The sequence below is a fragment of the Limanda limanda genome, chromosome 16, assembly GCF_963576545.1.
Source record: "Limanda limanda chromosome 16, fLimLim1.1, whole genome shotgun sequence".
Taxonomy (NCBI): Eukaryota; Metazoa; Chordata; class Actinopteri; order Pleuronectiformes; family Pleuronectidae; genus Limanda; species Limanda limanda.
The window spans coordinates 6,519,238-6,581,215 of NC_083651.1; the positions used below are offsets into that span (position 1 = coordinate 6,519,238).

At 40.4% G+C, this 61,978-nt stretch overlaps 1 protein-coding gene across 1 annotated transcript; it reads left to right on the forward strand.

Moving 5' to 3' along the window:
- The first annotated feature begins 7,362 nt into the window (after window positions 1-7,362).
- Window positions 7,363-50,977, forward strand: LOC133021707 (aryl hydrocarbon receptor-like). The gene is made up of 11 exons (XM_061088669.1): window positions 7,363-7,918; window positions 12,206-12,393; window positions 32,690-32,799; window positions 36,614-36,703; window positions 37,470-37,602; window positions 38,930-39,063; window positions 39,510-39,712; window positions 39,901-40,010; window positions 42,620-42,761; window positions 43,221-44,826; window positions 47,497-50,977. Exons 1-11 carry the CDS (start codon window positions 7,878-7,880, stop codon window positions 47,644-47,646), a joined length of 2,907 nt encoding a protein of 968 aa, XP_060944652.1. The 5' UTR covers window positions 7,363-7,877; the 3' UTR covers window positions 47,647-50,977.
- Window positions 50,978-61,978: the final 11,001 nt, after the last annotated feature.

The following is a 61,978-nucleotide window of genomic DNA, read 5'->3' on the forward strand; positions in this document are numbered from 1 at the left end:
CTGTAAGTTTATTAATCAATGAAGAAAAAAAATTTGACTAAGGGCAGTGCTGAATGATCAGTCAAACAGTGTGGTTGCCTGCGTGTGTGCTTGCTGGGTGATGAAGAGAAGAGATGAAGTTGCCTGGCTTAGTGAAAGTGTAATTGTGTCCACCAGAGGGGGCACTCTCCCTGTCCTCACCTACCAGCAGTAAAAAATTGCTCCTTTTGTTCAAGGCAGTTTTTTACCATTTCACACATCATCACAGTTCATCAGTGAAAAGTAAACAAATAAGATTTATAAAAAATGTAATGCAAAACTTACTACTGGATAAGTTAATTGTCAGTTTTTTTTCCTTTTTCAACTGACAACAGATACACAAATCTGACTTTTAGCTGCATTAACAAACAAATACTCATTTTAAAAGGGATTTTATCCATTTTGGATTTGGATGTAGGTCTAGATCCAATAGGGTGAGAGGCGGCGTTGACCCTGAACAGTCACCATCACATTGCAGGACCGACATATAGAGTTAAATAACCATTCAAAAACACATTTCTAAGAGTAATTAAGAGTCTCCAATTAACCAAGGCGACAATGCCGTCCTAATTCATTTAATGGCATTTGAAAACGTTATCAACTCGGTGCCTGTATGACCGTTTCTACCAATGTTTGATCAATTTGCAAGTTGTATGTATCTGTGTAAGTACGGATTTGGGCCACTGTAGGCAATGATGCAACTCTTCTGGCCTATGAGGTCCTGTGCTCTGGGCAAGGTGTAATCTGGATGTGAACCTGAAGTGGCCCATGCTGAATAGTGAATAGGGATCTAATGACATGTGGTTTTACTCTGGCTGACTTGTTGCCAACATCTGGCAAACAGGAGCCAACTGCTATCATTCCACGCTGCATGTGGGCCAGATCTGTCATATGTGGGTCAAATATGGGCCATAACAAAGATTGCTAATGTGTTAGTGCATATACTTAAGGTTTTAATTATAGGAATGGGATTTATTCAAGTAACTGAATTTTATAAGATTTATACGTTTAATGGTAGAGAAATTGTTTATAAAACTAAACACTGCACAGAGTAAAAGGCAAAATCTTTTCGTTTGATTTAAGGGCAACAGAACAACTTCATCTGGTCTTTATTTAAATGGCGTATTGTTATTAGTAACCAGTGAACAGCATCATTCAATTGAAAAAACGCTTTTCTTGTACTTTCTAAAGTGAGATTATCAAACAATTACTATTCTTACTTTCAAATGTATTATACTATAATGGTGTTTTTTTTTAGTCCTACATAAGTTTTGGACACAATTTAAATGATCATTTACAGAACAACAACTTACATAAATATTTCAGCAGTTTTTGACTGGATGTGTGTAGATCTGGCTGTATGATTGGATTCAACAGGTTTCTCTTTTCCTGTCATTTCAGATGTCCGATTACTTTATGCAGAAGAGGAAATACAGTTTATTAAATGAAGAACAGACGTAAAAAGGTCTGCTGTTGGGAAGCTTGGAATGTTTCTAGTTTATGAAGAAAAAACCAAGCTGCAACTGTTCCATGTCTTTACAGTAAAGCTTGTCTCTATCTGAGCCTGTGCTGTGCAGTTTATTTAACATGCAGCCCTTCTTCATCCACACATTCCTGGTGTGTTGTCCTCAGCTGCCTGCACACTCCCCTGCAGGCAGACAGGACGACCTTGACCAGAAGACAGACCCTACCCGACCACAGCTCTCTGTTCTCCGACGCTGCCGGGCTCGGAGCATGAAAATCACATTTACAGTTGCGGTGGCGTCCGTCCCTCGGGACAGAAGAGTGTCCCAACAAACACAAACCCTTCCTTGTTCCCAGCCCTCCGCTCCTGGAGGATCGCAAAAGACAAATACATGAGCTCAAAGTGGTCGACGCTGGAGACAATTCAGAGCATAAAGGAAACTGAAGCAGGACGAAGAATGTCCTTTATACAAAATGTCAACTTTGCACTTAATACATGTTAAAGCTAACAGGTGGACGTGAAACATTTTCTGAGGAAATTCATGTTCCCCAGAGGATAGGTCATTTCACCCTCACCACTAGTAAGGCTGTAGATGTATACTTGCTTTAGGAGCATGTTATGGACATATTCTCTGTATTTTTATTCAGTTTCATTCTTACTTTATTGAATAAATTGTTTTATTTTATTGCCTATTTTGTTCTACTTTTTACTTTCATGTGTTATGACAAGGGTCTATCCTTTGGGGAACAGGAAAGTACCCACTAAATGTGATGGTTTGCTGGATTGTATATATGTTTTGCAAAAAGGGAACAAAGGCCATGGACGGTTCATCCTCGGGGAACCTTGAATGTCTCTTATTGTCGACCTGGCATCAGCATCATTGGACCCAGAACTATTGGGTCAGAAACTGGTGGTTAAATCTAGAGTTAAACATCTTCAACCTCTTCCTGAAAAGGAGGAAGACGTAACTTTTCAAATAAAACAGTAAAAACACAGTCGACGCAGCTCTTCAGCTCGTTGGCCTAGATTTCTTCCTACATGAGTTGTGGGGGGTCTTCAGCAGCCTCAGGGGTCTGACCTGATCACATGACACAATGTATGCATTTCCATAGCTGCACATTAAGAGTAACGTCTGTGTCAACCTTCAAAACACAATCATGTTTCATACCATCTGTCCACATCCTGCCCGTTCTCATGGTTTTAACCTGTGTTTAGTTGAAAGTCAAAATTCTATGTATATGTTAAAACAGTTAAATGATGAAAATCTGAGCTGAGAGAAAATGTTGATTCATTCGTCTGAGTCATTGTCAGTGAGCAGCAGCCGACCCTGGACTTTTTTGCCCTGGCTCTCGTCTCTTATAGGCTACATGCACGGTGCCTTGCTGATTGGTAAAAATAGTGAAAGCTCTATGAAACCTGAGAGGAAAAACAACAAAACGGCAAAACTCAGGGCTGAAATATTCACTGTCCTGCACCAGCACAAATCCTAAGGTTCACTTATTAGTTTCCTGTGGCATAAATACGACTATATTCATTCATCTACACTAAATAATTGACTAAATTAGGGTTGAAATGGACATCACCATCAGTCAGAGGCCAAACCTCTGAGCTGCAGAAGTTAACATGCAGATACAGCATCTATGATAAAATATAGAAATTAAACTATCTATCTATCTATACTATTTGTTAGCTTTAGAAACTGATATATACAACCTATCATTTTTTATGTTATTATTATTATGCAAAACAAATATTTGAACTGATAAATATAATACAAAAATATTTTCATCATTTCCTTTCCCAAGTTATTTTACAGCTTTTTACATGTTTTTTCCCCCACTTTTGTTGGATTTTGGACAATTAAAAGAGAGAAAAAAAGAATTCTGGGGAAAACGTCAGAAATGCTCCTTTCTTTCGGGGACATGTCTGTGTTTGATTGACAGCAGTTGAGTCCAGGAGGTATCAGATGTTGTGTTGATCGTGAAATGAAACAGTTTTAATGTTGGAGCCAACTGACTTTAAAACACAGAATGATCCGACAGAAGCTGAAGCGACGTTTGCAGGTGAGTTTAATGATGATTCTGCAGCTCAGCGGGAGAACTACAGTGTGTTGTTCTGAGTTGGTGTGTGTGTGTGTGTGTGTGTGTGTGTGTGTGTGTGTGTGTGTGTGTGTGTGTGTGTGTGTGTGTGTGTGTGTGTGTGTGTGCGTGTGTGTGTGTGTGTCTGTCTGTTCTGTCTATGATGCTTCATGTTTGATTGTCTGCAATCAGACAAATTCTTAAAGTCTGTCCGAGATTCCTTCCCAGCTGAGGAATTAATGCAAATATTTGATGAAACCTTTTTCGTGATTTACTGATCAGATATTTGTTTTGTCTTAGGTTTATTACATCTCATATTCACATATTCACATATTCACTATCTATCTATCTATCTATCTATCTATCTATCTATCTATCTATCTATCTATCTATCTATCTATCTATCTATCTATCTATCTATCTATCTATCTATCTATCTATCTATCTATCTATCTATCTATCTATCTATCTATCTATCTATCTATCTATCTATCTATCTATCTATCTATCTATCTATCTATCTATCTATCTATCTATCTATCTGTCTATCGGTCTATCTATCTATCTATTTATCTATCTATCTATCTATCTATCTATCTATCTGTCTGTCTTTCTATCTATCTATCTATCTATCTATCTATCTATCTATCTATCTATCTATCTATCTATCTATCTATCTATCTATCTATCTATCTATCTATCTATCTATCTATCTATCTATCTATCTATCTATCTATCTATCTATCTATCTATCTATCTATCTATCTATCTATCTATCTACCTACCTACCTACCTACCTACCTACCTACCTACCTACCTATCCATCCATCCACCCACCCACCCTTCTATCTATCTATCTATCTATCTATCTATCTATCTATCTATCTATCTATCTATCTATCTATCTATCTATCTATCTATCTATCTATCTATCTATCTATCTATCTATCTATCTATCTATCTATCTATCTATCTATCTATCTATCTATCTATCTATCTATCTATCTATCTATCTATCTATCTATCTATCTACCCACCCACCCACCCATCCATCCATCCACCCTTCGATCTATCTATCTATCTATCTATCTATCTATCTATCTATCTATCTATCTATCTATCTATCTATCTATCTATCTATCTATCTATCTATCTATCTATCTATCTATCTATCTATCTATCTATCTATCTATCTATCTATCTATCTATCTATCTATCTATCTATCTATCTATCTATCTATCTATCTATCCATCCATCCATCCATCCATCTATCTATCTATCTATCTATCTATCTATCTATCTATCTATCTATCTATCTATCTATCTATCTATCTATCTATCTATCTATCTATCTATCTATCTATCTATCTATCTATCTATCTATCTATCTATCTAAAGCACAGGTGAAATTAAGAAATCTTATATCTTAAAAGTGGCTCATAAATAAACACAAGTCAGAATATATAAACATGACATAAACGCAGATGAATTCTTGAAGTTAGCAAGACCACCTATTGTAATAAATCAGTATTTGTCTCACTGCTCTTATTCTAAATCATCGTTCAGCCTCCATCCTTCTTTTCCCCTGAAGATAAAATGAACTATATGTCTGTTTTCATGTTTTTGTGGAGCTTCAATAAACAAATCTGACAAATACTTATTCTTCAGGATCATGAAAGCAAACTGAACAAAAAAGTATCATCAATCAGATGTTTGTCCAATAACGGTTGAAGATCAGTTTCCTCCCTGATTTGTTTCCCTCTGTTCCTCCTCTGTCCTCCCCTCTGCAGGTGCTCTCCTTCCTTCCTCATCCCTCTCTCTGTCCTCACTCTGTCCCTATACTCCCTCCTCACCAATGCAGGTGCTCTCCTTCCTCTGTCCTCCCTCTCTCTCTGTCCTCACTCTGTCCTCACTGCCTCCTAACCACTGCAGGTGCTCTCCTCCCTATGTCCTCCCTCTCCCTCTGTTCCTCCTCTGTCCTCCCCTCTGCAGGTGCTCTCCTCCCTCTCTCTCTGTCCTCACGCTGTCCCTATACTCCCTCCTCCCCTCTGCAGGTGCTCTCCTCCCTCTCTCTCTGTCCTCACGCTGTCCCTATACTCCCTCCTCCCCTCTGCAGGTGCTCTCCTCCCTCTCTCTCTGTCCTCACTCTGTCCTCACTGCCTCCTCACCAATGCAGGTGCTCTCCTCCCTCTGTCCTCCCTCTCTCTGTCCTCACTCCCTCCTAACCACTGCAGGTGCTCTCCTTCCTCACTCTGTCCTCTCCTCCCTCTCTCCTCCCTCTCTCCTCACCTCAGCGGATGCTCTCCTCCCACTGTCCTCACCTTCCTCACCTCCTCCTCTCTCTGTCCTCACTCTGTCCCTATACTCCCTCCTAACCACTGCAGGTGCTCTCATCCCTCTGTCCTCCCTCTCTCTGTCCTCACTCCCTCCTAACCACTGCAGGTTCTGTCCTCCCTTTGTCCACTCTCTCTGTCCTCACTCTGTCCTTATACTCCGTCCTAACCACTGCAGGTGCTCTCCTCCCTCTGTCCTCCCTCTGTCCTCCCTCTCTCTCTGTCCTCACTCTGTCCTCACTCCCTCCTAACCACTGCGGATGCTCTCCTCCCACTGTCCTCACCTTCCTCACCTCCTCCTCTCTCTGTCCTCACTCTGTCCCTATACTCCCTCCTAACCACTGCAGGTGCTCTCATCCCTCTGTCCTCCCTCTCTCTGTCCTCACTCCCTCCTAACCACTGCAGGTTCTGTCCTCCCTTTGTCCACTCTCTCTGTCCTCACTCTGTCCTTATACTCCGTCCTAACCACTGCAGGTGCTCTCCTCCCTCTGTCCTCCCTCTGTCCTCCCTCTCTCTCTGTCCTCACTCTGTCCTCACTCCCTCCTAACCACTGCGGGTGCTCTCCTCCCTCTGTCCTCCCTCTGTCCTTCCTCTGTCCTCCCTCTGTCCTCCCTCTGTCCTCCCTCTGTCCTCCCTCTGTCCTCCCTCTCTCTCTGTCCTCACTCTGTCCTCACCACTGCAGGTGCTCTCCTCCCTCTGTCCTCTCTCTGTCCTCACTCCCTCCTCCCCTCTGCAGGTGCTCTCCTCCCTCTGTCCTCCCTCTCTCTCTGTCCTCACTCTGTCCTCACTCCCTCCTAACCACTGCAGGTGCTCTCCTTCCTCATTGTCCTCTCCTCCCTCTCTCCTCCCTCTCTCCTCACCTTTGCGGGTGCTCTCCTCCCTCTGTCCTCCCTCTCCCTCTGTTCCTCCTCTGTCCTCCCCTCTGCAGGTGCTCTCCTTCCTCACTCTGTCCTCTCCTCTCTCTCTCCTCCCTCCTCCTCACCACTGCAGGTTCTGTCCTCCCTCTGTCCTCCCTCTCTCTCTGTCCTCACTCCCTCCTCACCACTGCAGGTGCTCTCCTTCCTCACTCTGTCCTCTCCTCCCTCTCTCCTCCCTCTCTCCTCACCTCTGCCGGTGCTCTCCTCCCACTGTCCTCACCTTCCTCACCTCCTCCTCTCTCTGTCCTCACCTACATTATTTAACACTCTCACCTCTGACCCACATTCAGCTGCGGCTCAACATAAACCTCCTTCTCTCCGCTGCGCGCTGATTGGACGATAGGCCCGGCTCGGGAGGGCGCACGCGTGAACCCGCCCGGCCTGTGTTTCTAGGAGACTCTCCAACGTGCCCGCGCACCCTACTCGTGCCCGCTCTACCCTGAACCTACATAAGACGATTCCGGGGCGCGCGCCCCGCTAGAAATCTGTGTCGGGCGTGCCCGCCAGTGGAATGCGCGCCCCCGCTCTCCCACCCTCCTCCTCTCGGGCTCGTGTGTTTGCGCTAATTGCGGAGCTCCGCTATAACAGAAGATAAAATGTAGAATCTGATGAACGTTTCTCTGACAGATTTCCCACTTGTTTCGTTGCGTTAAAACAGCGCAGGGAGGATGAGGAGCATTTACGCGCAGATTCCGCATCTTCTTCTCTCTTGTTTCTCCTCAGGATGAAAACACAACATCTCTGGACTTGGAGCGAGTTGATGTTGGAGCTGATGGAAACACACGAGTCTGTTTCTCTCCATCGTTTCTGTTTCCAGTGGATTTAATCCTGATACGACACTTGTTCCAGATTTTGATTTAATTCCGAAGTGAATTGACGCGTAAAAACCAGGCCGAGCAGAAGAAGACCTGCTCCTCCTGCGCTGCCTTTATTTTTATTTTATTTGACTCTACTGAACAATGTGTTTCCAGTGTTGATCTGAAGGATTACAGCTGATTTTTTACATGTAGACGAGGCTCAGTGTGTTTGAGGAGATTCGTCAGAGGCTTATATAAGAGCAGCGTCATGTATGCAGGACGCAAGAGGAGAAAACCGGTCCAGAGAGCGTAAGTCCTATTTAATTCTAATATAATTATTATGAATAGAACTGAGCATTAACATAAACTGTCATTTAACCACCAGTTAAAATAATAATCGTTAAAAAAAAGTCTAAAAAGTTCCAGGAAAGACAAAACGGCTTCTTATGAGAATTAAAAATCTGATTTAAATTCGAATGGTTTTGTTTTCAAGTTGGATTTAAAATGTTAAATTGTGTATTCATTCCTCGTATGTTTCCTGTTTGTGTGTGTGTGTGTGTGTGTGTGTGTGTGTGTGTGTGTGTGTGTGTGTGTGTGCGTGTGTGTGTGTGTGTGTGTGAGTGTGTGTGTGTGTGTGTGCGTGTGTGTGCGTGTGTGTGCGTGTGTGTGTGTGTGTGTGTGTGTGTGTGTGTGTGTGTGTGTGTGTGTGTGTGTGTGTGTGTGTGTGTGTGTGTGTGTGTGTGTATGTTGGTGGTTTAAAGCCTGAGGATTATTGTAGGCCTGCAGCAGCAGAATGATTTTAACCTCCAACACTTCTCCCTCTGATTTTCTTTATGTTACAGTTTCTGACGAATGAACAAAGGGAAAATAACTCAGAATCACATCTCATCGTTATTATTTATATTCTATTTAATTTCAATGACACGGACTCACTGGCTCATGCTCCGTGTTGCGCCATTTTCTGTCAAAACGCCCTTCAGAGGATCAGACCGAAGTTTTCTGTTTTTCTCGTCAGGCGGTTTAAACGGTTTGGGATCATTAATGTTTATTTGTTGTGTTTGTACATTTTATTATTCGTTATTGACCAAAAACCCGGTAAATGCTAAATATCATAAAAACAGGCCCTTGCTCAACCATAACAATAATCGCCTTTTCCCCCTTAGAATAAACATTTATATTAAATCCTCCGCTGTGATGGTGAATATATGCAAAGTAAAGACACAGCATTTAATCTTTTTCTCATTTGCAGCCGTTTTGGTGCAACATCTTAGTCGATGACCTAATTTCTCTGCCAATATTTCAGAAATACGAGAAGTATAATGCAAATAGACGATGAATTCAAAGCTTCGTATTTTTGGCAAAAATCTTCAAACTGAATCAGACTTTGTTTATGATCCAAGACCTGCTGCATCGATATAAATACAGTTGCTCTGTCCGTTTTGAGAAATGAAACTACTGCAGATTTATGCTTCACTCATTAAATAATCATAAATGTTTCCACACAACTGATGTGATGGAGGAAATTTGAGCTTGACAGACAGATAGGAAGATGAATATATAGATATTTAAATAGACAGATGGATAGATTGATCGATTTTATAGATATTAAACTGGGAAATTCCTGTGTTACAGCAGCAAGGCATCACACTATAAAAGATTTGAAAGGACAAAAGTATACAAAATATAGATTATAGTTTTTTTATATATATAAACTATGTATATTTAGAGTACAATGTACATAATAACAGGAGGTTTAGGTTGAGGCCTCTGCTGCAGATGGTGCTGAGACTCAAGACTATGACGCTAAGATGAAGAAAATGTGACACACACACACACACACACACACACAAACACACACACATTTGATTTATTTAATAATGTTTTAATTTTATTAATCTTTGAAGAACTAAATGAAAATTACATTAAAGCTAACTCAAGCTCATTCCCATTATACTTTCTTTTGATCAATAAGCACAGACCCTATCAAATCAAATATTAATACATAAACACTTATAAATATATGGATTAATTATTTGAATAATCTGGTTATGACTGGTTCCAATTTTCTCCTTTATGAAGATTTAATATGTTTTATTTAATGTAAACATGTAAATTATAAAATTATGACAAATTATCATCAGGATGAAAGGAATCACGTCCAACTGGTCCGAGATGTTGTATTTTTAGATTATTGATTAAAAATTGATCAAGCAGCTCTGAATGTATAGAAATTATTTCATGTGATTGTGTGAAAATTATAAATCCAAAAAGAAAAATGGTTATAATTGATGATGACAAATATATTTATTGTGTCAGTCAACAGTCCAGAAAGAGCAGCATGAGTTCAGGTGCAGTCAGAGCTGACGTGTAAACATCCCTCCATCCGTCCAGAGTCGTGCACAGTGATGATATGTGACAGTGTCAGTGTGTGTGAGTGAGGAACAGTCATGGCAGCCGCACTGTAAACTGTCAACTCGCATCGCTTCTCTATTTGAGTAGAAATATTTGTAAAATTCGGTGAACCCATCATGAAGCACTGACACAAAAAATTGATGGGCCGCACACAATAACAAAACAGGAATGACTCTTAGTTGAGGGCCGAAACCATCCTATCGTTCTATGAGTAGAAATATAAAACACAAAATATGTCCTCTGTGTTTCTTTACACGTCTAAAACAGTCAAAGTTGAAGTTTTCTTAATTCAAGTTCTATATTTGGCCTTATATGTGTTTTATTTTTATTTATACATATTTATAATAAACTGGTTAAACTGTTAAATATCAGGCCTCAGTAACATTAATTTATAATTTTAGAACATATAGGAAAAGGGAGAATATCCTTTTTTTGTTCTACTGCACTAATTAATGGCTACCACAAGTTGATGTTTTGTTGACATGGTCTTCTGCAAAAATTAAGTTACCAACTACCAGTAGATATTAGCAGGTACTCCTGGGGTGTTTCAGGTGTTTCATCTCAGGGCCCAGTCTTGGTCTTTCCTCCTGATCCAGGATCATCAGCTGCGGCGTTCTGCATTGTGTGATGCTTCTTTTATGGTCTGGCGCAAAAACTGTGAATCCCCAGATGGCAAGGCCATGTCTGAATACCCCTCGCAGACAAATGTGGTTCTATGAACAGCGTTCAATGTTTTGGATGGTGAGGCATGGGCAGCATTTCTCTTTGTCTCAATTGTTGCTGTAAGACATTAGAGTACCTGGTTGTGTCTCCACGTTCATGTATACCTGCCTGAGACTCATTTTACAACCAGTGAGGATGAGGGTAGCTGGAGTTGAGCACAGTGGGCAGGATGATCTTCCCTCAGCCATTGCTGCAGATTTTCGGGTGAGGGATGGAAGTCATCGGAGTTTCATACAGACATCTAAGGAATCATTGCCATATTTAATAAATATGTAAATGTATCGGCAAATGTATTGGTTTGAAAAGATTGTACTCTCTAATATTGATATCGGCCGCAAAACATCCAAATCAGTGGGACTCTGGTTTCTATTTCTAACTCACAGAGGCTGAGATAAGATGCCCCCTTAAAAATATTAAAATCTATTAGATTCAGGTTTTTATTTGAATCCACATCAAATTGCAGAAATTCATCAATATATCAGCCCAGTATACTTGCTGAAACTTAAAAAAAATTGGGATCTGTGCATTATTTCCTTAAAAAGATAAGAAAGGTTTAATAATTGAAGAAGAAATCCAGGATCCGTCTGTTAATCTGGATCCGCACCAAAATGTAGTTCCTCTCAGACCCATGCCCATCCATCCGCCAGGTTTGGATGAAATTGGTTTTGTATGGAAATAATTTTGTATATTCAATATTTCTAAAGTCTGACTCTAACACTAAGAAAACTTATTGTAGTAAAATGTATCATTATTATTGTTGGTCCTGCTTTTTAATCTGCTATAAATATGATCATTTTTATTGTGGGAAAAATGTTTAAATTAAATTGTTTTGCATCACTTTCACACATTTTTCACAAATTTCATTTTGACACATTTGCTGTTTTTTGGAAAAACTGTTGAAAGGGTATATAACGTGTATAATATATTTGTTGTGTGTGATAATTTCACACCATCAAAAAAGCAAACACAGCAAAAACAAATACTAGATTTATAAATAATAATTTTTTAATTAGCAGTAGTTTTGTATCATTCTTAAAGTGCAAAAAACTAAAAGGTTATTATGACCTTAAAAATATGCCTTTTGTAAAGTTTTATGTTCAAGTTCCAGAACCTCTGGGATAATTCGGTAAAATGTGTTTTTTTAATCCCAATATTTAGGATACTGGTCTCAAAATATATTCTCTATAATCCTGGGATTTATTGTTCCAATCCCAAATTAATATTGTACCACCAAATTGTTATAATCTCTAACTTTGTTATGCTTCTCCAAATAACTGTCCAGAAGTCTCTCTCTCTCTCTCTCTCTCTCTCTCTCTCTCTCTCTCTCTCTCTCTCTCTCTCTCTCTCTCTCTCTCTCTCTCTCTCTCTCTCTCTCTCTCTCTCTCTCTCTCTCTCTCTCTCTGTCGTTGTTTGGGGCCTTTGAATGACCACTAACGTTCTTTCTTTGACGTCATCCCTCAGGGTGAAGCAGCCGCCGACCGAAGGGGCCAAATCCAACCCGTCCAAACGGCACAGAGACCGGCTGAATGGCGAGCTGGAGCGGCTGGCCAGCCTGCTGCCTTTCCCTGAAGAGGTCACCGCCAGTCTGGACAAGCTCTCCATCCTCCGCCTCAGTGTCAGCTACCTTCGCGCCAAGAACTTCTTCACTGGTAACTCTTCAGCACTAGTAACTGATTTGAACTCGCAGCTCGGCACTGTCATGAACTTGACTGTGACATCAGCCAGTAAAAACATCTCTGTCTGGCTCTGGTCGACTGTTTTACATAACAACTCTGACATGGAGAGCAATTATCTCATCTGTCACATAAACATGTTTCCAATTGGTGGCACAGTTTTTGGAAATCGTGTCGTCTGCTGAGAAACTCAGAGGATCAATATCAAATTAATGAGTTTTATGGCCGGCGCTCAGATGGAGGGGGAAACTGTCGCCATGGCAACGTGATGCTTGAGCAACGTTTTTTACATTTTTCTTTTAGAAAAGCAGCAAAAAAGAGATTCGAGATCAACGGTTTCTTGACCAACAGCAATGACTTTATTGAACAGTGTAAGTCAAACTATATCAAATACAAACTGAGACACAGTCTCAGCAGTTCTCATCTGCTCCGTAAATAAAAAAGACCTTATTCGAAATATTGCTGTGATAATGCGATGCCTGAAAATCCAGCTTCATAACAGCAGCAGCAGCAGGTTCATGTCATGTGGTTCATTTCATTTGTCTAGACAAGCTGCTGCTGTTATTAGAGTCGGACCAGTCAAGTGTTTTTAAGAATATATATCTGGAGTTATGATGTTAAATTAGTCTTTGTGGACTGAAGATGATACACACTGGAGAAACATAATGGCAGCTTTAGGTCTTTTCAATTGCTTGATAGATAGAAAATCTGCAGTTGACTTTTATTTATGTGAGAATATGAAAATTAAAGGACCAGAATAATAGTCATGGGAAAGCAAGTAATCCGGAGGTGAATTTCGACACATCTGCTCCCCTTAATGAAGGTGTAGCTCCTCCCTCATGTCAGTAGGAAAAACTTCGTATTGGTTCTAACTTTGTAAACATGGCCGAGGTTATCCAAGTTAGTTAGATGGTGATCTGGCCGGGTCAAACAACAAACTTATAGCCTGTTTAAACCGTTGGAAATAAAGATGGACGACACCATGGCCTCACGAAGGTGAAGCCAAAGTGTCTCAATTGCCCCCTGTTGGCAGGCTGCAGTATAGGATATTTTGACTCCTGGATCTTTATTAACAGTCAAACTAAAATATTGACAAAAGATTTAATCCCCTCATCTTCTCAGGCGGAACAGTCTCTGATCTGATAGGCCTTCATGGTGCAATTGATTTTCACTTGATGAAGATCAGCTAAAAGTATCTCTCCTCCAGCTCATTCTCATTGAATGAAATGAAGTAATTCACCGCCACTCTATTAAACAAATTCAAAGCCCAACATCTCATTAGCACCTTTCGGCAGATCTGCACGTTCATAATATGAAGAGAAGGAGGAACAGGAAGTAGCAGTTTAACGCAGCATCTGTTTCTATAAACGTTCTGGTCCCTGCAGCCATTACAAGAACGCCACCACGAGTCACGTCGCTCGCTTGCTCTTGTATTTCTGCCGGATGTGTTGGCCAACATCTCACGGTTCATCTCATCACTCACCGCTGTGGAGACCACCGCAGAGAGAGAGAGAAAAAAACAGCCACCGCCTCATCCAGATGATTTCATAGCACGGAGAAACCCTCAATATTTCATCGTGACCCGCGTCTGTGACGAAAATGAGGATGTGGCGCTCTCCTCGGCGTCCATTAAAAGCGTACGCCGAAGCATCGGGAGGAGTTGCATGCCAGCGGATGAATGTGTACAGTTTTCTCTACTATGCGGAGCGGAGGCATTGTTATTTTAGGCGATGATCTTTCAGAGAGAATGCTGCAATGCGGCCGTCAGATGCTCTTGATGCATGAATTATTCAGAGAAACCCTCGAGTTTAAAGAATTTATGAAATGGAGGCAGAACAATGTTTGTTTAAGGCAGCGACTTTTGGAAATGGCTGTTTGGGGTAAAAGGACTGGACACAGAGCCAGTGAGCCGAGTGTTTTCCTTGGATTTACCAAATGCTTTGCATATTTCGGTATTGCCCGTGTGTTTGTGTGCATGTTGCCTTGTTGTGTACACCTGGAGGCTCCTGAAGAAACGCAACGTTCATCAGATTCATTTCTCCATACGTTTCAGAGCCACAACTAGATTTGCATTTATTTTTCCCCCTCTGTAATGTATGGAATTATTCAACCTGTCAGAGTGAATTATTGATAGTGGATGTCAGTTGCCATAGGTCAAAGTGTAGCCTATAGACAAACCCTCTTGTCTAATGGCATTAGCCTACTTCCTGGACGCACTCTCTAAGTAATTAACGAGCTCAGGGCTCTTACATTAGGGGGCAGCTCCTCGGAGAGAAAGCTCCGTGGACCCCGAGGGCCCGACCCTTGCGTCCGCCTCTGTGGTTCGCCATAATTTGTTGTATGTAAACATCGCGAATCCTGCATGTCAGAGGCATCTGAAAGTGAGCGATGACTTAGCTCCAGCTCACTCTGGGAACGTTCCCACTGCTTCAACACTCCGCTGCGGCTGCTGTGTTTGCATGTTTAGAAGAACTTTTAAACGCTCACACAGGCCCGACTTCATTAAGTATTAAAATGCATTAGATTTGCCTTGCATTGAGCTTTTTCTTCCTGAATATGTCATTACAGTAACGGTTCATACTCAAGGTTTGTTGCACCCAGGGACTCCACCACTGTAGCCGTGAGTGCAACTGAATATAATGCGGGAGTTGAACACAGACCCTAAGAGAATCCGGTTAATCTAGCTGCCAGTATTATCCAGCTGCCATCTTTGTTATTGTCTGGAGCCACAGTGGGCTCGTCCCTCTCAGCCAGTCTGAAGAGAGGGGCGTCACCGCGCTAAAACCAAACGCCCAATCTTCACTGGGTGTGAAGCACCACTCGGTCGTATTCTGCTCTCACTCATGAGTGAAATATGTTCAATAGAGAGTGGATCCGCCCGAGCCCATCTGGGCCATGGGGAGAACTCAGACCAGGTTCAGGTGGGGTATGAAATTCAAGTTCAGGTCCGGTTGCCTGGTTGAGTTTATGTGTCTGTAATTGGGGAAAACATCAGGCTCAGGTCGGACTCGGACAGAAAATTGCGGCAGGAGCTTCACTCAATCAATGAATCAATCAATCTAACTTTATACAGCACCTTTCAATCAAATCAGTTGCAGTTCAAAGTGCTTTACAAGCGATTGACAGAATGTTAAGAAAGAATTAATTAATTTAGAAAACAATGCACTCATACATTTTAAATAATATAAACATAATAATACTATACCATTTTAATAAAACAAGACAGAATAATTAATAAAAAGAAAGATATAAGAAAATACAGTTTTAGAAAAATATATTTAACCAGTGTAAATAATAAAAAGCCATACAAATTACAAAAAACTATAAAAGTCGAAATAAAGAGACAGGTTTTATATCTTTCAAAATTGTTTACATTTTCAGCTCCTCTCAGATCCTCTGGAAGTTTGTTCACAGCCTCACCAGATGTTTTTGTTCTGCTTCGGGTAAAATGCTAACAGAGAAGAACCAGAGGTTAAACCAATAGCACCCCTGACAGGTGGTGCAAGGCCATGTGCTTTATAAACTACTAAAGGATCAAACCACTGTGTGATGAGGATGAGCTTCTGCAGGAGTTTGACTTTGGTCTCAGCCGCGTTACTGGTGGTTTCCAGCAGTGTCAGTTTGGTCACAGATAATCAGCCGTGGAGAATCAATGATACGCTCACTGGAATTAGTCTGCTCGCTCCTCTTTATCCATGTGTGGCGTGAGTTTTACAAGTCTGACATGACAAACACTTCTCCTGATGGACGCATCTGTAAAACTGTGGTTAGAATTTTGCAGAAATTTAGTTTGAAATATAACGCAGATTGATTAAATTGTCACATTTAGGGTTACATTTTCCCTCTGAGCAGCACTTTGTTTTATGGAACTATCATGAAAACTCAAACAATGTAAGTCGTCCAGTGCCACCAATTACATTTTCATGATTTTTTTACCTCAAGTGGCCACTATGGAGCCTTTATAAGGTTTCGCACTATTACTCTGATACACAACAACAGAGAAACAGTGAATGTAACATAACTGGGACAGCTGTGACAACGTTTCTTGTCATAGCTTTCTGTCGCTATTTTCGTCATATTTTGCATCTGCTGCTTTTCTTTATTTCATATATTCTGATATTCAGCTCCAACATTATCTGGACTCATTTGCACAACCAGGATGTAGAATATGTTCACTCAACACCATGAATGGTGACAGAATCTAATTATTTGTCCATTTACTCCAACACATACTTTGTTATCATCATTACAACTTCTCAATGCCTTCAGGCTGTTAGTTTTACTTATTATTCTGAAAGACTGAACCAATTACCTTGTGCAGGAAACAGCTGTGGTCAGGTTCAGTCCACATGATTACACAAAAATGACATCACTGATTTTCTTGAAACTTGGGGGAAGGACGTGGGCCAAAGAAGAACTCGTTATCTTTTGGAGCAGATTCAATTCAGGGCGCAGATTTATTCTTTCACTCTCTTTAACAATGTGTCATTGACATTTTTGTGAATCGCTCAGAGAAATTTGATGCAGATTTGTATAACGATCCAGATTTTGAGTATTTTTTTAAGATAGGTTGTTTTTATTCAGTTGGTAACATACAGTAAATACTCTCACCTTAAATCACAGAATGTATATTTTGCCTGAGCAGTTACAGAACATTTCTATCTGTGTTTCTGATCTCAATATATGTTGATGCATTATATTAATAAAGTGGCTGATCAGCCTTGGCAGAGGCTCTTCAGTTTTAATTTTAATTCTTCCCCTCAGTTACATTTCCTGCTTTAACATGACACAGGTTTGGTTCATCATGTTTTTTCTTGAACGTGTATTTCCCTATTTCCTCTAAAACCTTTCTTCAAGCTCATTTTCAAAGTGTTGTTCATTTTCTTCAGCCTTGTCGATTTTCATTTGAGCAGCGATTATTCGAGATGGATCACAGTGAGGGTTGGTCCTGTGGGGAAGTTGTTATGCTGTTTATAGTGGAAGGAAACTCTGACAAGATCCTGGATGACACAACTAAGCCAATAAGAGCTCTCCTGGGTTTCTTGGAAGAGTCGTCGCCTGCAGCCGTATGGCTCGATAGCCATTTTTTCATTTTCCTGCGCCCCCTAATTCACCCCAGATCCCTTCTTCTTCTTCCTCTCTCTCTTTTCTGGAAAGGGTCTGTGAGTTTTAGGCGCAGGCAGCAAGAATCAAACCTGCGCGTCACGTGGCGGACGTTACATAACCGCCACTCTCTCAGACGCACGTCAGATGGTCGCTTCTGTGCTCGGAGCCTCAGCGAGCACTGTACTTTCATAGTTCATAGAGTTTAAACCTGCGGTGGACAGGAGATGAAATTATGATTAATCCTGTGATTTTCATCATAGCAGCAGGACTGTTGTTAAAGTGTACTGCAGCTCTTTGAGTTTCGCTTCATTGTAAATATAGATGGAGATTAGGAGAAATAATCCCTGTGGACGGCAGAGGATTCACTCTGCTGTGGTTTGGTGTCGGCTGTTTGTGCCGACAGACGGACGCATATTGTTCCAGGCTTTACCAGAAACTGAAATGGATCTAATGAGTTTGATGCTCACGTTGTATCAGGATCAGATGTAGAAATATTGTCAAGTAGGTTTTCACATTCAAACCATTTACTGCTTTAGAGGGTGAGAGGAAAGATACAGCAAAAAGACAGGAATCATAACTGTAAGCTATAAAATACAAATGAAGGATTCAAATATGTGTCTGTTTGAATGTTGACTTATGTTCCTGTACAACTCTACAACTGGTGAAAAAACAAACACTTATTGATGGTTTAAATAAAAGTTTATTTAATGATACATTGTTAAAACATATGTTAGGCTTAAGTTTTTTGGTTTGAACTAAATTAATTGCACTTAATCCAAATTTTATAGTCAACAGTACAATGAAAAGTGAAAAGCCACATTTTTCCCTCTGAAGTAGGTGGCGACCTAAACAGAGCCAGTAAGAGAAGGGAAATCAGGTTAAAATGAATCAAGTATCACTAAATGTTGTGTAAATGGACGTTTATGCTGCTGTAAAAAATGTTTGACATAATAACATGTCCACGTTAATACCTGGTTGTGCTGCCCCCAACAGGCCATACAAGTTATCGTAAGTTTTAGTCTGAGCGCATGTTGAATATTAGTAGTAGTAATAGTTTTTTTCTAAATTACCTACATTAATGCACATTCTTTCAGTCAGTAATCACACTGCATATCCTTACTGGGTTGTTGTGTCGATGGAACCAATCCCAGCTGCCAACAGCGAAACTGTGTACTGTCGGACAAAGGACAGTTTCCATGAAGTTCGGCCCTTTTGTGGCAATTTTTGCTTAAACATTTGCATTTTTTCTATCGAGATTTAAATTTCAACATTTCCTCTTGAATAATGGTATAAAAACCATCGATCGACCTGATCGACAGTGAAGCACAGTGAGGAGAAATTCATCTTTCTTCTCTTTTTTTTTAGTTTCCAGGTTCAAGGTGGACCTTTTCTTTTTATTATAAAAGCATCAGCATGAGACGCCTTCCATTAATAGAGACATGGCAAACATGGACCTGCGCAGCTCACGCATTATGCAACTCCCGCTGGATCAGGCCGCAGATATGGAAAATGAATTATGAAAAACCCTTCACTGCTCCTAATAGAATGCACAGCAGCTTTGTTCACTCCTGAACCCGGTATGTACAGTGACTGTGGACTAATGTGATGGGAATTAAACTGGAGATTGTTAAGGCGTGTTGGTTTATCCTATAATATGAGAGAAGCCGATCCAAGATTTTGGTTCAATCAAATGTTTTGTTTAAAGATACAATGAAGAGTTATTCATAGCTATGGACAATTATCACAGCCTATGCTAATTAAGTTAGCAGTAGGAAGATAATAATGGCCCCGAACAGCAGGGGTCGTGTATAGTTATAACAGTAGATTTGATGTGATTGGTTATGAATATTTGGAGGGGAGTCACCGCAAATCACTTTGGATCTCCCTTATTGGTCCAGCCGCAGTCCCACGCCTCTTGTCACCGAATCCAGGAAGTGACATAGCAGCAGCTCTCCGTCATGCTCCTACGCTACTCTGCCCGTTGCTAGGGCAACTCTATCTACCCTGACAGTCTGATGTTGTCTCGTAATTTAGCCTTGAGTAGAAAATGTCTTGCTCCAGCCATCTCGGCTGCTGCATATGAGCCATAACAAACTCTCTTGGACTCTCCTATCAGGACAGCTGTGAGACTGACCATCGTTGTGACTCCAACCTCGAGACTTATCAGACAGCTCTTGGAACTCTATGTGAGTTTAATGAATCTGAGGGAATAACGCTTTAATAGAAATGAGAACTAGTGAAACATTAATTCTTAATTTGTAGATTAAACCCTAGGAAGGAAAGGTTATTATTAAAATCATTTGTATGAATGCCTAATATATAGCTAAAACTACTTCTATCTTTATTGTTAAGAGTTCTTTCAGACACAACCTATGGTTAAAAGTTTGAAATTCCTAACAAGATGCATCTTGTGTCGCTTGTTTCCCTTCAAATCGTCTCACTCGACTGGTGTTGTATCGAGTCCGTAATAACAGAGAATGAACTGTATTCATGTCAATCCATTCAATTGAATTCAGTGGGGGGGGGAACGGCTGCGCAAACAAGGCCGAGCAACTCAATTTAATGTAATTAATGTCCATACACCGCTGGCATGACATGGCACGCATGGAATTGGCTCACAGCTGGAAACAGTCTGTAGGAGCTGCCGTGTTCCTATAGGCCGTCGTGGTCACTGCCGCTCTAGGATTGGTTACGTAAGCGAGTGGCTGCTGTGAAAGTCTTGTGACAGGACATGATACCCATCTCTCCGCCCGGCTCCGGAGGAGGAGGAGGAGGCCGAGGATTCTGTCATTTGAAGTTCCGGCGTCCCCCCTCCCCCAGCTTCCTGTAGGTCGGCCATCCGGACACAATTGAAAGGCAGGGCTTTGCAGGGTCCTACACGATCAGCAGTGGGTCATCCCTTCATGACGACCCCCCCCCTCCCTCCCTCCATCTCTCGATCTGTCCGTCCCCTTCCTCCCTCCCTCTCTACCCGTCCTTCCCCTCCCTCCCTCCCTCCCCTACAGGGCTTAACCCCCATCCCCCAGCCCCACTGATCACGATACGGCTCTGAGAGGAATGCAGGCCATCGAAGGGAAAACCTGGTAATCAGGAGTGACCCCTCCCCACCTTACTCCGCCCAAACCCCATCACTCCTCACCACCTCCTCCTCCTCCCATCTCTCTGGATCCCCCCCCTCATAAGCACATATGCAGCCATGTGATAGAGGAAAAAAAACTCAGGAGAAACGAAAGTAGCGGCGGGTGCGTGCACTCCCCCCTGCATTAGTGACCGCGTGTTCATGTTCTATATGTGAGCCTGTGTGTGTGTGTTGCGTGCATCCATGTGTATGTTGGGGGTGGTTTGTGTGCATCGCGTGTTCATTTACTGCAGCGTTCACAGGGTGGGGGGGAGCTGAAGGAGTTTCTATATTTACTCGCTGCCATTCACACTCTGCTGGCATAATTAACACACAAACACACTCACACACACATGCTGTATGCGTGCACAGGGCTGTGTGTGGCTCCGTGTGCGTGAAGTGAAGTGCAAACGGCAACTCTGAGCATCGTTTCAGACAACTTGTTCAAGTCATGCTGCGCTGTGATTGGCTGCTAGTGCTGCCGCGAGGCAAATGAACGGGATGCAGTCTGTTTTTGTTGATTCTTACAACTCAAAACTGTAAACAAAAACACGCACACACACACACACACATAGTGGATGTCATTTACCACTACTGATGCATCCAGCTATTCCAGATTAGCGATCCATGTTCCCGTAAAGATTAACACCTGAGCCAAGACGACAGGTTTAAAACAAAGTGATTCAGTTTCCCTGGCAACAGTGTGATGGGAAAACGTATTCATAGAAACAAACAGATTCCTTTTTTATCCTCATTCAAAAATAATATACATGTATGCATGATTATGATAATTATATATTGGCAAGTTTTCTAGTTTCTAGTAGCCTAATTATTTATTACTTTTCTATTGATGTTTCTATTTTAACTTTCCTGTTGTGGGACAAAAAAATCGGATCCGGATCAGAGGGAGGAATCTTTTATTTCTACATCGTTGGATTTTGACTTTTTTACCATTTTCAAGAGCTGCTGTAAATTCAACTATATCTTTAATGCAGGTGTACATTTAAGTAATATGAGTATGTTTTGTTCCTTTGATGCATCCTTTGTACTCTGTAACAGAACAGAGTGACAGAGCATTAGTTTGGAAGTAGTTTGAAAGACCTGAAGAAGTCCATCCATTATTTGTTAGGTTTTCATTGCTGGTTTTCTGGACACTTTACCTACAACGAATGAAACACAGTTGATCCTGTTGTCTCTGTCATAAAGTTTATTTGTACAGTACAGTTCCAACATTCATTTGTAATAAGACTGGCCTGTGGTTGGAGCCAATTCCAGTTTATCTGGTGAGGCCATCATAAACTGAGACACATGCAGGGACCTGTACTGCAGAAAACAAAGTGTCATTCTACGCCTGCATGACATTTTTCCTTATTTCAAACGGACTCAGAAAGTTTACAGAGATTAGTTGTGTGCTCTTCCAGTCAAATGCAGGGAGCGTCAATCATATTTCAGTGAAAAAGAAAAACTGGTTGATCATCTTTTGTGCATCCTCGTAGTTTTGCCTGTACACTGTAAGATAGATAGATAGATAGATAGATAGATAGATAGATAGATAGATAGATAGATAGATAGATAGATAGATAGATAGATAGATAGATAGATAGATAGATAGATAGATAGATAGATAGATAGATAGATAGATAGATAGATAGATAGATAGATAGATAGATAGATAGATAGATAGATAGATAGATAGATAGATAGATAGATAGATAGATAGATAGATAGATAGTAGATAGATAGATAGATATATAGATAGATAGATTACTTTATTCATCCGCGTCGGGAAATTAAGTTGTCATAGCAGCCGGTATATTTGAATACAATAAAATACAATACAATACAATAAAATAAAAAATATTGAGGTAGAAAGAATTAAAAACATAAACACAAGATAAATAGGTAGATAAGGTGCAGTGGCAAGATGATGGTAATAGTACTGATGATATGATGGTAATGTTATTGTTAGACAGTATATAAAAATAGTACAGTATATATAGAATATAATATAACTAAGTAAGTAATTATACCAATATAATAGCAGTATATAGTAATAATGGCATCAACAGTATATATAATAATAATAGTAAATATAATAATAATAATAATAATAATAATAATAATAATAATAACATGTACACATGTATAAATATGTGTATATAGACTTATATATACAAAGACTATACAGAGAGTATGATATAATATATGATATATAGTAGAGGTATAAGTATAAGTATTTGACTATACAATAGATAATATAATATAGTATGAGTGTAAGAATATGTAGACAGAGTGTGCAAAAGACAATATTATTGTATAAAATAATATATAATATCAATATGGTTTATATTAACACATATCACATATGATGTGAAGTAAGTGTATATGGAGCGGAGTGTTGTACAGGGTACACAGTGCAAGGAGACAGGTAACTCCAGGAGTCAGGGTTATAGTTAAAATAGTGTAAACAATCAGAAAACTGTAAATCTACTCAGATACCGTAAGAGCAGTGACATATCTGTGCTTGCTTTCGTCACCAATGACAGTAGACCTTCTCAGCCATCAAAGCAAAAGTAGTTCTTTGTAGTGAGCTCGTCCTGGTGGCCTGAATCCGTCCTGGCACGGCTCCAACACAAACTTTAGCGTTTCCACTTCCCCTCCTCTTCTAAATAACCAGCCGTGTGAGTGTGGGAGGGTGGGGCGTGTCCTCTGATCGTGGGCCTTAACGCGGCGGCGGCAGAGGATGTGCAACACCGCGGGACACTGAGGCCGCCCCTCCAACCACCGTCCCCTCCCCCCTCCTTCACGGGCCTAATACGCTGGGTTAATGCCGCTAAAAATATAGCTCTGTTTCATGATTAAGTCTCCTGCCATTGTTGTCCCATGTGACTTGACAGCAGAGACATGCGTGATGTGGTGTAAACAAAGCCCCTGCTGCAGGTACTTGATGTGGAAACCTGAGAAACAAGTGTGTGTTCAGGTCCATCCCTTTATTCATCTGTAGTTAGTCATATTTCAAACCACTGCTTTTATTAGCAGATGCACCGATTGAACTTGTCAATCGGAGGAAATTCTGCATCTCTCTAAAAATAACTGATCAACAGGGGAAAGTGTTGTTCTCTTGTGCGGAGTTACATTTTATCCCGAATCTTTCCCTCGATCCGTTGGACACAACAAGTGTCTCTGAGCTGCGTCATGTTTGTGTGTTTTGTGTGTTTTGTCTGTTATCCAGAACACACCAAGGCCTGTTGCGACGCTTTGGAAGAATGCCAGTTTGACATGTAGGGATTGGGCAGGAAATTGAATCGGCACCAGCTCAGAAAATCCCCCTTAATCCATTTGTAAATAGCATGACGGGACAAATTGAAGGTGGACAAATATTTGATAAATATTTGCTGTGTGCTTAATGTTTTCTGGATCTCAGCTTCCAGCAGAGTAAAGCCCACAGTGAGATAAACCCTTCTGCCTCTCTGTGGGGCGGTGTGAGTAAGCTTTGAGGTGGACGCTCCATGTTGGAGGCCCAGAGCCAAGCAGGATTCTCCCGGAGCAGAAGGTTGCAGTCCTCTGAAAGTGTTGAGAGCTGGATTTTGGTTTGGTGCTAACTCTGTTCTCAATATAAAAACATGTATGTAGATGGAGGACAGAAAATTCCTGCCTGGACTTTTGCATCCCATGTGTGGTTAACGTTTCGATATTGTCAAGATATCCAATAAAAAAAACTTTTGATGGGTGCTTGATCCACCTGACGTTCCAGTTAAATTATTTATTTGCCAGTTGCATTTAGAGCACAGGGTACTTCCAACATGATCCCATCTGAAATACCCACAATCCATTTTCTAAGGTGGATGTATAGAGAAATATTGAATACGTGAGCTTTAATGTGAAGATCTTCTCTTTTTCAATAGCGTTTCAAAACCACAATTCCTCGTTAGGAAATTAATCTTAAATATAAATAATAATTTGTCGAGCTCAGACCTCTTATTGGTATTTTGCCACATTAGTGATTCAGTTTTAATGGGCTGTGCAAATGTTAGCGAGTTCACACAGAACCACTGACACCTCAGCAACATGTTCAGGTGGGTCTTGTTTCTTCGGGCACACAGAGAGGTGCATTACTGTCACAGGTTAGATAATGTATATATAATAAGATATAACACAAGTTTACTTCAGCCTGTTTGTTGCACTGAAAAAAGATTTCTAGTGTTGAATTTAGATGATCTATCCTCTGCAGCCATTAAGTAATAAGTATAAAATATTTTGTATGAGACTGCACCTGACTGCATCATACAGCTAATTAACTTATTACCTTCCAACAAATGTCATGTAAGATGTAAAGCATCAGTTAAAGTTGTTGTTTGAGAATTTCCTCCTGGCTCAACTCGACTTGTTCTCATGGTTATCGACGTCCTAGAGGAAAATACTTATTAAATGTGTGAAACTCAAATGTACTTTTTGACTCTTTACACTTTGAAACAGAAACATATGGATAAAACGCATTTGCAGCTTCAAGCTGCAATAAAAATGCCTGCGAAAGCAGCTGAAGTTTGACAAACTGAATGATTTTCAGGGTCACTGCTTGTTTGTCAGGTTTGATTTATCAAATCCTGGAGTGGATACGTTTACCGATCTCCTGCTCGGGGCCCAGTGAAAGGAAGTAGACCGACCATGATTATAAAGTTCTCTAATGCATCATTTTCTGCAGCTCTGGAGCACAATTGCAGCAGCCACTACAGAAACAAATATTTAGATTTTTCTAAAAATACTGAGGAACAAGTCATTTGAGGTTCAGTCTCTGAGTTTTATTGTTGTTGGAACAAAAGAAGTTTCAGTCAGTGGGTTACGTTGATTCTGGTTCTTTCCAGTGTAAATTCCTTGTTTTTGAAAAATATAATGAGAAGACAGAAGATGAACTCATAAAATGATTAATCTATTATAGAGCAGCAAATATATTTCCCCCTTATTTAACTTAATGGCTCCAAATGTAATCAATACAGAATTCTGGTGGTTATAAAACTTTTTATTGTTGCGGTCAGAACAAAACACTGCACCATGTAGTTGTTGGTAGTGAACTAATTATTTTTAAAGATGAGCTGATGAACTCAGCATTAAGCAGCCAAAAATCAGTTATTTCCCTGAAGAGGAGGGGGAGACCAAAAGCAGAGGTAACAGAAGTGACTATTACTTGAATTGAAGGCGACTGTTGACTGAGTGTCATTCTAGTTTTAACATATATTACAAATCTTTGTGATGGATCCACAATTCTAAGGCACATTGAGGAGACTGATGTCTGTGTGTGTGTTTATCTGGGTGCAGCTTGATTGAAGTTCAAAACCAACCAATTTTGGTTATTAAAGATAAAGTCTGAGTCATGTTATTGTACAGTGCAATGATTCATAGTGATATAATACAGGTTTTAAATTAAAAAAAACAAAAGTAAGATGCGAAATTTCACCTTTTCAGTAAAGGTATAAAAAGGGAAATGACTGTCCAGAATGAAGAGGATGAAGGAGAGAAGTCTCAGTGGACACAGATCCCTGACCTGTCTGTGTCTGATCATGCCACTGTGGTGTGTTGATGTATACTGTTTGTTGTCCTGTAACTTCTGAGCTCCATTAAACCAGCATGAGTGTATATGGGAAAGCCAAGCTGTTCTATTCAGTTTGCTGGGGACGCCTTTGGGTGATTGCTGCAGCTCTATTATGGTAAATATATGTGATGCAGTGGGAATGTAAATTCTCCATTATGTGCCCACTGAAGCCTGATAACAAGATCTGCTCTTTGTCCTCCCCTGGCCGTTCAAGAGGCTTTGTGTTGGCCCACTTTTTCTTGCTGGATTATGCTACTGACGCTGCTGCTGCTGCTGCGGCGTACCTGTGGTTTCTGATGCGTAAAGATACAAAGTTAAAACACACAGCAGCCACAACACACACACAAACACACACAAACACACACTTGGCTCTCTACCCTTACCCTAGCCTAAACCTAATTCTAACCCGAAAACCAAGTCTTAACCCTCGAACAGCCAAATTCTCCTCCCAATGATTGAATCCCAATTGGCCCTCGTAACAATAGCTAGACATGCGCGCACACACACACACACACACACACTAACACACACACACATTTAGAAACACACAAGTTGGCAAAGCCACTTACATGGTGCAATACTTATATACAATTGATACAATCTTAAAATTGCAACCTAGTTTTCTCGTGATCAGAAAGTAGTAATTACATGGTGAAATACAAAACGGTGATTTTTGCTGTTGATCTAAAAATGACAGAGACTGACTGTGTTGTTTTAGCTGTAAACAGACGAATTAAGAAAATCCTCAGTTTATTAGCACCGCATTGGGGAAAGTTACAGCGTTACAGGAATACTGCAAAAAGTTATAAAAACGTAAATGCGCAATATATAAATGATAAAGAGACATTTACAAAAGAACCCACATAAATAATATTTACAATGTGAACAGGATTGCACAGAAAGTGTCAAATGAAGCAGTTGTTCTGGTTTGTCGACTGGGAGTTGTGCAGGTTTTAAATTCATCCCACAATGTTCCTGTAGTGACTGATACTGAGTTTGTGTTTGTCAACAACAACGTTAAAGGCGTCCATAGGGATTAAATTACAGATACGTGTTTGTGAGAAGCTGCATCTGCTTCGTATCAGTTCCTGCTCAGTGTCTCTCCAGAGCCTCACAAATGTTGTTTTAATGATCACGAGGCGACAAAAATAATACTGTTTTGTTATTTTCACAACACGATTACTTCCATACGTCAAGACATTGGGATGATGATGGAAGAAAGTACTAGATAAAAATGTTGTTTTAGATAAAAGTTAACACGTTGATGCACAAAAGACAATGTAATCACCAGTGATTGTCATAATAGCATTTTGAAAATGGCCTTATACATTTCGCTTTTATTTTTATATAAAGTTTTCATTAATCTGGACATAACCTGTCTAGGATTGAAGATAATGTGCAAACAAACATATTATGAATTAATAATACTTCAATCAATTCTCAAATATTTATTCCCAGTATTCAGATTTTATTTATTTGCTTTTCTAACTATACAAAAATACTACAAAAATATATCTACAATTTTCCTGAGCCAAGATGATATCTTTAAATACAAGTTGTTTATCCAATTTGAACAATTAAAAACTATTCAACTCACAATCATATATAATAAATGTAATAGAGAAAACCAAGAAAACCAGCAAACTCCATCATTTAATCAACTGGAATCAGTGCATAAATCTTGATAAATGGCCAATTTTAAATATTATCTTTTTGATTAGTTTCATTCACAAGCTAACCGACTAATTGTTCACCACTAGGATTTTTGTATGTAAATCATTTTTGAGTTAATCACGGAGATAAACAAAGGGATGAAGGAGGGATGACACGAAACAAAGCATCCAAACCTGAACCAAGAACATTCTGTTTATATTATAAAGTCGTTGGCCGTGAGTTTATCCTGTTTATTTAGGCCTTTTTTTGCAGAGATCCGTTAGAGCCGTTTCCTTTTTGCCCTTCTATCAGCTCTGAGCAGCACCTGCATTTTTTTGGGGTCAAGAACATGACAATCCTGCATGTCTGACATATGCTAGGCACTACCCACGCCATCTCCTCGCCAGTGTGTTGGATTATATCACACTCCGTTCTCAAGGGCCTCTCCAAAAGTCGATCCGAGATGTCTTTATGGGAATAAGGTCAGGGGTGTCCGACCAAAGCTGCGTCTCGTGTGAAGGTACGAGTCACGTCGGACTCGCCGCACAAAGCCCATATGCTATCCAGTGTCTGCGCTGACACGCCTGGCCCGGCCCCGCCCCTCCGATGGACTCCTTGTTAACCCGCATTGCAGACAACAAAAGAACTGACCCAGAACCCAGTCACCCAATCATGTCAACCATCACCTCCAGGGTCAGAGGTCATCGTGGGTCAGAGCACCGTGGTTCTACTGGGGTCAGAGATTAATGTGCTTGACCATTGCTCTCTTTCTCATGACATCACTGATGATAATATTAGCTGCGGCTAACGACGCATTTTATATCATCAATCAGCTAATGAGCCGTTATAAATTTTATTGATATTTACAGGCAAAAATGTTGATTAGCAGTTGCCAGGCGACAGCGATGCCTTCAACCAATTGAAATACTTCATCAGGTCAACTCAAAGTCTAACTGCTGAACCTCACTCACAGAAAATGAACAGAAACTGTGATTGTTTGCGTGATGAATTAGATCATCCGTTATTTTCAAGTAGTCGATCACTCAAAAATAACCAATGAATAACTTTCAGGAAATTCTTATTGCTGTTTACATTAAGTCCATTCCTTACTACGACCTCTGCAAAACTACTAACACAAAAGCGCAAATGGCTGCAAAAGTAGAGATCACTCAACACAAAATAGAATTAACTAGAATGAACCTCCACATCTAAATTCACTAGATCCTGGTTTGTATTTGGATCTGCAACAGATAACACATGATCATTAATATGAGTCTTCTCCTTTTGCCTGATTTCTTTCATCAAGATCTTTGAATTATTCTCTGAGGAATCAAGGAAGACTTTGAAAAATGGTTGTATCTCACAACTTTAAAGGAAACATTCCTGGATCCGACCCCTGAACCAGATCCAAGCCAAAATTGAATGAGTTCTTCCCTGCCTCATGTAACATCCTTCCACCAAGTTTCATGAAAATATGTCCAGTAGTTTTTGTGTCATCCTGCTGAGCAACAAAGATGTGCAGATGAAACCGCTCCTTGTTGGAGTTAAACTAAACTGCACTTGGATACTTTTTCAGCCACTTTTCAGATTAACCCTGTCACTAGACTTTCTGCTTGTGTTGTGTGTTTTTTTTTTTTTGTAATGTTGTTGTGACAAATATAGTTTAAGAGACAAAACAGTTTAGAGGATATGAATTACGACATTAGCAGCTTTGTCTCTTTGGTGGCCACAGTCCTTCAGTAAAATGCCTCGTCTGGTTTTACTTTTTGTTGTAAAGCACTTTGTAACATTGTTAAGAAAAGTGTGATATAAATAATGTTTATTGTTACATTTAGTTTTATTATTAATATTATTATTGTTATTACTGTTGTTATTATTACATTTATGGAATGCACTGGGTTGGCAAAAAACGTTTCTCAGTAAAGTCCAGATAGCTGGGTAAGCCTGATTCTTGGAACAGAATCCAGACTTTGTAGAAAAACAAACAAGTTAAGGAATCATTAGTTAAGGATAAAGTCTTCCTTAAAGGACGAGGCTCAAGGATTTAATTCTATTAGAGAAGGAGGAAGAATAAATTAAATCGTGTTAAATCCAATTAAACACCTTGTGTATAGCTGAAATCTTTCAAAAAGTCTTTGACAAAGTCATGATGATCTGGTCCACGTCACAGTCTTTAAATGCCACAAAATGAATCTCCTTCAAAATAATTTGCAAGATAGGACCTGAGTCAAAATACTGAATATCTCTGATGCAGCTTATAAGAAGCTTAAAATAAATATGACAATATGTGCAAGGAAATGAGAGGACCAAAACAAAATTAGAATGAGGACCTTAAAGAGTCATTCAAAACAATTGATAGGAACAATACAGCTACCTGCTGCTAAGGATCACTCTACAGCGCCTCTAGTGATCAAAGGGTCCACAAACTCAGGGAGTTGAGGGATTCCAGTGGGTCTTAAAAAGTCTAAATATAAATATAAAGTTTTATAATCTGAATTTAAGGCCTCGTTAAGATGGCCTTAAGTATATAGCCCTTATTTATGTTAACGATCCTTTAATGCCACCTACATGCTTAAATTGGGTTTCAAGATAAATATTCTGGCGTCATTCATAGTGGCTAATGTGTTTGTGTGTTGTAGTTCTTTCTCAGTGATACAGATATTAACAGGTTGTTATACAACTACAAATAAGATCAATGAGGAACTGATAACTGATTTGCTGCAAACACTTATTGATCCGTTCTCTGGGTTTGTGTAACGTAAAGACTCTGATACTGTCTCTGTCTGAGGGATAACGTGATGTTGATTCTCTGCTAAGATAATTACTTAGTAATCCTGGGACCGATCTTCCTACACATGTGTCGTATTTGACATAGAAATACAATTTCATCCATGATGGTATTTTAAAAGTCTTGAATTTAAATCGCTCTGAAATTTCTAGCAGCTTTTTCGATCTTGTTTATTTTGAAAATTGTGTTTACACTCAGATCTACTTGAATTCCTGGAAATTCCTATTCTGCTCAAAGCTTAATCAACAAAATCTCGGGCCCTGTTCAAACCTGTCATTAAGATGTGGCCCAACATGCCTGTTGTGATAGAACCTCATCTCCTCACTCTATACAAACAAACACATACGTCATTTCTGTTCATGAAGACCAAGCTATGTTCGTGCAGTTGCGCTGTGTAGAATGATTTTGATATTTTAAGAGTTGATCATTATGTGATTATCAGTGTTGATATTTTTCCGGGGGCTACAAACAAATCAAGGAGAAGAGGAAAAAATAAGTTTCATTCTTAGTGAAACTGCAGCAAGTCAGAGGACGTCCTTCATAGGTAGACGGATTCACGTTCACACTGTTGAAAGACTGTGTACACTTGGCGTGATCGGATCTATATCTGATCTGAACTTTGAGAAGATTAGATCACAAAAAAACACACATTTATAGCATGTGTGTACGAGGCTTCTGGTTCACAGAACTGTCGGATATCTCTGGTCTTCAGGTTAAAGAGCACATTTGGTGTTGTCACAGAAATTATTAAATCTAACTGTTCTCTTCTGAAATGTTACAATAACATGTTGTTCACATAAACTATGCTCAAAGTACAGGTGGAATGACCTAAAGAACACCGCTATAAAATCTAAGTAATGTTTGCGTCAGCCTGATACCAGTAGATGTCTGTTTGTTTGGCCATGGATGAACTTGATACTATTTGATGTTCCAAATGTCTATTCCCTCAGGAGAGGAGGATGACTGTTGCCTCTTCTCTGATAGGTTCCAACCACTGAACTTGTGATGTTCCGCGTGATATGGGAAGATGATGTTGTGACGTCAGATTGTGTATTTAAGCCTTCCTCTCATCCAAATCGTCACACCTTCAATACCTGCAGTGGTGTTGACAGCTCTGTCCCACTTGGCCAAGTGTTTGCTCAGAAACTCTGTTTGTATTCAACTCTATTCACTGTAAATTGTTTTCTTGACCATTAAGAATTAATCACTCAGTCTGATGGTCTATTTCCTCACCAGGGAATTAAAATTCCCATCACAGGTGAAAAATATACTGTGGATCATGCACTTGCAAATATATACTGTTATTTTGTTTGTCAAAACATCTTAATGTTGATATATCACCTCAGAGAGCTCATCCAATGAACAAACTATTATAAAACTCTGATTGCAGAAATCCAAATAATGCACTCTTCTAGATTCACTGCAAGAAAAAGTAGAGTCAACAACGATAACAGATGAAATTTACCCAGATTTCACAGCTGTGGGTCTTTGAGATCCTAAACAGAAGTGTGCCATTTAGAAACAGGATCAACATCATTCATTAATAATCATGTTAATGAGCCAATTTAATGAAATTAGTAAAAGTCCTGAATTATTCATTTTTGTCATAGACTCCGAACATTTATCAATTAATTTATCAAAATGAAATATTGTATAATATAATTAACACAGTGTGTGTGGGATGTTAAAGTCTAATATATATATATATGCCTCTTCAGAAACTGAAATAACAAAAGTGAGATTTTGTTTTCAATACTAATTGTATCACTGAAGTGCTGAGGCCATAACAACTGTGATATAAACAAATGAGACAAAATAAAATGTCTGATTTATGTGAAGTCAGATTTTTATATTTCCCGTTATGAATGTTTAATGAGCTGGGAGCACATGCACGCAGCATCGTACCAGGCATAAGACCAACTGACAGTCACAGCAGTGCTTTGTAAACATTATCACAGGACTAAAGCTTGCCTTTCTTCCCCCACCTCCCCCTGTGTCCCCCCCCCCCCCCCCCCCACAGTGGCCCTGAACAGTCGGAACGGAGCGACTCCAGCTGGTGTGAATGATGACGACAGTAAAACAGCCGCAGTGGTGGAGAAAAAGATCCCTGAAGGAGAGCTGTTGCTGCAGGTCAGTGTTCAAACTGCATTTATTATTTTTTTCCATTTACATCTGTTTTTATCTTTATCATCTAATTAAAGGTCACAACTGGTCAGTGATCGTGGACGAGCAAGTGCTCTGATTTGTGTGTCTGGTCAGCACTTGCATCCTCACAAGTGGCCAAAATCTATTTAGGCCAATGACAGAGGATCACAGGCTCAAGGCAGCTTACCACTCAATACGTCTGGCACTGTCTGCTGGGCTCTCATCAAACATCAGTGCACCGTCAAACTAGTCTGCAGCTGAACTGGTGGATGAAGCTCGTACCTACAACTCAACACAACCGACTTAACAGTTATGTGCTCAGGATCCCTCCTTCAAAAACAACTCTGTAAACGTGGATTGATCTGAACACATATTTCTGCTCGTTGTTCCTCAACTCGGGTGTTGATCACATTGCGTTTTATCTGTTTTATCTAGTTTCGCCTGTCAGTAATGGTTCCGTATTACAGGAATAGTTTGACGTTGTGAAACATACTATTCAGAAGTGAGGGTGCTTTATCTGCCTTGTTCAAACCTTCAGAATTTTCATTTTAGTCTGAACCTAAATATCGGGTGTGACTGGTTCCTAGGATCGCCCTACAGACCAACACACCAAAATGTTGTCGTTGTTATGACGTAGTCTATAATTAATTTACAGTTGTGTATTGATAAATACCAGATTTGGGGGTATTTAATAATTTCATTGTCTTTTGTGAACAGAAGTGAGTGAATGTCGTCCAATCCAATTCAGCTTAACTCAGATTCAACTTGTTTCTTATTCCAATTTGTACAATGTAAATTTAACAAGGAAATCAGGGGTGGGAAACAGAGGCAGCTCGCTTTCAAAGTAAAAGTTTTGCTGCAGCGATCAATTTACGGCGAGCTCTTTCCCACGCTCTTCCCATTTTGCATGCTAAGCTAACAATAGCTTCACATTTACATTAACAGACGTGAGAAAGTGAAGCCAAAGTGTCTCTATTGCCCCCTTTTGGCTGGCTGCAGTAAAGGTAATAAAGCCCACCTCCTCCTTTTTAGTGGATGGGACGTGGACCATCTAAAAAGTGAAAGTGCACATTAAATACATTTTATCATTCGGTTGTCATTAGTTATTTGACTCTGGCTCCAAATAATGTCAAAAGCACAATATGGCGGCACCTGTATACAGGATGTTTTAGCTTCATTTTTGCTCATCGGGAGGAAGTTGACACCAATCCTTATATGCAGTCACTGATTTGCTCAATGATTTTCTTGTTTGTAACCAACCTGAATATTTTTTATTTATTTGGGTTCGAGGCAGTTTCATGAGGTTTAGATTAGACTTTCCCGTTCTAGTCAAGGTAAATATTCTATTGCACAGCCTGCAATGACTTTTTAGACATCAGTGTTCTTCCAACTTTTGGTAACCCTTTAAGGGAAAGTCCTTTACTGTTTCAACATGATGATCAAATCCATGAAGAAATTATTTTCCCAGTTTGGTTATGAAGAACAAGGGTGGTCTGCACAGAACGGACCTCAACGTTTGGGATGAACCCCAGCTGTGAGCTAGTTATGGAGCTCGCTGTTGCTCATGTGTCCGAATTGAAGCTCTGTCAGAGGGTCGGCAGTTCTATCCCAGTCTTCACTCCAAGGTGTCCTGGCAAAATACTTAATGTCACATTTTCTGTCTTGGAAAAAATGCCTGCTATAGATGCACTGTATGAGTGTGTGTGAAAACTAGAGAACGTTTAAATACACACCAGTTACCATCAGAAGAGTTGATGTTTATAGCTGAAGATTAATTCATAAGGTTTTGGCTCGAGATGTTCAGCGCTCGCATTTTGGAGATTTGTTCACTTCCTTTTACTAAATAATGTGATAAAACGGTAAATCTTAAACTAGAAATTTTTCTGTGTCTGGACACTTTACTGGAATTCCAGGTCACTGTGCAGCTTTTTTTTAAAAATGTGATCAATAGACTTGTTTTCCATTCCAGGGAAAACGACGGGGAGGGGTTAGATCTCTCCGCACTGTATGTGTGATTGAGTAGAGCGCCAGCTCGCTGCCAGATCTTTTTGGGATCTGCTGGAATCATTGATTTTCCAGTCCAGTTCCTCCCAATGTGCATCACACTGGCATTCCAGGAGAGGAGAGGAAACAGCCTGCCGCCATTTCCCGACTCTACCAGGAAGGTTTCGTTATTATGATAAGCCTTCATTTCTCCGGCTTGTTAGTAATGAGAAATGAAAGCTCATTTGGAGCAACAGTCAGGAGGAGCGTGTTCCACAGGGGGCCTGGTCCTCCTCGTCCTCCTTTTAGTTCTCGGGATGAAAGGGGAGACGGACAGCGAGCGAGCGGTTCACAGGCAGAAGAATGCAAAGGTTTATTTCTGAACCTGAAGTCTGAGCCGGTTTCTTTGCTGCTCTTCACATCAGACACATGTGAATTATACACGAGCTGCAGGCGAATCAATTATTCAGATTGAAAATGGAGGAAACGTGGTTAATTGTGCTGCTCTGACAACAAAAACTGCCCTGTCTGAAAGATTTATTTTCCTTTTTGATTGCAACAGTTTTAAACCAACGCTCCTGTTCTTGAAAGCGGCAAATCCTTTTCAGCTGGAAGGTCAATAAGTTCACAAGTTGACAATCCTTCAGGGTTTCTCTGTACTGCACAGATTTTCACATCCAATAGAAAAAAAAAATATCTTGAATTTGACCCACAATGCCAAACATAACATAGAAATTTAAATGTAGTAAAAGAAAGTGTATTAGTTATTGATCGGTTACGATAATTGTGTCAAAACACAATTATAGGAAATGATCAATTACTTATTCTAATTTGGAGTAATTGTCACAAGTAATAAAGGTGAATCACTGGTGTGTTTTCCAAAGAATAAAATGCTGCTCCAGCATTAGTCATCACTAATTTACAAACAGATGAGTGGGCTTGTATGAGTGTTTGTGTGTTTGTGAGAGCAAACAGAACAGGACAGTTGTGTGTCGTATCCTTTTTTGTACAACATATTGTCGTACCAGGGGAGGGCACGTTTGTGTTTAGTGAGGAGGAAATGTTGGACCAGCTGTTCCCCTTTGCAGAGAAACAATGAGTGCGCTCCATTTTACTCAACATGCTCCCTCATTTTCCTTCCTTTCCTCGCTGGCTCTCAAACCTACAAAAAGAGATGTACAGAAGAATTGAAATAACAGAATAACTTAACAACATATTCAGCAGAACAGAGTGGAGGCTTTTCGCACTTAAATAAAAAACATGTTACCATGATATTAGCAGCATCTGTGACAAATGTTATGTGACCATCCACGATTTAAATATAACGCTGAATCAGAAATGACACATTTTCAAGCTGCCCTCTATATTTTTTATTATGATCGAAATGTCGTTTTTTAAAAACTAAGTTGCAGAGAATGTCGAGGTTAGTTCAGTGAGAACACGAGAGCTGAGCGTTTCAATGCTACATAACCAATGTTAGCATTATCACCTGTTAACTTACCAATGCAACAGAAACAACACTTCTTTTATTCCACTGAAGTTTGCCAAGTTGGCCCCGGGCTGTCTGGTCTGTCTTGCCACTGTCCAGGAGTCGCTGCAGCTTCCAGTCTGCCCTGAAGAAGTAGCACTGTTCAGAGAGAGGAGTGACCAAACTCTTGTCTTGCAAGCGACCATCACTGTTACCGTGCTCCTGGCTTGTATCAGTGGCAGAGAAAACTTTCAAATAGTTTTTTGACTGGAAGACGATTCAGAATAATCCGCAAAACTATATGTGATGTATGGACTTCTTCTAAACTTTCCTTTGTTTGACCCACAGGCTCTCAACGGCTTCGTCCTGGTCATCACCGGCAGTGGAACCATCTTCTACTCCTCTCACACCATCCAGGACTACCTGGGCTTCCACCAGGTATCCTATTAACACAAGTCTTTTTCTTTTTGTTTGCTCAACTTACAGAAGTTGTCTCAACGACACTCTCCTCAACAATGCCTGCATAGACATAACGTCTGCATCGTCATTACTCCAGGGATGTCATTCTAAAATCATACAGCTGAGTTATTGTTCCAGCATCTCGTTGTATTGCTCATAGTGGAAGACAACAGCGTGTTACAGGATTGTAACTCATCATATTTATCATTTTCTGGGGCTTATAGACACAGAGTGGTGAACATCCAAAGAAGCACTTGATGTATTAGACATCTTGAGGCTCAGTGTTTGCAGCTGACAGTTGGGTCTGGATGGATGGTTTGCGTGCAGCATCTGCTGGGAGCAGCTCGGGGGGGTCTTGTTTGATCTATTGGTCGACTCCCTGCATGGTGCAGAGACAGAGGCTCAAACAACAGCAAGAAGACATGACCTATTTATAGCTTGGCCTTTAGTTGAAACCACTCGTCACAGAAGGGAACTGCACTGAGCAGCAGATCTCTGCCCTACAGATCAACTCTGGCTTTTAACCACCATCCAAAAGTGGCGTTCACTTTTTGGCATAATGTTTTAAGAAACTTGTCTCACAGACCCTGGAGCCACTTGGACTGGTCGGTCTACAACTGACTTGTGCACAATGATGAGTGGTGGTACAAATTAAATACCCACACTAGTTCTTCCTATTTATCTCTCCCTTTGTAATTTCTTCATTTTGTCATTGGCTTATTCTTCATCTCATTATTTCTCTCAGACGGACGTCATGCACCAGAGTGTTTATGAACTGGTCCACACAGAGGACCAGCAGGAGCTCAGGAGAAGCCTGCACTGGGCTTTGAATCCTCCTGCTGCGGCTGCAGCTGCCGTCACCCAGGACTCCCCCCAAGGTGATCCCTCTCTCTCTTCTCCTACATGGGCCTTTCATCACGACCTCCATAAATCTGTAAGGTCCTACAGGGACCAAATCAAGGAGTTATGAGTGTCTTTTGAAAATGATGATGAGTCACATTTTGCAAATTAAATTTTAAGCAATGAGGGTTCGACACTTTTTGACTGGAGCTTGTGACACTGTGTCGGAAATGAAAATGATTTTATGTAAAAATTGGCTTAAATCGTTAGGACTTGCAAGGTAGGATCGTTTTTGGCCATTCAAAGAAAAGCAAACTATTGCAGTTCAAATCATATTTGTCTGAATGATGGCAAAATTTTGCTGCAAAATTGTAGTTAGACCGAGCAGTGCAAACCAAACAGTATTCGGCACTGTTGTTGTTGTTCCAGGTACATGCTCATTACTCAAGCAAGAGAGAGAATGTATAAAGTAAGCTATGACATCATTGTCTCCCAAACGCTCCGTTTTACACGTAGACATTGGTACACACAGAACAGTCTGGACGCTAGGTTCTAACAGAGGAAAGATCTGGTAAAATATCAACATTAGTGCGTGGAAGTTCTTGTACTTTGAACTTTTGGGATATAGTTTGGAAGCTATAAATCGACAACAGTTCAACCAAGAGTGTTCTAAAAGTCTTTCAGTAAAACCTTATTAATTGATAATAATAATGAATTATTCATTGTTATTATTAATTAAGTTAGAATCACTCCAATCCAAAAATCTGTATTCCTGCTACGTGTGCTGCATCCATTGCAGCCCTAAGAAAGTGTGTGTGTGTGTGTGTGTGTGTGTGTTTAAGATCATACTCATTTAGACATCAACATTAGACGGTTAAGTACACACAGTTTAGGCATTAAACTGTAACACCATCCTCAGGTCAGGTCACATGACCCTGTAATCCTCACTGTGGCTTATGAGGCGAAGTGGTCCCAGATCTGTATTTGGGTTTTAAGATGCTTACTTCTGTGCTTTGGTTCTGAGCAATGTGTTCAGGTTAAGACCCGCAGCAGTGACACAAGTGACCCACTCCCACAGCGCAGGGCGGGTTCACTGGCTCCGCTTGAACTGCAACAAACGTCCTTGCTCGCTGTGTCGGGCAGATCAAGCTCAAGGCAGCAGTGCATCTTCTACAGTGGATAATATGAAAACAACAGTGAAATGTAACTCAGGAATAAAATCAGATGCAGTTTGAACTCAAATCACTGTGTCTTTAAAGTTAGATCATCTTTATGCGACTGCTGTTGCAGATACAGACCAATATAAAGCTGTTTTCAATTATTGTGAGTTAAAGCTGACTGTGGCTCATGTCGTGTTTCCCACAGAGATGGAACCTGACAGTGGCTCGTCTCTGGTCACCTACAAACCTGAACAGCTTCCCCCAGAAAACTCGTCCTTCCTCGAGAGGAGCTTTGTTTGTCGTTTTCGTTGCCTGCTGGACAACTCCTCCGGCTTTCTGGTAGGTTACACGTTAAAGAACTGGAAAGATGAGGAGTAAAGATGTTTTTATGTGAGACTCCAGTGTTGACTTTTTAATGACTTGTACCTGCTTGCTGACTGTTTTATCGAAACTTGGTGCAATGGTGGGAGATATCCAAAGGAAGAATCCATTAATTTTTGGAGCACATTTGATTTAAACTGGGCTGAGACTGCAGACATTTTATGCCTCATCTAGAATCGGAGGAGAAATCTGGTCTGGAAAATTGGGCATTCCAGATTGTTTGGTAAAGTCTTACAAAGGAAGTCCTCAAACATGTTTGATTTACAGGAATTATAAAACTGCCATCTTTTAATTATCTATAAGTGAATGAAAGCCATTCTCAGATATGAACATGTGTTAAATACATGTATAAAAGACACCTTTTTATCAAACTGCTTTTCTTAACCTTACTTTCCTGTCCGCAGGCGTTGAACATCCAGGGCCGGCTCAAGTTTCTGCACGGTCAGAACCAGCGACAAGAAAACGGAGGGAAGGCATCGCCCCAGCTCGCCCTCTTCGCCATCGCCACTCCTCTGCAGCCTCCGTCCATCCTGGAGATCAGGACCAAGAACATGATCTTCAGAACCAAACACAAGCTGGACTTCACACCTCTGGCCTGTGACGCAAAGTAATGAAACCAACGAGCAACACACAGTTGACACACACTCAGTTCACAGTCTTAACAAGCCACGAGAATATTCGTATAAATTACATCCAGACGTGTAATTTCTTTTGCTGTTGTTGTTCTTTGGAATATTTCCTCAGTACAGTCCTATATAATAAATGTTGAGTGAATTACTATCTTTTCACACACAGGGGGAAGATAGTACTGGGGTACACCGAGGCTGAACTGCGGGTACGAGGAACTGGGTATCAGTTCATCCACGCAGCAGATATGTTGTACTGCGCAGAAAACCACGTCAGAAGTAAGTTACGCTACAAACATACATCAATACCACTTATAAATGAAGAAGAAATAATCAGTTCTCCCCAGGGCCGGGTCTAGACAGGCATGTATGAGGGGGCAGCCACAAATCTTGTGCTTTATTATATTATTATTATTATAAATTGGGATTTAGTTTGAGGGGGCACAACATTTATTTGAGGGGGCCAGGCCCCCTCTTGCCCCTGCCTAGACCCGGACCTGGTTCTCCCTAACATTATATAACATTATTATATTGAATCACTTCAATTCGTCAAGTGGTTGACATCACAATAAAAAATAAAATAAAAGTTATTTCAAGACTCTGCCAATGTAAACATCACTTAAACTGACACGTTTCAATCATTTCAATTTTCCAGAGACATTGGACAGTTAAGAGCTGACATTAGGGAGAGATGTGGAATTTCAATAAATGAATGTAAGGAGACAATATTAAGATATTTTCGGATCCATTTCACTTGTAAAACTAGACAGGCACTCGGAGAGCGGATATCTCAAAGAAGTTGTTCAAAGTTTGCTCTGCTTCAGCTCTGGAGACCAAAGTGGAATTCTCACTTCAGCCTCATTTTAATTTCTATTTGGTTTCTATTTCTCATATTTTCACATGGATAAATAGATGAGACAAGTTACACTTGAGATAGAATTGTTTAATTCATGCCTTTTCTTCTCCTTCGATAAACAAACACACAAATATCAGCTTTTCCTCCTTTCTGCGTTCTGTGCCGGGCTGGATCCTTTGTTTCTATTGGATGCAAGAGAGTTTGTCACAGAGCATTTTTGGAAAAAACATCCTTGAGCAGTGCAAACCATTTAAAGGGATGCTGTCACGTTTCTGCCTTGTGATGTTAATTAAAGTGAAAGTAAATCCAGGATACGCCACGATTCTTCTCTGTCCCGTATCTCACCCCTACACCAAGTCTTAGGAAAGTCAGTTAAGTAGTTTTTGCGTAATCCTGCTGATGGATAAACAAACGGCAAAGAAAGGAAAACTCCTTGCTGGAGGTAATGAGCTCAAATGCTCTGGAGGATCGACGCACATGTCACGAGTTGCAGTTTACCAGACTTTACATGATTCTCTCATGAGCCAAACATGATCCTCTAAACTGCTCCAGCACAATCAGTCTGACTGATTTAAACACAGTCTGAAAACCACTGTAAGATAATGAAGACAAGAGCTAATGAGTCTTGCTTCGTTTGTCCGACGGAACCGTGTTTCTATTGTCAGTTTGGTTCTGTTTTCAAACAAAGTTGGGGAGGCCTGGTGTAACCTGGTCAGCGAGTTCAGACAGCTTTCACAAGTAATCCTGCTGGATTACGAAACAGATTGAGCAAAGCTGCAGAGCTGCCAGAGGAGAGGATAGGGCCCACAAATCCAGTGCATGAGCAAAGCATGAGAGATGATCCATAATGCAGCAGCAAACACACAAACATTGCGGAGGTCAAACACGTTGCTGAGTGCGCTCTCGCGGCCGGCGTGCACGGATCAGTGCAGTTTAATCAAGATACAGGAGCGAGCGCAGAGGAGCCACCTGATCTGAACATGTGATCATGTCAGGGTGGGACTCTATGGCCTGAGTCACCTTCTCTACTTCCTTTTTCTTCTTCTCACAGCCGTACAACAACGTAATGACAGAACAGGAATTATAAGCTTAAAGAAAGATAAAAAAAAGTGCTCATGATCCAATTAGAGCTTACTGTTTTGTCCCCTGTAATATAGTGAAATTATATGATACTAGAATGACTCAGTAAGGCCCCCATTTCGATAGTGAAAATGTATTTGTACAGCAGTTTAAAAAAGCTGACCCCTCTAAGAAATCACATTTAAATCCACTAGATCTGGATTTTTATTTGGATCTGCACTAAATAACACAAACTCATAGATGCAAGAATTATTACCACGGAAATCTGGGAAAATGTCCAAGAAGAGTTGAAATGTTAAAGAAGGAGAGGTTTCGTTGGGTATTTTTTCAGCTACTTTTGCATAATTCTGTTGAAAAACTTCAATTTTTATCTAGATCAGCGCCAAACTGCACACACTTATAGGTAACAGTCCTCTAAATATGTCAGATTTTTATTTTTCAGCAAAATACAAGAATTATTTTCTTAGAAATCAACGTCGATTTAGCAAAACATCCTGGAACTGCCCCATGTGCGGATCTGCACCAAAATGTACTGAGTTGTCCTCTGACCCAAAACATTTCCTTCCACCAAGTTCCATGGAAACCTGTTGATCTGTTTTTGTTTAACCTTGCTTACAAACTAACAGAAAAATAAATACACACTGGGGTGAAACACATAACCCACACAATCAAGCTTTGCTGTGATCTCATGAACTCCAGCATCTAGTATCTTGTACAACTCTCTCCAGACTCCACATGGCCCTGCTAGTAGAGAGAAGCTTACTGTGTCAACTTAAATAACCTCCTCCTCCTAATTACCTTAAATAACCTAATAAGTCATCTAACAGGACATCTGGCCGTTGAATTTCTTCCTTTTAACAGCTCATGAGTCTGCACTGTGCTTTAACGAGTTTATATCATTGTCTATGTGGGGTTTATTACTTATACCTGTGCTTGTTTTGTATATTTGTAGTGATGAAGACAGGAGAAAGTGGTCTGACCGTGTTCCGGCTCCTCACCAAGGAGAATCGCTGGAAATGGGTCCAGGCTAACGCCAGACTGGTTTACAAGAACAGCAAACCGGACTACATCATCGCCACCCAGAGGCCTCTCTTGTATGTTCCTGTCCCTTCATGTTGTGTTGTAAAGCAGCACAATGTAACAGTAGACAAACAAAACAACAATAAGAATGCTATAATATACGTGTTTATAAAAATCTAAGTTTCTCTGTGGTCAAATAACTTCTGCTCTTTGCCTTAATCAGTTTTTCTACATGGAGTTTATCTAGCACATTTTCAAATCTGTGTTTTAATGTGACACATTTAACATTATAGAAAGTAGAGGATAGCACACAAATCCAAACTAAAAAACACCAGGAGACAGGAAATGTAGGGACATACGTCTGGTCTGAGGACGTTTGTGGGAGACTGAACTGATATGCAGACATTTATTGTCTTAACATTGTAAACTTGTGTGAAAAGTGGGTTAGAACCAAACACAAGGTGGAAAGTTTTCCCATAATGAATTGCCCCTGCTAAGTTTCTAGATAACAACCCTGTCTTCTGTCATCACAGGGATGAAGAGGGAGGAGAACACTTGCGTAAGCGCTCCATGCATCTGCCCTTCACCTATGCCACAGGTGAGGCCCTGCTCTACCAGTCCAACCATCCCATCGCAGCCTTTGGAGACGGAGGCCACGAGAAAAACGGAAGCAAATCAAAGAAGAGCCGCACTGACAGGCTGATAAGGGATGGTCTGGACCCTGGCTCCCTCCTGGGGGCGCTCATGAGTCAGGATGAGTCGGTGTACGTTTGTCAGCCTGCCCTGGAGCCCAAGATGTCGTTCCACAGCACCTTCTTTGCAGAGCAAATGGGCTTCTCTGACTCTGAACCCTCCAGCTTGCACGGGAGCTGGGACGAGCCGAGCAACGGTGTGGTGGGTCCAGGCAGCACCGAGCCGAACACCAGCTTCGACCCGCTGCTGGCTACTCTGGACTCGCTCTCCTTGGAAGGCCAGGGGTTGGTGGATGCAGACGAGGGGGGTTGTTCGAACGGGGAGCTGTTTGGAGCTCTGGAGGGCTTGGGGCTTAGCGCTGAGGACCTGGAGCTGCTATTGCTTGACGAGCGGATGATCAGAATTGAGATGGACCCTGAGCGGGTGCCCACACTGGACGACCTGCTGACGAACGACGAGATCCTTTCATATATCTACGACTCCATAGAGGGAAGGACTGATTCGGCATTGCACGCGGGCCAGGGGCCTCCTAGTTGCGCCCCAGCCACAGTTACAACATTGTCCCTTCCTGAGAGTAATCCCACCTCTGACACTAACTTGCAAATGCAGTTTCCTCATAACAAGCCTCCCCTGGTGGGGCAGGCTCCCATCGTGCAGCTGTCGCAGCAGATGCAGCAGCACCTCAACATGCGAACAGGTAAAGTGACGCATGACTGGGGCCAGCAGAGCGACCATTTGACGAACACGATAGTTAATGGAGAGCTGCCGGGGCAAAATCAATCAGTTTCTAATGGCCAGTGGACGCCGCAAGGCATTGTCACCAGTGTAGGGATACAGCTGGTACACTTGAACACGCAACAGACTGTTTTCAACGGTAAGGCCTCTGCGGTGGATCAGCAGCAAACACATCAACACTACCTTCAGCAGCAGCAGCAGCAGCCCAGGATGAGGAACCAGCTCTCACAGCAGTGCCATGCCAAACACAAGGCATCCAACCTCAACGGACTGTGTGGCATCCCCAGCACAGAGCATGCAGCTGGGAAGTCCCAGTGGCAGGACTACAGATTCAGCCAGAGTCTGGGCAGCAACACCTGCCTCGACAACAGCCAAAAACCTCTGACAAGCACCTCACTAGATACATGCATGGATTATAGCATGGCTGACACTGAAAACTCAGATTACACCATCAGCGGTAGCGGTTTGTTCGGGAGGAGCGGGCAGCAGCTCGGGGCTGAGCCCATGGTCTCATCTTTCCAGGGGATGAACCACAAACAGCAGCAGGAGCAGATCTCGGTCCCTTTGGCTCAGGTCATCTCCGGCCTGTCGCAGTGCCCTCCCCCCAACGCCTCCCTGGAGCAGATCCTGGGTGTGGCTAAACCCTGCCGGCAGCTAGACCATTATGGCATGGTGACGTCGGAGATGCCTCATGATCCCAATCATAGCAAGGTGAGGTCACGGATGTTCTTACAGGTTTAATATCAGTTTGGGTTCATGCATGAGCTTTGGGAAAACTGTGTAAAACCATGAAATATACACTCACACTCTTAGCTGCTGTTTAAGGAAATAGTTCTTTAAGCAACTTTAAGTTTTGTTAAATGATCATTAATTATGATTAAATGATAATGTTTCTTTTCTCTTTGCTTTATGGGTAAGTTCCAATACTTTTACAATAAATCAATTAGTCAACATAAACAAATCTAATTAATTGTAAAAGTAAAATTACTTGATTTAGTTTAGATTAATATTTTAACCATAAACTTTATCATAAATAACTATATAACTAACTAAATATAAATCAAATATATCAATACATTTGAATTAGGGAATTTTTTTTCGTAAAATATTAATATAAATACACATATTTACTTTAATGTATGTTTAGGAAAGTAAAAGTTTTTTAGGCAAACATAAATGAAGATTATAGTGAAATATTTTTTATCAACCAACCGATGAAACACAAATCGCTTAAAATTTACTGAATATTTTGGTCTAACATTTTATATTAAAATAAAATAATAATATTAAAATTTTTATAGACTGTTGGTAGGACAAAACAAGACATTCAGTAATGTTGTAATGTGCTCTTGGATATTGCACATCAATGATTTGAGAATGTTTTTTGGCAGTGTGGTTCAGACATTAATTTTACCCCAGAGGAAGGATGAAAAGTTCAACCCATGTCCAACATTTATGAACTGAACTTGCTGTCGATATTCCTGACACACACACACACACACACACACACACAAACACACACACTGTAGATGACTGATAACTCAGTCTCACACTGACCTTTCCTCTGATGGTTTTATATTTAAAATGTCCAGCTGCTGCCTCCTCTGGGGAATCTGTCAACATTTAGTACAAATTCTAATCAGCAGGCAGCCATGACATTTCCAGAGTTAATTCATGGTCCTCACTATACAACCTCATCCATGAAGGACCACGACACCCTTTTTATATTGTGTGTCCATATAAATATCTTATTCAGGTAAAATATGAGTAATGTTTCTGAGACCTTATATGGTACTACATACAACACTGTAATAAACATCGATTGAAATATTGATAAATGGACCAAGGTTTTCTGTGTTCCAGAATAAAACAACAGTTAAATCCAATGAAGAAACCCAAGTGAAACCAGAAAACTTTCCGTTTTTACATCATACATATCATTATTTATATCTAAAAATGGATCTGCACAATTTCATTTTTATTTTCAACCTTCAACAAATGACAGAGCATCACTGTTGTTTCGGTTTATGGTAGAAAGTGTTTAGTTTCTTTCCTATGGAGTTCAAAACGTCTTGATGTGCAAACATACAATTCTTAAATAGAAAGCTTGAATTCTAGTCATATTTTTATATTTTTCTGCTGTAGAAAATGGAATATTACTGAAACTATAGTTATAGACTATAGACTCATGTTAATGAAACTAGACTCAATCAGGTGTTTCTTGTTATGTTGTCCGACCCATTTATCTCATTGAGGGCAGGACGAATGTGTTTGTACACACCACAGATCAACAGCACCACAAACTGTCCTTCAAATGCTGGTACAGTTTTATTAACTCCAAACACACTGCACCTTTATGAAGGTGGATTTATTGCAAAAGTGTTGTATTAGACTGGATTAGTTTTATCAAGGCGTTCCTAATAAACTGGCCAGATAAGCTCTGTGTATATTGGCTGCCATTCAAATGTAAACCACTTCAAAGGTCATCACTGACAAAATGCAGAAGAGTTGTCAGTTGAAATATTTACAAAGGACTCATAATATTGGTGTGTGTATCAGTAACTTTTACATCACTACATGCGTCATTTAACAGCTTTTAGTTTATTTAATTGTTGGTTGGACAAAAATTAATCACCTGACGATCAATTGAATTTCCCTAAACGGTTGAAAGACGACGTGTTGAGTTTTCAGATCTGGAGATAACGCGGATGTGGTGGAGTCTGATCAGTGCTGATTATTTTAAGGCAGAGACGTCAAGATCAAAACCATCTGACATTGGTTATTCTTTCAAATACAAAGGTGCATACTAATGTATTTAAAGTTGCAAGTTTATTTGTAAAGCACTTTTCAATACAAGTAACAAAGTGCTCTACAATAAACAATCAGAGTAAAACTAACAATAAACATAATACAGATAATAAAAGCTAAAGACATCTGCTTGAAAGCTTTTTTATACAGATGTGTCTTAAGAAGTGAGATATTTAGGTCAAATTATGGTTGGTATTTCAAATATTCTACATGAATCTATATAAATAATAATCCTTTAAAATCCTGCAGTTGTTTGAAAGTCAGACTGTTTATAAATCTTGAAGCCAAAGATGTCACATGTATCAGAATGAATGGGGGGGAGGTGATTGAAAAATCACAGATCATCTTTTATTTATTTAAATGATGCAACCATACAAAACATCAGGGTATGAACATCTCGTCTAGAGCTTTAATAAAGAGCTGGAAAGAGCTCACAAAGTGATATAGTGTAGGATAAGATTAATGTTCTAGCATCAAAATTACCAAAACTTAAAATCTACACAACAGTATCACATATGTATTACTGTATTTTATGATATAACAACTACAGCGCTCTCCTCCCCTCTTGCGTAGATGGAGAACGGCTGCATCCTGAGCAGCACTTACCCAGGAGGCTGTGCTCTGCCCAACGGAAACGGACCAGCGCCCCCTACTGTCCAGATGCCCTGCCCTGAGACTCTGTCAAGCCTCCCCGACCCTCCAGCCACCGGCTTCTACCTCTGACCGTCTGACCAGCAACAGTTAACACACACTGTTACTGGCCAGAGACACACAATGACTGGAGCAGCCTTATAGAAAACATAACAAACAAAGCTGAACGAACGTAGGCCTATGTGTATTTCTTTTCTTTTTCTTTTTTTAATTAGGATTTTATTTCTTTTGGGGGGAGGAGGGGATCATCGCGTTGTATTTCAAGACAGATTATCATATGAGTCCTTTGTTTACAATAATGCAGTCAAGAGAGCTGATTGGAGGTTGTTTTAATACAGCGACGAAAATATGAGCTTGTGTGAAGCTGAGTTTTATGAGTTCGGATACAACACAAAGCACAGTTTAGATTTGAGACTTCTAAAATCAACTATTCCCTTTATTAAAAAAAACATTAATGCAGGATTTCGGTTAAAGTTTGATCAAACAGTTTGTCCTAAAACATCTGGATTACCTTTGTTTTATCGGTGGGTAAATTTTTCCTGAAGTTCGCAGCAGATTAACAACAGGAAATGTATGTATTTATCAGTTTGGTCATTTTCCAAGAAAATACAAAACATTTCCTTATTCCAACCTTTCAATTGTCAGGATTTGTTGCTTTTCTTTGTCTTCTGCCTGCTGCTCACCAGATAATTTTATCTGAATTTATTTTGGGTTAGACCACAGACACCACGACAGGTTTGACTGTTTTTTTATTTTTTAATCGTGATAACACACAGACTAGATGCAGGATCACTCACTCAGCATTTCCAGAGACTTTGGATATCACAGGAACTTCAAAATGAAAACAAACATGGGGGTGGACCCAGCGTCTTCAGCTGGTTGGTGATCAGCAGGCATCCTGTGCCAGAACCATTAAGTTTTGGACTCTTTTGACAAAGATATTCAAAGCTGCATTTTCTGACATTTTCTAGACAAACTGATTTATCGATCAGTCAAGAAGCATACGATTAATCGATGATAATAATGATTATAAAATGTTCCATATATATCAAATTTTCCAGATTCAAATCATGATCTGGTGTTAGAGTTAGGACAAATGTGCTTGTCTTTGTATCTGAACACTGTACGACACGTCACCTCCGTCAGTGCAGCTCGTACGTGACTCTGGCTTTGACGTCAGCGCCGCTCATTGTTCTTCGTCACTCAACAAGAATGTAATCTTTCCGTGTTCAGTGATTTCTTTGTTGAACAGTTTTACTCGTCAACAATGAGATTATTTTTCGTATGTTTGGAGGGAAAAAAAGTCTAGAATATTGAAATTATGGCTAGAAATATCCTGCACTTTATTTCAAGCACCCACTTAATGCAGATCTGTAGTCAGGGACCCTGGTGAACAACAGACCCTGTTTTCATTTTTTTGTTGTTGTTGTTTATCTTTGAAGCAAGATGGACAAGTTTGTATTTTTTATTCCTACTTTGAGGTACATTTCAGGTGACGCATTAATGTCCTCACAAGCACAAACACTCCTGTACGATTTATTAGTGTCATCATTTTCATCTTTCCCCACTTGAATTTTTTTTAATGGGTTGTTGATAATGTTTTAAAAATCTTGGACCTCTTGGATGAGTTTTCTTTTCTTTTTAATTTCTCTCTTATTTTGTTTTTAAAGTTTAACGGACTTGATTAGGAGATTTCACTTAGTTTTAATTTACTGTATTTATTTATGTCCTACAGCAAGCATTCTGGATTGTTTTGAAGTTAATGTGTGAAACAGGTTCTTGAACAAAAGCAGTGATGTAAAAAAAGAAATAGAAAATGTCCTCCTCAGTTGTTCTCCTGCGAAGCAGCTGTTGCTCTTCTAAGGAAACCAGCTAAATATTTTTTTTTTTTTACAGTTAATCCAAACCCACGTCCATTACAGTATAAATAAACCCGAGATTTTAAGGAAAAGTCTGATTTGTTAGGAAAATAAATCTTTTTTGCTTTGTCGCTCAGAGGGAGAGAAGACCAGAGATATTAAATAAAGATGGACAACTTCTCCACTTCCTCCCACCATCAAGAAATTAAGCCACAATATCCCATGCACATGTCACCATCTTGTTCTTAATTAAATCATTCTGAGTTAGTTTGCACACAACCAATCGTGAGTCAGTTTGTTAGGTCGGGTCGGTGGCAGGGTCTGTCGTCAGCAAGTGTCGTCCTTAACGCTGATTGGCTTTTGGGTCATTGTGTCCCAATTATTTTTGCTCAAACTCAATTATTTCTACTTTGGGGGGCGAAGTGCTTTCGTCTTTGCATTGACTTCATTTGATCTCATTGAGTCAAAAATTTGCTACATTGGACCAACCGCTGCTCCTTCTCTTGATTCCATCTGAACAGACTCTGACTCCAAATGTACAAGATGGCAGCGTTGGTATTTTGGCTTAATTTCTGGATATTGGGAGGAAGTAGGAGCATCGTTCAATTTTATTTACAATCTTATACTCAAACAAACAAAATTATATTCATCTCCTCACCTGATATATCGTCTAAGTTATAAACAAACCATTTCTTCTCCAAGATGTCAGACTTTTCCTCTGAAGCGGCAGAAAACTTTGTGATGTTTACATCATCAAGTCGCTAACTTCACGGTCTTCACAGGATCTTGGGGCAGGTACAGAATAGTAAACACTGAAAAAAACCAAATGTGAGTATTAAAAAGAGATCTCATTTCTACTGGAAGGATTTAGTTCTGAATGTTTCTTGTACATAGTGAATTACTGGAAAATGATGCAGAGTCAAGGTATTTCATCAAGAAAAGATGCTGAAAAGAGATTTCCATTTAATTGTTCAAATAATGTCATACTGTCGGTATTAATATTATTGCTGTATGTTTTATGTTGAAATGTGATACACACGTCGTTCGAAATGTTTTTCTTTCCCTTTCTTTTTATTTTCTACAGCAGAAATGTTTGCTATATTTAATATGATTGATGTGACTTATTAACAGTGTGAAAAAAAAGATGTGTATATAAAGCAAACCAGCTTTGACAAATACAGGTATGTAAATAGTTTTACGTCGAGTCACTCGTTTCAAGCACTATTTTTAAAACACATGTTTATCAAACTCCTTTTGTTGATTCTTTTTTCTTTTTTCTTTTTTTAAAAAGTTGTAAATAGTTTCCTCATCACAGACACTGGACTCTATGACAGCCTGAAAATGGTGCCATACTACTGAGACTTGTTGAATAGGCTATAATGTTGGCGAGTTTAATTTTGTCTTTCTGGGTAGCCACAGTAAATTTAACATGCTAACAGGACAAGGTGTAGATGTTGTAGATTTGACCCGTGTCCTTTGACTGCTTGTTTCAAATGTATAATTTTCTTCCTTTTAAATAAAGGATGTCTTCAATCACAGTGAAAAAACACAAACATTGTTTGAGTATATGTAACTTATATGTCTCCGCCCTCTGAGGCCTCCAATTGTATCTGAACTGAAAACACTTTCTCCCAAATATTGAGCTAAAATCTCTGCGATCCGAGAACCAGCACCTTCTACTTCTAACGTCATTTGGAGGCTGTGGTGATAGTGGTCGTGGTGTGGAAGTGTGAATGGGCCTCACCCGTCAATAATGACAATATCAGAAACATGAACACTTGAACAAACATCAGTGATAAAAGAAACCTAAAATTATCTGAAAAATTGTATTTAACGTGTGATTTGATTCTGTAGTTTGGTCCACGTCCCAACTCCAAACATCCAGATTACAATCAAGACACCCTGGCTTCACTTCTTCGGAGTAGTTACATCATCCGTCTTTATGTACTTTGGTCCAGGTTAGGGAACAGCTCGAAATGGCAGGTAAAAATATTTCAGCTAACAGTTGAACTGAGACCTCGAAGGCCAAATTGAAATCAGACAGTCTGGTCTACAGGGGATGTCCTGGATTTGCGTTACCAGCTTGTCCTAGCAACAGAGCTGCTGTTAGGTTTCTTGATAAAGTTTTATTGCCCCTTGGTTTTTTAACATGTTTGCGTGTAGGCAGCTGACATTTTTGTCTCAATTCTTACCACCGCCATGATCTTTTTGAAACACAGTTCGCCACCTAAGCACAATGAATCCTGGGATCAGTTGGCCAGAGAAGATTCCACCCGTTGGATCCTTCTTTTCTCTGTGATGGAAGGAGTCATTGTAGGAGCCTTCAAAATGGGCTAGTTTTAGGGTTAGTGGTGCGGTTTAACACTGCTGGGATGAAATCATTCCTCTAATTCAGCCTCTGGAGGATGCGGCTTCTGAATTGGGACCCAGCTTCTGATACACATGGGTCCGACCTTTGTCAGTGGCTCCTGGCTGTGGACCCCTGTCGTGTAAAGGTGCTTCACATCCATAAATCTTTGCTGTAATTACTGTGAACAAATCCACTGTCATGGCTGCCAGTGCACAAAGACGCTCTGAGCTCATGGCCTTCAAGTGCATGTTATAGAAGTTTAATAGAGAAACCGCAAAAAGTCCATTGTCCGGCAGAGATCCCGCTACATCAATGTGAGGTTGAACACACTGGGGAAGTATTGGATGGATAAGTGGATGTGATGAAGGAGGGATGAAAGTTATATTGAAGGCCAGAAGACTTGTTAGTGCTGTAATAAGCTCCCCCACTGTTAAATGCACCCCCGTGTGCATTTGCTTTAGCCTTTAACAGCTGCTTGTCACAGCAGGGGAGCTTATTAGACCTTTTGATTGGCTTATTGTAAACAAGCGAAGACAGCATAAAAGGTGGAGATGGGTGAGGTGCATGCATCGGTTTGAAAGGATGGAGGGAAAGAGCATGGATGGATGTGAATTTGGAGGCACGAAGGGAGGCATCTTTTCCATAGTTCTGAATCAAATACCCATCGACTGCAGACGTTTTCAGACATGAACTCTAGAAAATGCCTGTGGAAAATTGGGTTTGGGACAATTTATGGAGTTTAACTTTCACTCGAAGAAGCCGCAGGAGAGTGTTCAGGTCAGACTGGATCAAAGCAGGGAAATGTAAAGGTGAGGGGTGGAGCCTGTGTAGAGCAGCAGGCAGGACATGACATACGTTTTATTTACGTCAGATCTGTTTCGCCAAAAGCTCCTGAATCCCGTTGTTGTCTCGTTGTTTCTAAGTTGACATCTTCGTGCCTGAGTTATCACATGTTGGAAACGCCATCAACTCACCTACTTGCTCGCTGTGAATTTTACCAACATTTTCCCGCTGTTCTCAAATGGGCTCACTCTGATATTTTATTGAGGGGCCTTGGCAGGAAATGTTCTGGAAAAAGTGCATGTGACTGAAATTGCAGCTCAAGAAATAGCTGATGGAGGTTTGACACGAACCCAAGGCACAAAGCGTTCTTCATGAAGTTACTGACAATTCCATAATTTACCAGATTTTGCTCTAACCCCTTTGTGAGGTAAAACCTCCTCACAGGGCAGCAGAGAAACTTGAAGGGGCATTTAATCAATGATGTTAAAAAGTAATGTTTGTGTTTGTTTGTATCCTTGGCCACAGAGGAAGTAGACTTGATTAACTGTAAATCCCAGTTAGGATGACGTGCATAACAGCAGCTGCAAAATTGAAATCATTCATTGTTTATGACAGGAAACAAGAGCAGGGGGATCCAGATGAGGAGAAAATCAATATGCAAACACAGTCTGATCTAATTATTCACTGAAGTTCTCTTGTAGTCTTATTTTCAAAGTTGAAGCCAAGAAGCAGAGATGAATACGAAGAACGTCAATCAGATACTGAGGAGAATTCAGTCTGAGTCCTCTGAGGGGGGGCATCAGGAGCAGATTTCCATGACGAGCGGTTGTTTGATGCAAGGGCGGAGGTTTGGAGGCACAGAAGCTGTCCTCATTTACACAGAGACACATCTTGAGTCATTTTGATCTAACCAGGCGAAAGACGGAACAACAGGACAAAGTGTGCCTGAGGGATGCTGTCACAGAGACCGACCTCAGACATATTTAGATGATAAGCAGGAGTCTCTCTGTGACTGTAGAGGCAGAGACGTGAATCATCCCCCGAGAACATCCAGTTCCATCGTCTGTCACAGCCACACTGTGGTTTTCATGGAACGTGAAGCAGAGCAGAGAAAATTAGCTCAGGAAGAAAAAAACATCTAGAGTGTTTCAATTAAAAAAGATGTCTTCTACACAGCAGACACTTTGAAAAACTCAGACATCAGACTCATCAAACTCCACGATGAGTGATATAGTTTCTGATTATTAATCATTATTATTTCTCTGGGATGCATCGCTAGACATGCAGGTTTTGTTTTTTAGGAGAGACACCAGATTCACCCAACTTATCAATCCTGCAAAACTGCAAGGTTTAAATGATGAAAATGTAAAATACTGAAATCACTGGTAGAGAAACAGTTTCTCATTGTAGAGGTACAGCACATTTTCTACTTTAGCATCTCCCACTTAAAGTTTCTAAAGATAGTTCTCTGCTATAATATACAAGGGTTGGACCAATTAAGGCCAAGGAGGAATTTCACATTACGTATTAACTACGAGCTTGTGTGCGTGTGTGTGTGCGTGTGTGTGTGCGTGTGTGTGTGCGTGTGTGTGTGTGTGTGTGTGTGTGTGTGTGTGTGTGTGTGTGTGTGTGTGCGTGCGTGTGTGTGTGTGTGTGTGTGTGTGTGTGTCTGTGTGTGTGTCCAAAGAGGGAGGATTCAGTCAAACTAAAATCTAAAATACAGTCAATTGTATGAGCTCAATTATTCAGGACAGTTAAGGACAGTAAAGGAGGAAAATGCAGAGCTACTTGCTTTGTTATTGTGATCATCTGTCCAGAGCGACTGTAACTTCCCCCAGTGAACGAGTCAGCAAACTGTTTATAATTTGAAAATCATCCATTTAAACTGACTTGAACGAGGCTTTGACGAGTCCCTGTGGGACGGTAACAAACAAATCATACGTCAAAACCATTACACAATGACGTAGCTGTCATGTGCAGTATTTGACACTAGATGGCAGTATCATACAGCGGGAGGTTTGCATTATAGCCTCTTGCACATGACCTCCATGCTGATGAGATGAGGTGCTGAGAGAGACGAGAGCCTCAGAACGACAAGAAAAATGGAGGACGTGGTTTCCTCTAGACGAAGAGAACGATGGTGTGTGTCAAAAATGTCACTTACTGTCTATACTGCAAGGAGGTTAAGAAAAACAGGATAGCTGTGATGTAAAACCTCTGAATCAACTAAATCCAGAGGGAAATATGTCTGTTTCCACCAAAGCATCACACGTTGCAGTGTAAATGATCAGCACATTCAACATTTGGGGGTAATCTTTATTTTTGGAAGAAAAAGACTTTTGCAAAACTCTGCCTATATCTTGAAAAGAAAGAAGATTGACTCTAAGTCAAGCACATTTTATACCAAGGTCGAACAATCCCATACGTGATCATCTAGTTTAAATTTTTAATATGTATGAAAAAAATGAAAAGTCTGATAACCTAAATTACATATTTGTCATACTATATAGTTTAATTTGCTTGAGCTAAGTTAAGTTTCGTTTAATTATAGTGTAATGCAAAAACAATAAAAACAAAAAAACAACTGGTACCACCATAGATGATAAAGGAGCAGGAAGAAAAAAATTGCACATAATAATTACATAATATAAAAACAGATGGCCATCGTTGTAGTTGATGAAAGTTATTGGAGTCCAGCTGCAACTTCCTGTCCGAACCTGATCAAGGGAAATTTAGCCGAGCCCACCCTACAAAAATCAAGTGCATGGCTCAGCCAACCAACCCGACCCAAACTTGAATATCATTCAAAATTATTGTCTGAACCCAGCGTTACGGTCCCAACTGGCTAGGTTTGGTTATGCACACTCTAATCTGCACCAAAATCAGGTTCCACTCACACCCAGACTGCATCTCTCCGTTAAACTAAGTGGAAATGGTTTTTGGAGTAATCTTGCTAACAAATAAACCAGCAAACAATGTGCACACACTGTTCCTTCTGGTTCATTCTTAATTACTGTAGTTCCTTTGTTTGACAGCTGTTTGACCCAAGGAACTTTTGATAACGGCTGAAAAGGAGCTGACGAGGGTGTCATGATAAATTAATTTGGTATTAACAATATACATTAGTGGAAAACAAAGGATCCATTTTGATGACAGTGTAGCGTTTTTAAAAAGAGTGCATGAAAAGATTATATTTCCATCTAGCCATCATCTATACTACTTTTCCGTTGAGGGTCATGGGTGTGAGGTGGAACCGTGGAACAATTGCTATACAATGCTGATCATTGTACCACCTTGCCACCTCAATACTATTTTTGACCAGGTGAATTGGGTCTTATGGAGCACATGTGTGTTGTAGCCGCAGACAACACAATACCAAAGAGAATCTCTCCTGAATGACCTTTGGAGCATCTTCTTTGTTGGGATTAAGAACCAGATATTTACACGAATGCAACAGTTTGAATCTGAAAAAGTGACATGAATACAATAATCAGGTGTTTCACATCTTTAATGTGCCACCATAAATAATAGTTTTTTATTCATGTTAAGTTTGAGAGGCGGAACTTTAAACTAATATTTTCTCAAGTTACATCCAATGGGGAACATCCTCAGAACAGCTTCATCGCCCCCTGGTGGCTGGCAGCAATAAAAGTCGAAGACTCCTCATCCTCCATGTAAGCAGATGGGATATGGACCAAACTGAAAAAATCGAAGGAAGGAAGGAGCAGCAATTATCATTCGTATGGTTATGCCTGACCTTAATTCAACCACCTTCAGGACCACAGCTTCATTTGTAAATGAACTGTACTGTACTGAACACTTCGATGCTCTCCAGAGGATAAACCCATATGTATTAAACATTCAAATTGTTTTTGCTGTAGCGCCACCATGAGGACAAAACTACTACCACTACTACCACTAATAATGATAATAATAACAATAACAACAATAATAATGACAACACTATTACTACCACTACTACTACTACTACTAGTAATAACAGTAATAATAACAACAACAATCATAACAGCAACGATCATCATCATCATCATCATAATAATAATAATAATAATAATAATAATAATAATAATAATAATAATAATAATAATAATAATAATAATAATAATAATAATGTTTAAGAAAACAAAGAAGGAAAAGAAGAAGAAGAAGGAAAAAAATGAGAAAAACAATTTATAGATAGGACACATCATTTAGGCATCATTTAGAGCGACATAGAGAGAGAGAGAGAGAGAGAGAGAGAGAGAGAGAGAGAGAGAGAGAGAGAGAGAGAGAGAGAGAGAGAGAGAGAGGAGGTACGGTGGGAGCACAGGGAGGGAGAGACTCCGAGAGAGAGAGAGAGAGAGAGAGAGAGAGATAGGGAGGGGAGGTACGGGGGGAGGAGAGGGAGGGAGAGAGGCTGGACCGGGAACAATAGAGAGAGACGAAGCCAGCAGTGAACCAGCAAACAACCGAGAGAGAGAGAAAGAAAAGGGGATGGATGGAGGGAGAGAGAGGGAGGTGAAGTGAGAACATGTGAGCACCCAGAGACGACAGGGAATCTTCTCCTCCTTCTGTTTTCTGTCCGCTCCTTTGTCGCTGGATTGTACTGATTCCGGTATGAACCCTGCAGAAGCGGCCGAGGAGGCGCCCAGCGACCCCGACACTGATGCCTTCTACAAACCAGGTAGAACCAGGAGCTGCTTCACAGACACACACAGAGACGCCCACAGACACACACACAGACACAGACACACAACAACAGAATCACAACAAGTCAGCTGAATGTCACCGGCAGCGCATGAGAGCCGCTGCAGAGGAGCCAGCACAAGATGAGCGTCAAAATCCAGCTGAGAATGACGTGAAATCCTGCTGTGTGTGCTGCTGCAGGAAGGTTTTACGTGTGTGTGTGTGTGTGTGTGTGTGTGTGTGTGTGTGTGTGTGTGTGTGTGTGTGTGTGCGCGTGTGTGCGTGTGTATGTTGCATTGACGGTCTCCACAAAGGAAAGATAAGGAATTAAAGAGGAATCACAGAAGATCAGCTGTAGAGAAGCTCAAGATGTCTGTTCAATATGCTGCTTAAGGACGATTTGTGTCGTCCAGGCATGAATCAGAGGTTTGATAACCATGGTGTTTGTCAGTGTGTGTTTGTCACAGTGTGTGTGTGTGTGTGTGTGTGTGTGTGTGTGTGTGTGTGTGTGTGTGTGTGTGTGTGTGTGTGTGTGTGTGTCTGTCTGTCTTTTACTGATGCATTTAGAATAAAAAGGACAGATGGTTGTGACTAAACTGATCTAAATGGTCCTGAGGTGAGACAAAGTGTCTGTGCAGTTGTGTGCAGGGTGTGATAATGGATATAGTGTGTGTGTTTGTTTGTTTGTGTGTGTGTGTGTGTGTGTGTGTGTGTGTGTGTGTGTGTGTGTGTGTGTGTGTGTGTGTGTTTTGGTAACAAGAGTGCGTCTGACACTTCTACCAGAGCATAATGGCTCATTCTCAGAGCCTATTGGCCACTGCCTGATGGCAAATTAGTCTCTGGGGCCAATATTCTGGAGCTTCCAGTGTAGACAGCTGATATCCGGGCCAAGGCTCTTCTTGTCTTCACTGTTCTTAGACTGTTCCCCGCCCGGATAACGACGTGAGATGTGAGAAGGGTGTTGGAGTTGGTGGAAGACATCTACAACCAGATTTTTTAAGCAAGTTTTCAGGTGTCCTTTAGGTTCGGACGTCATTTTGGCTTAACAGGCCGATAGTTTCAATGTGTTTCGCCTCTTTTGCGCTCCACATGTACTGTTTACCTGCGGACAACCAAAACCTGCTGAAACGTGATTGGTCAAACTAGAAACGTGGGATGCCAGAACGATGTGGGATTGAGAAACGACATCTATGACCAGATGTTTTCACAACTAGCGAAACCACACGGCTCTGGTTATGGAGTTTAAACTGGGGTTTGCAACTAGCTTATTGTCTTCATCATTGATCCATTGATTTTGTCCTTCTATATCCAAACTGACGTCTTCGAACTGCTGTTTGGTCCGAAAATCGGTCACATGATAGGTAACAGAAAAGCATCATATATCCGGAACTTCTACTAGAGCATAATGGCTCAATCTCTGGGACCATTAGCTATTGCCTGACGCCGAATTTGTATATCTCAGGTTGATGGTCAATATTTTGGATCTTCCGGTATAGACACCAGGTATCTGGGACCCAGATATCAGGGGCCAAGAGCCTGTCTTCCATTTACTGTACACTGTTTGGAGTCTTATTAGCAACGTTAGATGTTACAATGGAGTTGGAGTTGAGGGACGGGATTTTTTACTCGCGAGTTTACAATCCATTAACTTGATGTTTTAGGTCTGGAACGGCATTTTGGCTTGAAATACGAGAGCTAATGCATTTCGGTAAACCTTTTCTTACAGATTCTGCCCGTTCACATACAGAATCTGTTTGTAGAGATTCTTGGCTCAAAAGCAATACTTGGCTTTGCAACTGGCAAATTCTCGTCATCACTGATTCATTGATTAAGTCGATAAATATTTGACTTCTCGTTTCCAAAGTGACATCATCAAACTTCTGTTTGGTCTGAAATCAGTGACATGATGGGAAACCAAACAGCAGCAGCTCGTCCCTTTAGTAGAAGCTGAAATCAGACCTTGTTTGGTGTTTTTACAGCTGCTGATACGACTCACCTGCCTATTCATGTATCCATTAGTCGATTGGCTAAACATTTACTGGCTGATTCTTTGATAAATACAAAAGGATCAATACTTATCTGGCTCCAGCTGCTTTAATGTGAGGACTTGCCGTTCTTCTTTGTCATCTATCATTGTAAATTGATTCTTTTGACCATTTTGGACCATTGGGTGGACAAAAAAAGGAATTGCACTTTTCCCCCATAATGTTCTCCTAACCTTAACCCTGATCCTGATTAGGAAAGGTGCTTCGGATCAATGGATAAAAATTTGTCCGGCCAAGGGTGGAGGTCTGGGTCCAGATATTTCAGTTTATTTTCATTTTTAAAACACTTTTCGGGATGGTTCGTACCTTCAGGCCAATCACAGAAAGATGAGACAGTATGAAACTCTAGATGAAGAGGAAGCAGCTGCAGGATGGCTGCAGTCTTCACCTAAGACGATATAATGTTTGAATGATTAGGACGTTCATTTTGCCTGTAGTAAAACCATATTGACATTACAGTGAAAGCTAAAACCAATCTGCCCAACTGACGACATGGTACTGGACATACGCGGTCTATTCACCGATCTTTAGGTTGCTCCATAAATTATAATGTGAAACCAAAACTAACCAGATCAAATGGGAACAATGGAACAAACACACGAGGCTCGGTTCAGACTTTCATTCTTGAAAATTACTTTAGTATCTCATCATATCTAACGGTAATAATGCAGTATAAAACCGTGTGTGATGAAGATTTCATGTGTTTACTGTATTGTGTGTATGTATGTGTTGATACTTGTGGCTTATTGGGTTCAGTAATAGAAAAAAGTCTAAAACTGTGATTTAGTGTCTTTGTGTGAAGGAGAATGAGATAGAGTGTGTGAAAATGATAATAATACATGTTTTTTTATCAGTTTAGAAAAGAGGTTCCATGAACACATGTTAAATAGACTTGCTGGAGGGGGACACACCCTGAAATCTGCCTAGCCCCCCCCCCCAACCCTCCTGTGTGTGTCAGTGTAATTCAGTCCCATAACTTTATTATGAACAATCCAAGCCAAGGCAGTTTATTAAATCAAACACACACTTAACACTCTCTCTGTGAAACGCTGTGTGTGTTGTCTACAGTAACACACAGCTCCATGTGTGATCGTCTCCTCTGCCTCTCTCCCATGATATAACATGACTGTCAGCTGGAACATTTCCAGCAGGTGGACGTGGAAATCCTCAGTTTGACTCATCATGAGTCACGGGGGCCGAAAAATGCAATCTGATTCATAGAAATCTGGTCAGAGTTTAAACAAATGTACGAGTGAAGTGGAGACGCAGAGAGAATTGAAGTTAGAGGTTATCAAGATGGACTCACATTAAACATTATGTTTTCATGTACGTGTTTAGTACTTAAATGCATCGTTGTAAGTCCCACAGGCTCAGATCTTGTTAGAGTTGTTCAGATTAATGGTTGAATGTTTACACCGGCCACGGAGGATATGTTTTCATCTGCGTTTGTTGTTTGATGGCAGGATGATGCAAAAACGACTGGATGGATAACCACAAAATATGGTGGAAGGGTGGCATATGGATCAGGGAAAAAGTCATTAATTAATTTCGAAAAAAAAATCATATACTGATCTAGATGGAAATATTATAAAGAGAGCTGAACTATGAGTGTTTGCAGCTTTTTTTGGATTTAAGAGACTGTTGGGCCATGGTGGAGGTATGTTTGTGTTCCTTTTCACAATGTGTGTTTTCTTGTTGTCTGCAGTGCTGAAAATTAGCTGGAGGGTTTATTATTACGTTTTTATGTCATATCTAATGAAAGATACTCCGCACCTGCTGTGTAATGTGAAACTCAGATGTCCAACAGTTTATTCTCCTTTGCAAATTGGAAAAACTACAGCTGCGTGTTTGATTCTGTATGGAGATGATTAGGCCTCGCGGCATGGACTGCAGCGCGCAGTGTGATGCTTTGAGTTTAATTTCGTGTTAGATTTGTTTGCTTCATGTTTTTCTATGAGTAGGAGGAGGAATGAGCCAAACACACAAGTGAAATTTAATTATTTTTGTCGACATAAAAAACAAACTTAGAGCCTGTGAACACATTTAAATGCACGACTGTGTGAACAGCTGAGCGACTCTTTGACTTGAGTACAGGGGAAATCGGAGCTGACTCGGTCCCACCTCCTCATTTCATTTTCAGTAGTAATACCGATCTGTTAATGAGCAAATCATTAATCACGTTGCATGTTTCTGACATTGTCTCATAAAATGAACTCGACCTTACTCTGATTCTCTTACTGACCATGTGTAACATCTCCTCCATATTCAGTCTGTCCAGGAAGCTGTCAGGCTGTGGAGTGAGATAAGAAACACATGCTTATGCAGCACAACTTTTCTCATCTGGTATCATTTCATTTTCCTTGTAAACTTTTATCATCCATGTTGCTTCTGCAAGCGTTTCATCAAATTTGTGGTAGTTTCAGTCCCATCACAGATTCAGCTCCTCAGAACAAATCCTGATACACACTTTGCATTCAGTTTGATTGCTCTTTACTTCCGTTGTGACTGAATCGACTTAATGTTGATACAATAACAAAACAACAGATGCAAGACTTTCATTGACTTTGTGGAGACGTCCAAATGCTTGTAGAATTCACGTCAGTAGCTTTTTCTACCACCTTCTTTGATTTTCTGGAAAACACTGATCTTTCCACATCAGAATTTATATGCCATGTCCTGCC

Bases quoted from the DNA above. Each gene is read 5' to 3' on its own strand.
- LOC133021707 (XM_061088669.1), top strand. From the start codon at position 7,878: ATGTATGCAGGACGCAAGAGGAGAAAACCGGTCCAGAGAGC. The intron at 7,919-12,205 runs GTAAGTCCTATT...GTCATCCCTCAG, and splicing joins AGAAAACCGGTCCAGAGAGC to GGTGAAGCAGCCGCCGACCG. The intron at 36,704-37,469 runs GTATCCTATTAA...TATTTCTCTCAG, and splicing joins ACTACCTGGGCTTCCACCAG to ACGGACGTCATGCACCAGAG.